Source organism: Bidens hawaiensis, unplaced genomic scaffold (genome assembly GCF_021521415.1).
Source record: "Bidens hawaiensis isolate Kalapana, Puna unplaced genomic scaffold, B.hawaiensis_p1.1 tig00029000_1, whole genome shotgun sequence".
NCBI classification, from domain to species: domain Eukaryota; kingdom Viridiplantae; phylum Streptophyta; class Magnoliopsida; order Asterales; family Asteraceae; genus Bidens; species Bidens hawaiensis.
The window spans coordinates 98,728-170,816 of NW_027505140.1; the positions used below are offsets into that span (position 1 = coordinate 98,728).

At 36.2% G+C, this 72,089-nt stretch overlaps 1 protein-coding gene and 2 pseudogenes across 1 annotated transcript; 2 read left to right on the top strand and 1 right to left on the bottom strand.

Annotated features, from left to right (window-relative positions):
- The first annotated feature begins 9,808 nt into the window (after positions 1-9,808).
- Positions 9,809-11,093, top strand: LOC143611012 (non-specific lipid transfer protein GPI-anchored 15-like; annotated as a pseudogene).
- Positions 11,094-16,146: 5,053 nt separating this feature from the next.
- On the top strand, positions 16,147-18,041 carry LOC143611006 (non-specific lipid transfer protein GPI-anchored 15-like). Its single transcript, XM_077085336.1, has 3 exons — positions 16,147-16,465; positions 16,665-16,778; positions 17,738-18,041. The coding sequence occupies exons 1-3, from the start codon at positions 16,147-16,149 to the stop codon at positions 17,863-17,865; spliced, it is 561 nt and encodes a 186-aa protein (XP_076941451.1). The 3' UTR covers positions 17,866-18,041.
- Positions 18,042-42,215: 24,174 nt separating this feature from the next.
- LOC143611013 (cyclin-dependent kinase F-4 pseudogene) lies at positions 42,216-43,083 on the bottom strand (annotated as a pseudogene).
- Positions 43,084-72,089: the final 29,006 nt, after the last annotated feature.

Consider the following 72,089-nt stretch of genomic DNA (forward strand, 5'->3'; position numbering starts at 1 on the left):
AATCATATAGCAATCACAATCACGCAATTAATGGAGTTGTGTTTGAGTGAAATAATAATATAATAATAGTTTCTAGTACGCATAATGCCCCCCCCCCTCCCCAAAAAAAAAAACAAAACAAAATAGAGAAAAAAAGGGATGTGATTACTCACCCTAGAGATATGATAGGTGACGACGAGATGGCAGCGACGTTAAGATGGATTAGTTAGTTAGTCCTTTGAGGAGTCTTGACGAATTCTCCTAATTTTAGAGTATTATCAAATGAATTGATCTAACGACATAAACAAAACAAGATATGAAAGCAAGGGTTTATAATGGATTTGGGGATCGATAAAGCGTTAACTATATTTTATAATAATTTTGTTAAAATTGAATTAAAAGCGTAAGCGATTAAAATATCATTACTTTTCGATTTTTAAAACAATAAAATGCTAATTTAATAGAGTATATATATATATATATATAGGGGTGGGATCTAGAGATAACTTCTCTTAAAGAGAGAACTAGAGAACTAATAAAAATTATTTTTAACTTTTATTTAAAAAATATTTTGCAATTTTTTTTTCTTTCCTCCTTCTAATAAGATGCTATTGTTCCTTAAAAAAAACGGTCATAGTGTTTTATTGCATATAATACAACACAATTGCATTATATAATACACACTATTGAATATATGCAAATACAACACTAATAATTGTACTCAAAACACACTATTGTATATGCGTAATACAACACTAATGCACATATGCACTATATTGATTTTTTTGTATTTATGGATATAATATAACACTATTGCACTAATAAAATACAAAAAATTACATATATGCTATTCAACAATATTGCATATATCAAAATACACACTAGTGCACATATGCAATAAAAAAAGTCGATGTATTGCATATGTGCACTACAACGAGTTTTTTTATATTATGTTTTTATTTTTTTATTTATTTTTTATTTTTTTCGAGTGAATGGTAACAAAATATAAAAATAATGGCAAAAAAAAAAATTAAAAAATATTTTTTTAATTAAATTAAAAATATTTCTTTATTAGTTCTCTAGTATTCTCTTTAAGAAGGAGTTCTCTCTTGATCCTCTTCCTATATATATATATATGATGGGGTTATAATAAGAAGTAGAGTGTGTCTAAAAAGTGTAAAATGTAATTTGGTACGTTAGATATGGTGATCTAACGGTCGAGATGGAAAGTGTGTTTCTTAAGGTGTGTGTTTTATTTTTATAGCTGTTTTATAACACTCTAGGAGCATAATCGTCTAGTGTATTATATTATATATGGAAACATTATAATTCTATAATTTTCATATTTTAATCCAAAATTAAAATACAACACCAAGAAAATCGTAATCTATATCCAGTATGTTTTAAAACACAACACCAAATTTTAATCCATATTTAGAACACAACACCAAGAATAAAAACACACTTATTTTTTAATGGCGACTTTCATTAACAAAAACACATACGAGTTATAACTTATAACACATGGAACATGGAAACATGCGGATGAATAGCACAGTTTGATGATCATAACACACTGGGATTAGGGGTGCAAATAACCTGAGCTACTCGCGAGCTACTCTAGATCGGCTCGTTAAAAAGCTCGATCGAGCCGAGCTTAATCGAGCCCGAGCCCGAGCTTGAGCCTCAAAATAAGCTCGTTTAATAAACGAGCCCAAGCCCAAGCTTCACTTATCGAGCTCGAGCCGGCTCGCGAGCCTAAACGAGCCTGCCATTTATATATATATATTTTTAAATATATATTTAATAACTATTAATTAATATATATAATGTTATGAAAAAATAAATAAAAATAAATAAATAATATATATTATTTTATACATAAATTATAATAGAAAAAAATATTAAATTAATAGTAATTATATAAAATAATATATGATCAGTAGTAAACGAACGGAGCCCGAGCCGAGCTCGAGCTTCAAAATCCACTAACGAGCCGAGCTCGAGCTTTGAAAATAGAGCTCAAAACGAGCCAAGCTCTGTGCATGTTAAACGAGCCGAGCTCGAGCCTGTTCGAGCTCGAGCTTGGCTCGGCTCGTTTGCACCCTTAACTGGGATAAGCTAGACGAATTAAAACACAAAATACAAATTTTACTTTACACATAATAATTAAATACTTACAAGACAATTATACAATGTTTAATTATTGAATTCAAGCTTCAAATCTTCCACCAGGGTTCTTTGTCACTTAATTTGGGGAAACACCCAGAAGAATAATACTACTTTCAAATGTAACAACACCCTGGCTTAAACGGAAACGCCTGAGTGTGACGTACAGATTGCTAAAAACACATGTGACACTATTATGTGACAATATTATCATTTATTTATTCAAACTTCAAGTACACAAGTTCGAAACAAGGAAATAACATTTAATAAAAGAAAAACTCAACAACTTGTCCATTTGTTAAATAACCTAAGTCTAGTGTTTTTATCGAACTTCATCCTCTAATAATCGTACCTGTAGTATGTATCTATCTATTATAATAAAAGCCTACTCAATTTTGCCACTTGTCAATCTCATAGTCATCCTCATCTTTTTTTCAACCTATTTTAATATATGATCCTTTATCTTTAAGTCATTTCAATATATGAATTTAAGTTTATTTTTATTAAAGGCAAATCCTAACCGATTTATTCATTAACATCAATGGTGAAATAAGAAAATAAAGAAATTTAACATTAAAGTTGCAGGCATGTTAGAATAAAATTTTCAAGTCCCAGATAATTGTAAATTAAAGAAAATAAATGCGCGTCATTGTCGAAGAATTTGGATTTGTATGGTAATAAATTACAAAGTATTTTTAAACTGAGATTCGAGCAACAATGAATAATATTGTTTATAAGGTTGGTTTCAGATTTTTGGATTTAAAATTTTTTCATATGCATTTTAATTGGGAAAAATGTGTATTTTCTTAATTTTCTCTAAACATTTTGTATAAATATTGCAAACATGGAGAATGCCTATTACATAAATCTTGGTGTTTAGCTTTAATTAATTTATTAAAGTTGAATATTATAATTACAATCCATATGTATAACAATTTACCATATGAACTCTATGTCATTTATTTATTTGACTTTTTATATAATATAAAGAGTTTTAGTAATAAGAAGATCAATATTTAGTTTTCATATTTTATTCCATAGCTCATACCAAAATGCTTCGAAACATATATTTTGTGACTTGATTTATACCTTTTTTACATATTTAAATATATTTAAATTAATATGCCTTATAAGACCAATTACTTAATTAAAAGCATTCAAATTCAAAATTTTAAATCAACAAATTTATTTCAATCTCATTCCACTATTTTCCTTTTTCAAAAATCATTTAAGATATTGAAACCTAGATTCATAAAATATCGTTTTCGTTAGGTTTTTACATAATTTCAATATTATATGAACTTATTAAATATATTTTTATAGAAATACAACGAATTGGGTTATGTTAATGTAAACTATTGGTTAGTACATAATTAAAGTGTTTATTATAGTTTATATTCAAAATAATAAAGTTATACACAAAATTTTAAAAAAAATTACAGTTCTAAGGTTTATTATTAAAATATGTTATAAAAATTCATTAAGATTCACGTCTTAATTATAGTGTAACTTAATAGAGATATTTATTATTTTTATTTTTATTTTTCTTATTATTTGTAACTTAATCATGTTTCTCATTACATTCCAAAGATATTCCATTTTCATATTAATTGTAAAAAAAAATAGTTAATTAGGTTAAAAGTCATTTACCATGCTTTCTTAAAATCCGAAATCGTTGCTTCTTAGTTTCCTTTTTCTTTCTCCCTTGTAGCCGTTACCCGAATTCACGCAAGTGTGTCCACACCCCCCAATTCTTCTTTCTCTATAAGTTATATATATGTATATATATATATAGGGTTAGGTTAACATCAAAACTCACTTGAGTTGTGAAAACTCTAGAAACTCATTCTCAACAACATGTTTTTAATTAAAGATTAAATCTTGTGGTCCACAATTAAACTTAATAAAAAAATGTTAACATAAATATAATTTTTTCTTTCTTCTAAAAACATATAAAAAATTAGTAAAAAAATATTAAAAAATAGCAAAACAATTTTTTTTAATGTTTTGATGTTTTGTATTAAATGTTACAGCATATATTACATGTAACAAAAAAAAAACGATGTTACATATGGTTTTTGCGGGTTTTCGCAACTCAAGTGGGTTTTCATTCTATACTTTGCCTATATATATATAGGCAAAGTATAGAATGAAAACCCACTATATATATAAGCAAAGTATAGAATGAAAACCCACTTGAGTTGCAAAAACCCGCGAAAACCCTATGTAATATCGTTTTTTTTTTGTTACATATAATATATGTTGTAACATTTAATACAAAACATCGAAACATTAAAAAAATTGTTTTGCTATTTTTTAACATTTTTTTACTAATTTTTTATATGTTTTTAGGAGAGAGAAAAAATTATATTTATGTTAACATTTTAGAACTCAAAAAAAGTTAAGAAGTTTTAGGAACTCTTAAAAACCAAATATGTTTTTAACTTTTTTTTATATATTATCATTATTTGAGACTTGTTTTATCATATTTATAAAAAAATTTTGATTACATATACAAATCACAAGTTACACATGTGTAAAATTTTTGTTATAAAAAAATTTACATATGTGTAAAAAGTAACATAGATATGCGTAAAAAAACTAATTTTCATAATTGTAATCGTAAATATAGATGCTAAAAGTGATAAAACTACACTTAAATACAATTAACATACAAAAATTTTTATAAAAAACATTAGTTATTAAGAGTTCCTTCAAGTTCTTAAATAATTTAAGAGTTCTTAAATGATACTAATCCTATATATATATGTATATATGTATATATATATATATTGATTAATTAAGTATTTCAATTACGTTCCATAATATTAACTAATCACACGGGGTTAGTATTTAAAATTTAAACATATTCCTTATCCAAAATTTTGAACTATTATAAATATGAATCACTATATTCCCTTTATGCAACTTTAAATCTTCTAATATTCTAACTCAGAATAAGCACTGTTATTTGAACAATGACTTTAAGGTTATTATGTCTTTGCCATTTTCCTATGATTTACATTCATATGAACTGAAACAAATCATTTTGTTATATTTTAATTTTTGATTTTATGTGTTAATTGATTATACAACTTTTAATTATAAAATATAAAATCAATTAAAAATTTGTCATACATAAAATATTAATGACAACAAATTTATCATGATAAATCAATTTCAGATTCTAAAGATTCTAAGGATGATTATATCATCAAAGTTCAGGTAATCTGGTTTTTGGGATAATCATGTTTTTTGGATAAACATGAGAAGATGATCTCAAATGACATCATATTAATTGTTTAAAAGGTATGATATTTTATGTATATGAATATTTTTTTCATTATTTAGGGTTGGTATGTACTTGAACGAACCTTATTTGCCACATGGACAACTATACGTGGCTACATCAAGAGTTACAAGCAAACCTACATGTTACCTTATCAAGAGTTACAAGAATACATTGACTAAAGATTTTGATTTTTGATAAATAATGTATACCTACCAATACACAACAAATTAGTATACAAGAAAGGTTTTTTTACTTATTTGTAACATATTTTGTAACCTTAGTTATGTAATTTTTACAATTTTAATGCAATTTGTAATACAATATATAATAATTTTGTTGAATGAATTTCACTTAATGGCTAAAGTTTAAAATTTTCCATCAATTACCCGTGTAATACACGGGTATCAAACTAGTATAAAATAAAGTCAACTAACAAGTAGTTGGTGAGAATCACACAAGTTTGATATATACGTAAAGAAAATCACACAAGTTTGATATATACGTAAAGAAAATTCTATGAACAAGTGTAACACGCAAGTAAGGTCCTTTCCAGTCGGTAACAACCAACGTACTCAGATAAACACAAGAAACGGTCCTTTCCATTTGGTAACAATCAACATACTCGGTCGGGGGTCCATTTTCCACTCATAAAACGACGGCCTTGAGCGCAAAGGGGGCGTATGATCATACTTATCGAAGTCACCACTTGCAATTGAAATCAACGCAAGTAAGAAAGTAAACAACAAGTCCATAATACGAATTGTAGTTTGAATAAAGAATAACTACGTAAATGTTTGAATAGGATACACATGCTACCCCCAAAATGTAAAAATGTTTATAAAAAAGGGTGTGAGAAACTCATCTCGAAAATAAGGATGAAAGTTTGAAAGAGTCGAACAAACAAGGCGGAGAATCACAGTGGATTATCCTAAACAAGTAATATATATGCTAGATTTTAACACATGTCTAAATGGAAAGGAAACTACGACAAATTAGGACTTAGAGATTTTTGATTAAAAATGAGTTTAATTAAAATGAATTTAAGTTTATGTAAATCATTTGATATTTATTAGTTGAATAACGATTTGTAAATGCATAGTTATATCTTATTAATATAAGCTTAAATAACAAGATTAAAAATAATTTATGATTAAATGTTTTGCTTTATTTTAGTAACATAATAAAATTAATTTACTAATTAATTAGTTTACAAGGCTTTTACATGAATTATTTTAAAGAAATTATATAAGCTAGTTTATGTTGAACAAAAATAAACAATAGTTAATTATTTAAAGATATCAAGTATATTAGTCATATTTTAAAGAAAATTAAATAAAATAATTTTGTATAAATCATCTTATTTAAAAGAATATGTGCAAAAGTTTATGATTATCAATGGATAATACGATTTAGATAAATATATATTAATGCTTGTTCTTGCAAAATAACTAGGTTTGATCCAAGATATAGATGAGTATGCAATACTATAAGGGTGGTGAAAAATATAATTATCTTGATTGTGAATGTTTTAAATGGGCATGCAATACTATAAGGGTGGTGAAGAATATAATTGCTTAGAAATGATCACATAAAATACATGGAACGAAAATTGAGATTAATTAATAAAATTAAAAAATATATAAATAAATAAAAACAAACCGAAAATTTAAAACGGGTCGGATTTTCGGGTTTGAAAATTAACGAATGTTGCATCAAATAACCAACGTCAAAATCTTCACTAAATCAAAGCTTAGACAAGACCCAATCCCTAAACGCCGTCATTTTGATGACACACAGCCACAGCCCGCATTCATGAACAAAAACACACTTTGTCCATGAACAAAACACAAAGTTCTTGATCTATAACCAATCATCTACACCACTATTCTCTCATTTAGTCAGCATATCTTCACTTCACACTCTCTCGATTCAAAAAAAAAAAATCTACAAAATTCACAATTAAGACACTTTAAACCAAATAATTTAACAATATTTAAACGTTAATAACTTTAAAGCTGCAACAAAATAAAACTACATAGCATTTTTCTAATAGTCATGAAAGTATAATATAACTATATTCATAAAATAATTAAATATATTTGATGAGGCAAGAAGAACAAAATTTACTTTTAACAAGATATAACTAAAATTGGAGTTTCATTATCATCGTTGTCTTTCAATCAAATTTTGTCTTTATGTTTGTAAATTAGAATTAAATGGTAACTTTTTTAATTCTTCTCAGCACTTCTGTCTTTTCTTCTTCTCTATCTTCTTCAACATGTCACATCACTTCTAAAAATCCTGCAACTAGATCACCGATCATGGCAAACTTGGTTCAGAATTCGTTTTGCTCTTTTATTGTGAGATGTTATTTTTTTTTTCATTTAACATATTATTGTGTTTTAGTTTAAATTTACAAACCAATATTAGAAAATTACCTATTTTTCATTTGTTTGTCAAATCGCATCACTTTGCTATGTAAAAATTATGTTCTTTTCACGTAAATACATAATATTAGCCTTATAAATTTTTTGGACGTTGGGATTTCTATGGCTTTTTACAACAGCGTCAAACTGGTTGTCAGCCGTTCATACTGATTTTGACGTTACGGGTCTGACTTTTCCACAAACACCATAAAATCAAAATACATCATTGTGGAAAACCCCCTTTGATCACGTTTTAAACCTAAAACCATAAGTTCTAAACCTTAATGTACCATCACCTCCGTGCCACTGAAGACCAACTGCAGTTTTCTATGGCTTTAATTTTTGTTGTTTTTAGATTTAATTGTAACATTGACAACCAAGCATGCAATGATTTGACGAACCATCAGGCTGAATGTAGCGGGCGGCAAATTGGGAGAGTTTTGGGTGATAAGGGGCTACAACTCCGCCCCCGGGTGATATTCGGGCGATTGGGGGGGGGTATAGATTTGTGCCGGTTGAAATAATAATAAATAAAAAATAAAAAAGAGGGTGACAACACCACTAAACTCATAAAATTAAAATCGCTCATCTGCTGACATGGCGTTACATGTCGAAAATCTCCTTCATTTTGTTGCCCTTCAAGACACAATTACACATAGTCTTAGGAGCAAATCAATAAACTTAAATGACAATAATTATAAATTATCCGTGACTTGTGCATAATATTGAAACCACTTTTGTAATTAACTCCATTATTATATAATAATTTTCTCTAACAGTTACGGTAAGATTTTAAATAATAACTTACTGCATTATTAATACCATAACGGATTTTACGTTCATCTCAATTTTAGTAAGTTTTAATGATTTCACCTATTTATACACAACATTTTAACTCAAAAGCATAAAATTGTTTTTATCCTTGAATGCCATACCCATCAAAATTCCACTAAATATTTAGGATGGCACGGTTCACCAGCAGTATTCATGTGGCGTTTCTCATGTTCCTTATAGTCGCAGGTGTATATACTTTACCAAGTTAATCTGTAATGTATTTTATTTACTAATATGTATACTTGATCGATGATACAGTTGAAATGATGGCATCGGCATTGGCATATCCACCGATGCCGGTTTGTGAAGAGTATTTAGCATTCGCTCCAAAGTATTGCGATCACGATAAATACGTCTCGGATGATTGTTGGATAGCATGTCGGGATAAACATATTGCTTCTTTAATAAAAGCCGAGTGCGCTTACTTTAACCAATTTCCTGGTCAAAATAAATCTGCTTGTAAATGTATCTATTATTGTAGGTAACGCTTTTTATTAAGTGATATTAATAATATTTGAAGTGTTATGATTGATTATTTGGTCTTTCCTCTACATTGACATTATATCATATTAGACTTTATCTATTTCTCCCTTGTATACGTAAACCACGAAAAGCATCTTTCACATCCCTAAATCAATTTCTATTAATTAATTAAAAAATAAAAAGATTAACTTCTTGAACTCAGGGTTTGATTTCTATTTATTACTGTGGAGTTAAATATATGGAGTTAGTGATTTGAACAAAATTGACAAGTATTGTGAAACTTCAAGGTTTCGGATACAAAAAAAACATTATTATTTTTCTTTATAAAAATGACAAACGACCAAATTTCAAGCACGAAAGAGACATTTTAATAATAACCATAAATTACAAGGTTAGGTGAGGGATTAGGGAGTATAAGTTTCATATTAGTTTTAAATTTTTTTTATAACTAAAAAAGTATTTAAAAATGTAATAATTTGTTGAGTTGGCCAACCATACAAACCAATAAAACATATCCTTTTCAATGTACGACAGTATTTATAATCTTTCACATTTCTAACATTTTTGTACTAATTCCTTTACACACTTTTAACTAGAACCAAAACAAAAGTCAATATATTATAAAATGGCTTCCAAAATGGTTGGTATGGTTCTAGCCATGGTCCTTATTGTCTCATCTGTGGTGGAGCTATGGCTCAGTCAGTGTGCTCCAATGCCCTTATGGGTATGTCTTCTTGCCTTAGTTTTATTACAGGAAATACATCCACCCCTTCGTCTTCCTGTTGCTCGCAGCTTGGAAACGTGGTTCAGTCTCAGCCACAATGCCTTTGCCAAGTTCTTAGCGGTGCGGGTATTGCTCTTGGTATGAGTATTAATCGAACACTCGCTAACACTTCTGAAAGGTGCATGCAATGTCCAGACTCCATCGGTTAACCAATGCAACGGTAAATTTTTTTTTGTTCTTCGCTTGAATCCTTTTAGTAGACATGTGGCTACATATGTGTATACAACTCAATGAATAAAAACCAAAATGGGTCAGATTGACTTGACATTCTTTTGTTTGGCTCTCTAGATTTTATCTAGACCAATAAACATTTATTGTGTTAAACTTAGACAATAAAAACTACATTATATATTATTACAATAGTTATATAGATTCGTGATGACCTTCAACTCGTTTGACTCTTTTAGCCAAGGTTTTAATTTGATGTCTTAAAAAAGACTCATATAAGCTCATCCATAGGTAAATTAGCCAAAGTTCTAACCTTTGTGTTTTAAATCTCTTAACGAATTTGAGTTTGTGTGTATGCAGTTGCGAATGGGCCACCTACTACTCCTACGCCTACACCGTCTGCTTCTCCCGAAGGATCTTCTGAACCGGATATATCGCCCGAAAGCCCGACTGAGTTGGATACTCCAACAGGTATACCAAAATCAGTAAATCACCCTATCAAGGCACACTCCCATTGTGTTGTTCATTTCATTCTATATATATATATATGCAATTTAAGCATAATGGCTGGGCCTATATATTCAAGGACGGGTTGGGCCAGGTTGGGTTGGGGTTGTCAATACTTTCTGTTTTATTTAATTACTTTTATAAAAAAACTAATAACAAATGTGATTATTAGTCAATTATTAGAATAATGATCTCATTTGCTTGAATTAACCAATCTAAGAAGTTGTGTGCGCTTGAGTATACATTCGGCAACTTTTAAATTGTGACCTATTCGGGTAAAAATAACTACCATTCGTGCTAATTGGGTAATGTTACGATGATTGTAGGATCGGGGTCGAAGACAGATGGCTTGATACCTAGTGGAAGCCAATCACAATTGCCTCTTCATCTCTTGGCCCTTGTTATGTTCACGGTGTCGTGGGCTTTAACGGTTACTAGTTTCGGGTTGTAAATCCATATATTTGACATCTTCTATATGTTGGAAGGTGAGGTGTAAGAATACATGATATCGTATATTGAACCGAGGGATATTTTATTTTTAGGAGCGTGAGTGTCGATATGTTTTTGTACAAATATATATTATGTGAAATTTTTTTAGTTATCAAATCAAAGATCAATCTCTAGTAAACACTTGACAAAACCAATTTTATACAAACTAGCGTAATGCATGCATACATACTTACTAGGGCTGACATATCGTGTATACTCGTACACGATAAGACACGAACACGAAATGTGTATACCTGTACACGACACGAAAACTTATCGTGTACCTGTATCCCAAATACGAACACGAACCTGTTAGTACCTGGCATACACGATAAGACACGATAATACACGATAAGAGCTTAAATCGATCCTATGACAGTCAAATTATTCGTATTAACCTAATTGGGAATGTCGTGAGAATGTGACGGCTGAGAGAAAGTGAGAATGTTTTAGGAATTTAGGGTTTAGGATAACTTATAATTATATATATTTAATTATAAAAAATCTAATCAGGTACTTAATATGTACTTAACAGGTAAACATGTATTTTATCTGTTTAGACACGAAAATTAACAGGTAGATTCGTGTCTACCTGTTTAGTACACAAAACCTGTTAAGGCCTTACCTGGTAAATGTTAAAGTCGTGTAGCTACGTGTCGTCTATTCGTGTATCGGGTATAAATTACCAGCCCTAAGTTACCTACCGACCTACATACATATACATACACACACAAACGTACAAACATATACGTATTTAGTATTTGCGGTTTGCCCACACATATATATGGCGATTCTCACAACTGGTTATCATAAGTTGAATTTTTCGATTGCACAAATCGATTATCAACATTGAAAACGTCGATTAGCTCGATTATCAAACCTTTTGTGTTCCATTGATTTTAGCAACTTTTTAATTGATAGTTTTCAAACCAGATCCGACCTTGGAGATTCTTTTGTTGTTGTTCTTGTTCTTGTTCTAACGACGATTTTAATTGTTCCTATTTCATCCGACATTGACGTTCCCGATATATAATTGTTTGGACATATGTTTATGATGTACATCCTTAATTTTCCTCTTTACAACTTAAAAGAAATTGGAAGTGACATTTTCTAAATAAAAAAACGTGTTATTTTTATAATTCGGTTACTTTTAATTTTAAAACCATGTTACTGCTTATATAATCCATACTGTACTAAAAATAATACGTTTCACTTATTGAACAGGGTTTTATGGTTGGTTCGTGACCACTGGATGCCGATCCTGGGCCTACACACTCCGCTCTTCACACTATGGGAGCTGGCCATGCCCAAAGCCGTTGACATGTCATCAATATACACGAGATCTAGAGGGTGCTTGATACGCCCTCAACTTTCACTGGGGAGTGTAAAATCACTGCAAAATATTTTTTGTTATTATCCGTTTTTGGTATTCAGATACCTTGAGTAATTATAATACATTATTACCCATAGGTACAAAATAAATTTTTGGATATGAATTTTTCTTTTAGAAATGATATAACCTTGAAACCTAAAATTGTGCAAGACTGAGACAAGACAATTACTTTGGAAGGTACATAATTATTTGATTTAACTTGTAATTATATCATAACTAAATAATTATTTTGGAAAGTATATACTTTTTCTTTTTTGAACAGCCAGAAAAAAAAAATTTTAGATTAACGAATTTTGATTTTCTGATTTTATTCCTTCTCTTAGTTTGAAGTTTTATTTCATTCCAAGATATTATTGTTTTTGAATTTGGAAACAGCCTTTTTTTAGCTGGCTTTTATTCTTTAAACTTTTTTTTTTTTGAGGATTTGAGTCGTGTGTTATATATTTATAAACTACATTATATGAATTGAACTTCAATTAGAATATACGGATAACTTATTTTTGATAATTATGGATTTTATGATTTTTGGAGTTGATAATGTAAAAAATATGTTAACCCATATTATGTTTTTTCAAAAACATTATTATATAAAACTAGCAAGATGCTATACAAACTTAAAAAGCAAACAAGATACAATAATAAGTCGGAAATCAACCAACTCTATCCACAAGAGAATACAAAGCTAGTTAGTTATTATTATTATTATTAACATTATTATTATTATTATTATTATAACCTCAAAAGTTAATTTAGTCTAATTTACACCAATAATTCCAATTATATATTTGTTCAAATTTGAACCTAGGAGAGAGAGAGAGAGAGAGCTTGACTATTAACGTACGTATTTTATATTTTATTATTAGTATCATTAACGATTTTTACATCCACATCAGTTTTAGCAAGTATTTAATGATTTCTCCATTTATACACAAACACTTTTTGTTAAAAACCATAAGATTGTTCTTGTTTCCCTCAACACTAACAATTTTCACAAATTAGTATGGCTCGATTCACCGGTGTTCATGTGTACAATAATGTGGTGCTTCTCGTACTCCTTATAATCACAGGTATATGCATTATATTTTCATGGTTATAAGTTTTGTCTTGCAAAACATAAATCAAAGTTCAATTAAAAAGTTAATTACATAAAAAAAGGTTTATTCACCATTTCTTATATTGTATAAACACTTTATCGATAATACAGTTGGAATGATGGGATCGGCAAAGGCTAAGACCTGCACCGAGTTGTTAGCATTTGATCCAAAGTTTTGTGATGGTGATACATACGTCTCAGATGATTGTTGGGGAGCATGTCGGGTTAGACATAACGTGTCTTTAATAAAAGCAAACTGTGATTATATGCTGACATTTCCTGGTGCGAATAAAAGTGTTTGTAAATGTTGGTATACATGCTAAGTAATGATTTTTATTAGGTGATATCAGTATAAACGTTGGTAGCAGTATTCTAGACTAGAATTGCTATTAATGACAAAATTGAAGTTGGGATTGCCATAGTCAAATTCTTAGTAGTTTGGATTATTAAAAAAATAAAATTTCGATTACTTATGAATTTGTTTGTTTGTGTGTGTGTATTTCAACGAAGTTTATGGCCAACATACATTAGAGAAACATGATATTTTTGGCCAGCTATATTATAATGAGATGGATAAAACTTGAAAATTCTAAAATCTAGGGATAAAATAGGTTTCTAAAGTAATTTTCCACAAGTCGGAGTGAACCCACAACACCACGAAAGCTATGTGCATCAACTCTACTCGAACCAAACTGAACCGGCCTAGACCTAGCCATCGCCGCCCCTTCTCTGTGTCGCCCTTCCTCTCTCGATCGCCTTCCACAGCCGTCACACACCTTGGACTAGTTATGATCCAAGGGTTTTCTTTAACTTTGTTTTATCCAAACGTAGTTACATATGGGTCCCCGCAGTTTGCTTTCTCACATTTTGCTCTCGAAGTATCGCGCTTGAGTTTAAACAATGACAATTAGGTCCTCATATTTCTTTGCTAAATCGATCTTGCTCTCGTTAACTGATTACATAAAACGACATAATTCAGGATGCTACAACCATTAACATTTAAAAAAAACTGTGACGTCAAAACGGTAACCTATTGAACAAGTCAAAAACCTATGGTCAAAACTAAGCGGCGAAGATTAATTGCGTTAAAAACTTACCGGCAAAGATGGATTTGAAACAAGTGGATGATTTTGATTGACTCAAACAAATATCGTCGGCTTCAAAACTTATCTTCGTCATTGGGTTTTGTATGGACTTTATGGAATCTTATAAAAAAATATGGCTATTTTTTGTTTTCTCTTCCCTAAAATTGGTTATTGTAAGGCCAAAAATGTGACTTGCGATATCAAAGTACGAAACCCGTTATATATTTACGGTCAAGTTAATAATTAAAGTGGGCGAGAAATCCGGACACGAGACGAGAACTTCGACACGCGTTTAACTTCAACGGGAGAAAGCTTCTAGAATGTATTGTTTAGCTATAAATAGGACTTGTATGCCACATTTTAGTGTGTGTGTTTGTATGGTGTAAATCATCCACCCAAGGGGAGCTCACCTTGGGTGGGTCGGTTCGTGTTTAATATATTAAATCTTTCAATCGATAACGAGATCCATCCTATACTTTATATTATTTTTATATTATGTTCGGTCGTTTGATTTACCGCACCCGTTTCGAGCGTTTATCAAGAACAAATCCGTTCGTTGTCGGATCCGGTTTCGGGACCTACAGTTATTTTAAGAGTTTTCTCACAAAAATAACCATTTCATGATTTCCTTTATTGTTATTACTAGCTTTAGAATCCGTATGATACACATAAATGCTTAAAAAATACAATTAAGTTATCAAATTAATTGGTTTATAATTTCAAATGATATTTTCTAATGAAATATTCATACGAATACGTGGTGTATTTCACGCAATTTCTTCATAATCATGAAAAAGTTGCGCCTAGTGATTTTTATAAGTTGTAATTATATTTTTTCTATGGAATAGCGAATTCTTAAAAAAGATGATAAGATGTTATAAATGGCATAAATAAATTAAACACATTTTTGTATTAAAGTTTCGAAAAAGATGAATGGAAACAAATCTATAAATGACATGGGTTATCGGTTAGTTTCTTTTATGATTATTAGTTTTTCTTTACAGACTTTAGAGTTAAGTTACCAAAAATGTTACAATAGGTTAACTCCGGTTAACCTACCTTGATCTGCTAGGTGAATTTTGATTTTTGGTTGGTCCATTGTGATTTTAATACTTTGGTCCAATTATGTTGATCATTCTGCTTCCACACGTACCATTATTAGGTGAGGTCGTATAACTTTTATATTATTTTAGTTTTTATAACTAAAAAAGCATTTAAAAATGTAATTTTGTTGAGTTGGTCAACCATATAAACCAATAAAACTTGTCCTTTTCCTTGTTAGACATTATTTATAATCTCCCACAATTCTGACATTTTAATTTGTGCTAAAACAAAATTCCTTTACGCACTTCCTTTCAAGTTTTAAGTTTTTAACCTTTTTTTTTTTTTTTGGAACTGCTTTTAAGCTTTACCTAGAACCATATTAAAGAGTCAATTGCATAAAATGGCTTCCGAAATGGTTGGTATGGTTCTAGCCATGGTTCTTATTACCTCCATTTATGGTGGAGTCACGGCTCAATCAGGGTGCACCAATGCCCTCATGGGTATGTCGTCTTGCCTTAACTTTGTCACGGGAAATACATCTACCCCATCGTCTTCGTGTTGCTCCCAGCTCGGAAACGTGGTTCAGTCTCAGCCACAATGCCTTTGTCAAGTTTTGAATGGTGCGGGTATTACTCTTGGTATAAGTATTAACCGAACACTCGCTCTAACACTTCCCGGTGCTTGTAATGTTCAGACTCCACCCGTTAGCCAATGCAACGGTAACATTTTATTAATTTTCTGTTCTGTTATGATCTTATCTCTAGACCAAAATATATGTGTTTATTTTTTTGATGTGATAATAAAACTATAAAAGTAACTCACTAGCTCATTCATAGTAAATGAGTCAAAATTCTAACATCTAATATTTGTGTCTCAAATCTCTTTAACAAATTTGGGTTTGTTGTTTCGTGTATGCAGCCGCAAATGGGCCACCTACTGCATCTACGCCATCACCGGCTGCTTCTCCAGAAGGATCAACTTCCGAACCGGATATATTGCCTGAAAGCCCGACCGACTCGGATACTCCATCAGGTATACCAATGTCATCCTATGTATGTGCACTTGGATCATTCTATATAGAGGTGCACAAATCGGGTTTTTCAAATACCCGGGTTCGTGTATGGAACCGTGTTCAGGTATGACCGGGTATTGGAAAATCGGGTATTGCCAATACCTGGGTCGGGTTCGGGTCCGGGTATTGTCTCTAAAAACCATACCCTATGCATCGGTTTCGGGTCGGGTATAGAACCGGGTATTCTAAAACCCGGGTATTTGAATACCCTATTTCCGGGTATTGAATAAACCCTATTTTCATGTTTTTTTCGGGTTTTCTCGGGCTTTTCCTGGGCATTTTTCGGGTATAGATTGGATTTTTTAAGAGGTTGCACTTTTTAGGGGTATTTTCGGGTATTTTTCAGGTATTTTTCGGATATAAATCGGGTAATTGAAAAACCCGGTTATTCCGGATATGGAACCGGTTCCGGTTTTCGGGTATACCCGGTATAAATCGGGTCCGGTTCCTAGTACGAATTTTGGAACCGAAAGGCATACCCTATCAGTACCCTACGGGTAGGGTCGGGTATCAAAAACTCGGGTATTTTTTTCGGGTCCGGTTCCGGGTATTTTTTTCGGGTTCGGATTTTTTGTGCACCTCTAATTCTATATATATGCAATCTAAGCATAATGCCGGGCTGTTATCACCTTCTATTTTGTTTTATTACTTTTACAAATAGCTAATGATAAATATGACTAAACTATCACTAAAACATTTTTTTGACAACTAAAATGTAGTGGTTGAACCCTTGATCTCCTGTCTATTTTTAGACCCTAACCACCTTTTAAAATGGGAATGACTATTATTAAAACAATGATCAAACAATCTAAGAAGTTGCGAGCGTGTATACCGGACAACTTTGAAATTGTGTTCTTTTTGTGATTGAAATAGTGGTGACTCACGCTAATTAGAAAAAAAAAAAAAACGTTGATGGCAGGATCAGGGTCTAAAACAGATGGCAGCTTTACACCTAATGGAAGCCAATCACAAGTGCCTTTTCATCTCTTGGCGCTCGTTATGTTCGTGGTGTCGTGGATTTCAACAAGTACCAATTTCGGGTTCTAACTCCATTTATTTGTCCTTCCAAGTGCTAAGAAGTTTGATTTTTTCCCCTTATGTTGGAGGGTGATGTGACTGTGTGAGAATATATGTTTTCTTATCTATTTAGGATCGAGGGATATATTATTTTATATGTGAACGATTTGTTTGTGTACAAATATATTATGGGAACGTGTTTTTCTTGTTATCAACTGAAAGGTCTATCGCTAGCATGATAAAGTTACTTGCATTTATAAAAATAAAAAAAATAAAAAAACCACCCCCACTAACCAACCGTCGGATATCTTGAAAACGTTAAAAGGTTGTATCATGATAGTGTCAACACAAATTAGGCTGAATCTCACAATAACATAACTTGTACATACTTACGAACCTAATGAGTTCATGTATTGTCCATACGAACATGTGTACACATACATACAAACATATGTCTACATACATGCTTATTATGATCATCAAATGGTTTACTTAATTGGATCTAGCTAATTATATGAACAAATAGAAAATGAAAATAAAGATTGTTATGAGTGGTACGAACCTATGCTTTATCTTCTTCGGTGCTATTTGTTTTTGAAGACAACAACTGTCTGCAATCTTATTTCATCTGATTTCATGTCTGCAACTAAAGATGTGGTCTGAAGGTCTGCAACCTGAAAATATAATACTGTTTGTTTTATAAACTGGATATCGTCTGCATAAGCTGAAAATTAGTTATCTATAAACTGGATATCGTCTGTATAAGCTGAACGGTGGTGGTGTACGATGGGGTGGTGGCGGGTGGTGGTAGTGGACAGTGGTTGTGGCCAACGGTGGGGCGGTGGTGGTGATGGACGGTGGTGGCGGTGGTGGCAGACAGTAGTGATGGTGGGTGGTGGTCGGTGGTGGTGGGTGGTGGCGACAACGGACTGTGGGTGGGTGGTGGTAGGTGGTGGCGGCAGTGGTGGTGGTGGTGGTGGGTGGACGGTGGTAATAGCGGACGGTGGTGGTGGCGGCGGACGGTGGGTGGTGGTGGTGGTAGTGTTGGACATTGGGTGTTGATAGGACGTGAAGATGTGTGAAGAATAGGGCTGTCACTTTTATCCGAAACCCGAAACCTGACCCGAAAAAACCCGTACCCGAACCCGAACTAACCCGACCCGAAGAACCCGAACCCGAGAAAAGACTAACCCGAACCCGAACCGAAGTAATTTGGGTTGGTTCTCGAATTTGATTTATAAGTTTCGGGTCAACCCGAATAAACATCTAGTTTTAAAATTAAATATATTTTTATGTATAATAAGCTAAGTCTTAGCCACTAAAGTTATCATAATCTAGCTCTAATTGACTGTTGTCATTCTAACTATTATGGATCGATTGTTTATTATTAATTTATGTTTTCCGTTTATTACTAATAGCAACTTAAATTGAACAGCCAAATCACGCCCGATTGAATACGATTAAGGCTCGAGTTAGTTTTACCCTTCTTTTGAATTATTTTATCAAGTTGTGTTGGTTTGTTATTTGATTATTTTGCTATAAGCAAAGAAGAATATATTGTTTTAATTTTAGCATTGTTGTTCTTAATTTTTTTTTTCTTTTTGTTTGTTTGTTTTCTAGGATACTTGGAACCCGATTAACCCAACCCGAAAAAACCCGAACCCGAAAAACCCGTAAGAGATTTGGGTTGGGTTTCGGGTCAAGATTTAAAACTTTGAAACCCGAAGAACCCGACCCGAAAAACCCGAAACCCAAAAAATGAACCCGAAGAACACCCCTAGTGAAGAAGTTGAACAATAGCTTATTTTTTAAGACCATAAAAGCAGTTTTCAGATCTTTTTTTCTAAAAAAAACAAACAGTCTTCAGAAGCATATGTCTGCGCGCCTGCAGATGTAAGCCTCTTGCAGACCTTTTAAGCAAAAACAAACAGAACCTTCCTCTACTTCACCTTAGATAATGACCACCGCCTCCTCCGTCAGCTATGGTCAGAAAAACCAATAATAATCTTACTCCATTTGTCTCTCCTTGCTTCAACCATGCTACCGTTAAGAACCTAAAATTAGAAGTTCTAAGCCTAAAACCCGAGGGGGGGGGTGTGACATCTGCCCCGATCCGACCCGACCCAGGTACCCGTTTCTCTAATCCGATCTCTTTCTTTTATGATTTAATATTTATTTATACTTATACTTTATTTTTAATAATAATATTTTCCTTCCCGCCTCTTCCTCTCTTTTCCTTCCCGCCGTCCCGTCCCTCTTCTTCTCTCTTTCCGCATTCTTTTCCCTCTTGTCGCCGTCCCGCCCTTAAGCCTTGAACCTGTCCTTTGTTCCTTCCCGCCTAAGGTTGTCTGCGCAGCTCCACGCGCCAGACTCTTTACAAGGAAGCCTGCGTGAAGACCACCTGTTACTGCGATACGCGAGACGAACTGTCCCCGCAGCGCGCTAAGGATTTTAGTTCTTCCCGCGGCGCGCTATGGATACTGTTCTTCCCGCGACGCGCTAAGGAATATAGTTCTCGCGACGCGCTTAGAATTGAAGTTCTTCCCGCGGCGCGCTTAGAAATATAATTCTTCCCGCGACGCGTTAAGGTTGGTTCTGTCTGCCTTCGCGCTCGCGCACTTTTGCCTTCGCGCTCGATGCCTTCTCGCATTTAACCCTTGAGTCTTTTCTCCTGTTTAATCTAGTCGTTTGCTTTTGTGATGTCTTATCTTCTGTGCTGTTGACCTAACCTGTCTTATGTCTGAAAAGTTACTTTCGGCGCAGCATGCGCACCAACCCCATTGGTTGGCAGAAAAAGTGACTGACATTATCTTTTGGAGATCTGCTTTTTCTATGCTTGACCAGTACCTTTATCTGACCCGCCCATGCTTTTACTGTTCCCTGTCAGCTTTATCTTGCCCCCTGCAGCTGCCATATCTTTTGCTTTTGGAATCTTTTACTTTTTGAGATCTTTTCCCCTTTTCTAGGGATTGTGTTCCCTAGGGTTTCTCTATAAATAATAATATTATTTGCCTAACACATCACACACAAACACTTAATCTCTCATTTTCTCTCCTCCTCCTTGCTCTCTCTGCCGTCTCCTCTCTTTGCCTCCGTCTTCCTCCCTGTTCTACCCTGCTTTTCCGGTAATATATAATATATATAATAATTTGTTTAATTTACTTATTAATTATGCTAGCTTATAATCAAGACATTAAAACAAATCGTTAAAACAATAATCTTTAATTATAGGTTAACTTTGCTTGTTTGGTTCTTGCTTTACCTATCTTCACACCGATTATCAAGTGAGTAATCTCGTACCTAATCCCTTTTATTTTTAATGTTTTGGGATGTTCATGTGTTCATACAAACTTAGAGTCTTAAACTGTTTATGAACTTTAGTCGCGCAGTATCCCATGTGTTGAGGACGTAGACTTGGCTGTTTATTTGTATGTGTGGATCATTAACCGTCTTGTCGGTCTATTCCGCAGTTCTCATGGTACCATTAGATGAACACGGGAGAACTATCGTTTATGATTTTCTCTTTTGTTTACACATGCACAGTTTGTCTTGTTTGTGAGCTCAATTGTGAGCACTGGCAGTCTATGAATCTTAGACTTGATCCCGATCTGATTACACCCTTGTTGAAAACCAGACATACACATGTTGCGCGCAGATTTATTGTTATCTATGTATTAACTATTAAACTTGATTTCTCACCAACACGCAAGTGTTTGACGTTTATTTTAACACATGTTCAGGTTTGCAGTAGCTGTTTTGGAGCTCGAGATAACCTAGGAAGTTTTCTTTATTTTGGACCTAGATTAAAATGTATCAAGACAAGTTATTGATGTTCGAATATTATGATTTATAATATATTGATTTATGATGATTATGTTATCTTATGTTTACCTTGCGCGTGCGCGAATGAATGTATTTATTAAATATTGACACCCAATAGTGTCACGAGTAATGAAACAATATGTGGCGCCCCGATGTATAATCCGCCTTTGGTCGGGGTGTTACAGATTGGTATCAGAGCTCGTTGACTTTAGGATAGGTGGTTAGACGTAACGGCCTAGAATACCTAAGAGTCCCCTCTCGCGCATGAGAGAAATCTCATGTTTGCGCGCTTATTGTTAATTACTCGTTATTTATGAATATGCTCGCGCCTGCGCAGTATATGATTTTATGTTTTATTCCGCGATATTTCGATTTTTATTGATTTTTCTTACATATTCGTTTGTTGGGAGTTGAAAATCCGAAAAGTTATGGTGATACATGAATAGTTGATTTTCAATTTTCATTTACGATTATGTTCTGAGGTTGGAGACTTGAAAAGTCATGGTGATACATGAATTGTCAACCTCCAATACTCATTTTCTTGTATATTCTATATTGAGGATTGAAAAGTCATGGTGATACATGAATCATCAATCTCCAATACTCGTTTACTCGTCATTTTAAATTGAGAATTTGGAAGGTCATGGTGATACATGAATTGTCGATTCTCGATTCGAATTTGTTACCTTTATTAAGTCTGCATTTAAAGTCATTTATTTTACTTTAACTTTTGATAGTATCTAACCCTGCGAAACCAGGCTTTATAAAGTTATACTTTGCGATAAAACCAAGATATTAACTAAAAATTAAAACTTTTATAGAATGCCTCCACTATCAGCTCGCCATCTTAGGAAGAAGGAAGCCGCGCGCAGGCGATCGCTGCAACGTTCCCAGGAAATGGCCACCGCAATAGCCCAAGCTTTGAGCCAAAACAATACCAACACCTCTGGTTACAACATTAAGTCCTTTAACGCGGGTAACCCTCCAAAGTTCACAGGTCTTGAAGGAGCCACCGTGATGCTCCAATGGCTCGAAAAGATTGAAAACACTTTCCTCCATACCCAATGCCCCTCAGACAGACGAACCCTATATGCTTCCAGTGTCCTGGAATCCAGAGCGCTTACATGGTGGAATGGAGTAGCTCATGCGCGTGGCGCAGAGGCTGCTACCAGCATGCTCTGGGAGGAATTTAAGGATCTCTTGACGCGAGAATTCTGCCCTCCCAACGAAGTAAAGCGCCTGGAGGAAGAATTTTGGAACCTGAAGCAATACAGTGGAGAAGCGCGCGAGTACGCGACGCGCTTCCACGAGCTAAGCTTACTGGTCCCTCACCTTGTTACCCCTTCACGCCGAGCAATCGAGAAATTCCTTGGGGGTCTCCCCATGGAAATTCAAGATTCTGTATGGGCCAGAAACCCAGTAACCCTCCCTGACGCTATTGAGTTGGCCGCTGTGCTCAGCGACAACCATGTCAGAGCAGGAACCTTGTTCCTGCGGGAAGCTGAGAAGACCAAACCCACCAAGACTGCCCCTGAACCAACAGAAACCAAACCAGAACCCTCAAACCGTAACAACCTCAAGCGCAGGCGCAAAGCCTATGCGCTTACCAACCCGCCCATTGTCCAGCAACCCGCCTACCAACCTCTAGCATACGCCCCTCAACCACTGTCCGCCTACCCAACACCTCCTGTAGTCCACAACTATGCCTTAACCAATCCAGCACTTCCTGCCCCGCCAACTAAGAAACCTTACACAGGAAACCACCCCTTTTGCCCAACCTGTAGACTCCACCACCCACCTCAAATCCTATGTCGACAATGTACCCGATGTGGCCGCGCTGGTCACCTTGCAGAAAACTGTAGAGTCCTTCTCGCCAATCCAATTGTGCCAACACCACCAGTCTACCCGCAGAACCCATAACCAACCTACCAAAACCCACGACCCAGATCGTGCTTTAACTGCGGTGATCCCAGTCATTTCCGGAACGCGTGCCCGAGGCTACAAGTGCAAATCACACAAGCGAATCCGGTGAACCAGATTTCAAACCAAGTGACGCGTGGACGAGCTTTTAATATAACCGCGCACCAAGCGCAAGCGATTAATGACGTAGTTAATGGTACATTTTTACTTAACGGAAATTATGCTTCTATACTTTTTGATACTGGCGCCGATCGAAGTTTTATCTCTCGCGCCTTTGAGCAGAAGCTTGCGCGACCGCGCGATAACTTAAAAGAAGATTTTTCAGTTGAATTGGCTAATGGTGAAACTATTTTAATAAACTCTGTGATCAAGGATTGTACGCTTAACCTTAATGAAAACGATTTTCTAATCGAACTCATCCCCATGCCTCTTGGAAGTTTTGATGTTATCATTGGTATGGACTGGCTTTCGAAGAATCGCGCCGAAGTTATTTGCGCCAAGAAGTTGATTCGCATACCTCGAGAAAATGGTGATCTTCATATCTACGGCGAGAAACCCTCCCGCGGTCTTAAGCTTATGTCTTGCGCCGAAGCCCAAAGGCTTATGCGGAAGAAGTGTATTACATTCTTAGCCCATGTGGTCAAACCTGCTGAAGAGAAGAAGCTTCGCGATATCCCTGTTGTGCGTGATTTCCCTGATGTTTTTCCTGATGATCTTCCTGGTATCCCTCCCGCTCGTGAAGTCGAGTTTCGTGTTGATCTTGTCCCTGGTGCTTCCCCCGTAGCCAAATCTCCTTATCGTCTTGCACCCGCTGAGATGCAAGAATTGGCCAGCCAACTTCAAGAGTTGACTGCTAAAGGATTCATCCGCCCTAGCTCTTCGCCCTGGGGTGCTCCGGTGTTGTTCGTTAAAAAGAAAGATGGATCGTTTCGCATGTGTATCGATTACCGCGAGTTGAACAAACTCACCATTAAGAACCGGTATCCCTTACCGCGTATTGACGACCTCTTTGATCAGCTCCAAGGTGCCTCTTGTTTCTCCAAGATTGATCTCCGCTCTGGCTATCACCAGTTGCGCATCCGCGATGAAGATGTTCCGAAGACTGCTTTTCGAACCCGCTATGGCCATTTTGAATTCTTGGTCATGTCCTTCGGTTTAACCAACGCACCCGCCATTTTCATGGATCTAATGAATCGGGTGTGTAGACCTTTCTTGGACCGTTTTGTGATCGTGTTTATCGATGATGTTCTGGTGTATTCTAAGACCAAGGCCGAGCATGAGCAACATCTTCGGTTGGTGTTGCAGAAGCTTAGAGCTGAGCAACTCTATGCTAAGCTTTCCAAGTGTGAATTTTGGTCTAATGAAGTACAGTTTCTTGGTCATGTTGTAAACAAGATGGGTATTCATGTCGACCTATCCAAAATTGAAGCAATCAAGAACTGGTTGACGCCATCTTCTCCTACCGAAATCCGTTCCTTTCTGGGCTTAGCTGGTTACTACCGGCGATTTATTTCGAACTTCTCAAAGATCGCTTTGCCTTTAACAGCTCTAACGCACAAAGGTAAACCGTATATTTGGGACTCGAAGCAAGAAGAAGCCTTTCTAACGCTCAAGCGTCTGTTGTGTGAAGCTCCTGTTCTTGCGCTACCTGAGGGTAATGATGATTTTGTCGTGTATTGCGATGCATCCAACCAAGGTCTCGGTTGTGTTCTTATGCAACGAGGCAAGGTTATCGCTTACGCATCAAGGCAACTCAAGATTCATGAAAAGAATTATACAACTCACGATCTCGAACTTGGTGCAGTGGTATTTGCCTTGAAGATCTGGAGACACTACCTCTATGGTACTAAGTGTATCCTCTACACTGACCATAAAATCCTTCAGCATATCTTTGATCAAAAGGAACTTAACATGAGGCAACGCCGATGGAACGAACTAATCAGTGATTACGATTGTGAGATCCGGTATCATCCTGGTAAGGCTAATGTGGTAGCCGATGCGCTCAGTCGTAAACCCTGCCAGCTTAACTGTATCTTGCCACGCACGCAGCTTCACTTTGCGCCGATTCAGAGCAATCTTGAATCACGCATTCGCGACGCGCAGCGCGCATCCATCAGTAATGGCAATCTTCGCGCCGAGTTAGCGTGTGGCGCGGAAGCGCACTTTGTCCCTAATCTGAGTGGAATTCTTTGTTATCTCAATCGCATCTGGATTCCCTTTGATGAGAATCTTCGCGCTGATATCCTGAGTGAAGCGCATAAATCTCGGTATTCTATTCATCCCGGCGCTGATAAGATGTACAAGGATTTGCGCATTACTTATTGGTGGCCCGGTATGAAGAAGGATATTGCTGTGTTCGTAGCTAGATGCCTGACTTGTTCTAAAGTAAAAGCTGAACACCAACGCCCATCTGGTTTGCTCGAACAACCAGAAATTCCTACGTGGAAATGGGAATGTGTAGCGATGGACTTTATTACAAAGTTACCTTTGACAGCAAGCAAACATGATAGCATTTGGGTAATAGTGGATCGTTTGACTAAGTCTGCTCACTTCCTGCCCATTCGTGAAAACTACCGTGTTGAGCAACTCGCGCAGCTTTATGTCAAGGAAATTGTCTGCCGCCATGGCACTCCTTTGAGCATCATATCCGATCGCGATGGCCGTTTTATATCCCGCTTTTGGAAATCTCTCCAATCTGCGTTAGGAACTCGCTTGGACATGAGTACGGCATATCATCCTCAGACTGACGGACAGTCTGAGCGAACTATTCAAACTCTTGAGGATATGCTCCGATCTTGTGTTCTTGATTTTGGAGGTAATTGGGATTCGCACCTGCCTTTGATCGAGTTCTCTTATAATAACAGCTATCATTCCAGTATTGGTATGGCCCCATTTGAAGCACTTTACGGTCGTAAGTGCCGCTCCCCGATTTGTTGGAGCGAAGTGGGAGAAACTCAAATCACAGGACCCGAACTTGTTCAGGAGACAACCGATAAAATCGCCAAGATCCGTGATCATCTGCTGACTGCCAGAAGCCGACAGAAGAGTTACGCAGATCGCAGGCGAAAGCCTCTCGAATTTCAAGTTAGTGATCTTGTTCTCCTCAAAGTGTCGCCCTGGAAGGGTGTTGTCCGCTTTGGGAAGAAAGGTAAGCTTGCTCCTCGATATGTTGGTCCATTCAAGATTCTCGCGCGTGTAGGAAAAGTTGCCTACAGACTTGACCTGCCGCCCGCGCTCAGTAATGTGCATCCAACGTTCCATGTATCCAATCTCAAGAAATGTTTAGCTGACGAGAACCTTCACATACCACTTGATGAAGTTCAAGTTGATGAATCCATGCATTTCGTTGAGAAGCCTGTTGAGATTTTGGATCGCGAGGTAAAGCAAACCAAGCGCAGTCGTATCCCTATTGTTAAAGTTCGATGGGAGTCCAAGCGCGGAGCCGAGTTTACATGGGAAAGGGAAGATCAAATGAAGATCAAGTACCCGCACCTGTTCTCTGCGCAACCTACTTCGAGATAAATTTCGGGACGAAATTTCTTAAAGTAGGGGAGACTGTGACATCTGCCCCGATCCGACCCGACCCAGGTACCCGTTTCTCTAATCCGATCTCTTTCTTTTATGATTTAATATTTATTTATACTTATACTTTATTTTTAATAATAATATTTTCCTTCCCGCCTCTTCCTCTCTTTTCCTTCCCGCCGTCCCGTCCCTCTTCTTCTCTCTTTCCGCCTTCTTTTCCCTCTTGTCGCCGTCCCGCCCTTAAGCCTTGAACCTGTCCTTTGTTCCTTCCCGCCTAAGGTTGTCTGCGCAGCTTCACGCGCCAGACTCTTTACAAGGAAGCCTGCGTGAAGACCACCTGTTACTGCGATACGCGAGACGAACTGTCCCCGCAGCGCGCTAAGGATTTTAGTTCTTCCCGCGGCGCGCTATGGATACTGTTCTTCCCGCGACGCGCTAAGGAATATAGTTCTCGCGACGCGCTTAGAATTGAAGTTCTTCCCGCGGCGCGCTTAGAAATATAATTCTTCCCGCGACGCGTTAAGGTTGGTTCTGTCTGCCTTCGCGCTCGCGCACTTTTGCCTTCGCGCTCGATGCCTTCTCGCATTTAACCCTTGAGTCTTTTCTCCTGTTTAATCTAGCCGTTTGCTTTTGTGATGTCTTATCTTCTGTGCTGTTGACCTAACCTGTCTTATGTCTGAAAAGTTACTTTCGGCGCAGCATGCGCACCAACCCCATTGGTTGGCAGAAAAAGTGACTGACATTATCTTTTGGAGATCTGCTTTTTCCATGCTTGACCAGTACCTTTATCTGACCCGCCCATGCTTTTACTGTTCCCTGTCAGCTTTATCTTGCCCCCTGCAGCTGCCATATCTTTTGCTTTTGGAATCTTTTACTTTTTGAGATCTTTTCCCCTTTTCTAGGGATTGTGTTCCATAGGGTTTCTCTATAAATAATAATATTATTTGCCTAACACATCACACACAAACACTTAATCTCTCCTTTTCTCTCCTCCTCCTTGCTCTCTCTGCCGTCTCCTCTCTTTGCCTCCGTCTTCCTCCCTGTTCTACCCTGCTTTTCCGGTAATATATAATATATATAATAATTTGTTTAATTTACTTATTAATTATGCTAGCTTATAATCAAGACATTAAAACAAATCGTTAAAACAATAATCTTTAATTATAGGTTAACTTTGCTTGTTTGGTTCTTGCTTTACCTATCTTCACACCGATTATCAAGTGAGTAATCGCGTACCTAATCCCTTTTATTTTTAATGTTTTGGGATGTTCATGTGTTCATACAAACTTAGAGTCTTAAACTGTTTATGAACTTTAGTCGCGCAGTATCCCATGTGTTGAGGACGTAGACTTGGCTGTTTATTTGTATGTGTGGATCATTAACCGTCTTGTCGGTCTATTCCGCAGTTCTTATGGTACCATTAGATGAACACGGGAGAACTATCGTTTATGATTTTCTCTTTTGTTTACACATGCACAGTTTGTCTTGTTTGTGAGCTCAATTGTGAGCACTGGCAGTCTATGAATCTTAGACTTGATCCCGATCTGATTACACCCTTGTTGTAAACCAGACATACACATGTTGCGCGCAGATTTATTGTTATCTATGTATTAACTATTAAACTTGATTTCTCACCAACACGCAAGTGTTTGACGTTTATTTTAACACATGTTCAGGTTTGCAGTAGCTGTTTTGGAGCTCGAGATAACCTAGGAAGTTTTCTTTATTTTGGACCTAGATTAAAATGTATCAAGACAAGTTATTGATGTTCGAATATTATGATTTATAATATATTGATTTATGATGATTATGTTATCTTATGTTTACCTTGAGCGTGCGCGAATGAATGTATTTATTAAATATTGACACCCAATAGTGTCACGAGTAATGAAACAATATGTGGCGCCCCGATGTATAATCCGCCTTTGGTCGGGGTGTTACAGGGGGGTTGTTATGTGCGTAATATTCTAACGATCACATTTGTTGCAATAACATATGCATATATTTTATCAACATGCATTTTGATTGGTTCCGTGTAGTACTATTTTGTATACAATATGTAGAGATCTTGTTTTCATTTAATACAGAAGTTCCTTTCGGAACTTTATATCCTTCTTTTAAGTAACCATCGTTTCTTCTAGAAACATATTATTTTTTATGAGATAATTACCTCTTTAGGGATTACTATTTTGTTTTAGATTAGTTTGTTATAAGACATTGACCTCTTCTGGGATCTTATCAATAACATCATCTTCATGTTTTGCATGTAATCTCTTCTAAGGTTTATCAATCATAACAACTTCTAGATGTTTTGCATTTAAGCTCGTTTATCAATTATAACTCTAGGAAGCTCTAGGGTTACACCAACTGTATTATTCCGCTCATTTGGTTTTCGTGAGTATCTTCTTGGAACTGATCATTTCAATTCGAGTAGCTGAATTTGATAATGGTATGCGTGAGCGTGACTTTGCCACTCTGTGTTTGCGATTGCATCTAGTAGTTCATTTGTTATTTGGTTGCAAATATTTATGCTCTTTTGGACTTCGATTTGCATTTACCACTTTGGGAATGAAAACTCGAAACATGCATTTTATGTCATTTGTTGTCTTACTATTCTTTCTTTATGGTTTCTCCCCCCTTCAGATTGGATATATTATTGTATCAAATTTAACGGTCGGTGTATTGTGCTGCAAATAAGTCTCCTTGTGATGATAAAGCACGGGCGGTGTGATGTGGAGTGAGTCCTTCGTCCTTCGTCCTTTACAAGAGAGCATTGGTAATCCACAAGAGTTTTATGAGATGGGCTTCGGATTTAGTCATGGATTGTAACAAAACCATCTCTGAACATTGCCCTTGAGGACCATGATGATTGGTTCCAAGTAGTAAATGCATAAAGATAATACCATTACATCCAAATATATCCCTAGTAAATTAATAATTGATTTATCAATAGAAATGCCTTCTGATCTCGCCGGGTTGCTTGACTTATCAATAGAAATTATTCAGTAGTAATTGATGTAGGGTCCAGTTTTGTTTGTAAGTCTTTCGTATTTGTTCGTTTTGTTAACGATGTATCTTAGTAGCTTGTCGGTTTTGTATATGTATGTTTGGACCTTTTGCAAATACTTCAACCTCATCCATATTTACCAACTCTCTCAACTCTCTTTCTCTCCTATCTCACGGCCAATAAACAAACACTCCAAGATCCGAGATCTCGGTTGCTTACTAGTGATTTCCGCTAGCTAGTAAGTGAGAGTGATTCAAGAACTTGTTAGATCCGCTTTCGGGACCTACAATTGATTAATTATCGGTTTAGTCGCAACTATCCTAGTACGTGCATTTAAAATTTATTTATACGCACATCAAAATTAGGTTTTCGGACATCCCTAAAACATTTATCTTACGCAACACGTACATATTTATATATGTATATTACTCGTGGCTTTTTATCGTCATATTAACTTATTTAGACGAAGTTTGATAGCTTAATCTTGAATTCCTTTTTCCTTTTATCCTTCATGCAACATACCTTTTCCTAGTTCCTCACTAAATAAGTAGCAAATACTATAGCTAGCTTTTCTTAACAGAAAAAACATCTAGTTTTTAAGGAAATATGAAAACATGGTTATAGAAGAAACATTAATGAAAAACAGACTTGTCATATTCAATAAAAGACATCTAGAAACAAACTCCTTCATCAGGAAAAAGTTAGGCCACACAAATCCCCAATTTTTCCTATAAATCACCCACATTTAACCATGCATCCATTATAAACAACTAATAGCTCAAACATTTCGTTTGAAGTTACAAAAGAAATGGGTTTAAATGGGAGTGAAGTGTTTGGGTTGGTCATGATCATGGTGGCGCTCACGGTCATGTTAAGTGGTGAAGCCACTCACTCCGAGTGCAGAAGCGCTATCGTGAGCTTGAGCCCATGCATTAGCTATGTGTGCGGGAATTCATCTACTCCACCACCTTCATGCTGCACGCAACTAGCCAATGTGGTCAAGTCACAACCACGGTGTCTTTGTACATTGGTTAGTGGTGGCCATGGTCACTCATCCACGGGTTTCAAAATTAATCAAACTTTGGCTTTGGGATTACCCGCGGCTTGCAGCGTTCAGACACCTCTGGTCAGCAGTTGTGATGGTAATCTTTCGATAACTAATTAGAAGTTTATTCATGTTGTACCGCTAAAAAAGAAATTTCCTCAAACATATTTAAACATCATAATAATTAATTTAACGATAATTGACAGCTATAAAGGGGTCCCAATGTGTCAGGTTGACATGTTGGCGCGTTACAAATTGGATAGTAATTAGCAGGTTAATTGTTCCACCCTAGCATGACATGTATTTTTATTCTTGTCAAAAATTAATATCATAAGATAGGGGTGTTCAAGAAATTCGCAATCTGAAAAAAACCAAAATTCGAATCGAAACCGAAACCTGAATAATCCGATCCGAATTCTTATTCGGATATTCGGATTCGGATTCGGATTGGATTCAGATATGGATTTTAAAAAATTCCGGATAGTTCGAATTATTCGGATATCCGAATAATCCGAATATATAACATGTTATTAGTGTATAATATATAGCTAAGTCCATTAACATTTACAATAACTTTATAACCATAACTTCGTTATTCGTTCAATCAACCTAACACACCATAGACAAAAATGTGGTCGTTATACTTTCTAACACTATTTAAACTTCCTTGTTCTTGTAGTGTTTTATTTTTATTTTCTAGTTTCGTATGTTTATTTAATAAAACTTAAGTTTGTATATATGTTATACGGATTATTCGGATAATTTCGGATTATCCGAATCCGATCTGAATCCATCCGAATTCAATTTGGATTGGATTCGGATCGGATAGGAATGTCCCTAATTCGGATCGGATCGGATTTTGGATAGGGTTCCAAAACTTTCAAATCCGAACAATCCGAACCTAATAACCGTTATCCAATCCGATGAACACCCCTATCATAAGACACAATTGTGTATTCGAACATCTTCCGTTTAACCTGTTTATCTAACGTTTCAAACATGAATAGATTAGCGGGCCAACCATTTTAGCCGAAAAGGTTAAGCAGGTCAACTCAAACACAACGCGTTTAATTAAATAGGTCGATCCGAACACAACCTATTTATTAAGCTATTTAGATATGACAATTCTAAAGGTGATTATTTCAGTATCGTGTTGGACATTACCCCCTATTACCGGTCTTCTAAAATTAAAGAAAAAGGTGTATGAAAATTATTATTATTATTATTATTATTATTATTATTATTATTGTTACACTGTGAAGTTATTTACAAGAACATCAAGTATTTTACAGGAACAGCTGGAAATGGAAAAGGGAATGAAACCGAAACCGTCCCAAATGTTCCAGCAAAATCTGATGGAGCAACAATACATTTACCATTTTATTTTAGTTTTGGTTCTCTGTTAGTTGCTTTAATTAATATGTATGTTTAACTTCATATTTTCAATATTTATGGGTGTCTTTTAAATAACATGTCCTTAAGTTTAACACATATCATTAATATTGTTATCCAAGTAAAAGTTCTTAATCTCCCAAATGTTTTTTTTTCTTTTCTGAATGTTGTTTTAATGAAAATGGGTGGTACATCATGATGTCAATTGCCAAAGGGACATGTAACACGTAACATCTATCCAGATTATTAAGTGAGAAAATATTATTTTATTATTATTATTATTATTATATTATTATTATACGGTTTGTTTCTTATATCTATAATTAGGTATAAATAACCAGTTAAACTTAGAGTTTAGTGGACAACGAAGCAAACCAGTACGACTCGAACTAAACACAAAAGATAGAAGGAGAATTCTAAAAGAATATGCAATATAAAAGTGTAAATTAACCGAATATATATATATATATATATATATATATATATATATATATATAGGATTAGGTTCATTTCAAAACTGATTCTTATAGCGAGAAGTGCAATAAGTGATCTCAACCATTAGATTATTAATCAATGGTTGAAACATTATTGCATTTATTGTAATTAAGAAAATTTAAAGACATTAAAATAAATAAGAAAAGGGTAGTATAGGAAGAATAAAATAATTCAACCTTTAATTTATTTTATATATCCCTAAATAAAAGTCCAAAGCATAAATATCCAAAATTTATGATTTGTAAGTTACAATTTATTTATTTCATTATATGTTAGTGTAAGATTTAATTTTGTTTTTTCTCGTCAATAAACAGCTTCTAATTTATAAGATTTAAGCAAAATAGCATCTTGATCTTTGCTTACTCTTTTGAAATAAAAATAGTTTGAAGATGTGTAAGACGGAAAAAAATATGTAAGAAGAAATTGAAAATGTGCAGGAAAAAAAATAAGATGTGTATGAGAAAATTAAAAATGTGTAGGGAAAAAATTAAGATGTGTATGAGAAAATTAAATATGTGTTGCAAAAATTTGAAGATGTGTAGGAAGAAATTAAATATGCGTAGGAAAAAATTGAAGATGTGTAGGACGAAAAAAAAAGTGTACGACGAATGTAGATATGTAGGAAAAAATATGTTGTGTATGAGAAAATTAAAGATGTGTATGATAAAATTAAATATGTGTAGAAAATATTTGAAGATGTGTAGGAAGAAATTAAATATGCGTAGAAAAAAATTGAAGATGTGTAGGACGAAAAAAAAAGTGTACGACGAATGTAGATGTATAGGAAAAAAATATGTTGTGTATGAGAAAATTAAAGATGTGTAGGGAAAAAAATTAATACGTGTATGAAAAAAATTAAAAATGTGTAGCAAAAAATTAAAGATGTGAATGAATAAATTGAATATGCGTAGGAAACATAAGAAGATGTGTAGGACGAAAAACATACGTACAAAGATAATTGAAAATGAGTAGGAAAAAAATTAAGATGTGTATGAAAAAAATTAAACATATGTAGGAAAAATTTGAAGGGGTATAAGAAAATATTATAGTTGTGTAGGGTGAACTCAAGATCTAGCATAAAAAATTGTAAAGATAAATTTATTGTCTTATGGATTTTTTGATTATTTTAGTTATTTTGATTATATTAATTACATTAGTTAGAAATGTAACTCATATGGTTTAATTACTTATACATTAATTGGAGAGAGAATAAATTTATATTAATTTAATATCCTTTTCATATATTTTTAATGATTTAAGATTGAAAATTAAACGAGTGATCCACATTAACTTATCGCACTTCTCGTTGTAACTTGACTTCTCGCATGAACCATCCCTCATATATATACATACATATATATATAGGTGCCTTATTACATATTTATCTGACCCTTTATACTAAATTATGTATTTCCTCAAGTACATAAGAAATTACCTAATTACCTTTTTCAACTCCTATCAAATAAAACAACCCTCGATTTCTTTCATTCTAAAAAGTTTTCCTCCCACCCATCGTTCTACCTACGTGCCTAACCGGCGACATTGTTCCACGTGGAAATAAAAATTATGGACGGTGGATCAGAAGATGGTGGTTGAGGATGGCCAGGAGAAGATTAGGCTATGGTTTCGGGCATGGTGGTAGCTAGTAGAGATGGTTTGCGAAAGGTTTCTGCGGCGGTGAACGGTTGAGACGATGAAGTTGCGAACGTAAGGTGGGGGTTTCTGCGGCGGTGAACGGTGGAGATGATGAAGATGGTGAACGGTGGGTGGTGGGCGGCTGATGTGTGTACGGTAGAGAATGATAGACGGTATTTGTGGTGTTAGGGTTGGGGTTACTGGCGGTGGAAAGTGGACAGTGATAGCCGACAGCGATAATCGATGGATGGACCGGTGAATGGTGGTGACTCAATTGTTGGTGTGATTTGGTCTGCGTGAGTGTTGGAACCGGAAGACATTGAAGTGTACGGGTGTGGTTTTGTCAAAGAGTCATGAATGCTATTTTAATCTATTTATACTATTAAAGAAATTGGATTTTTGAACAAATGGTCTATTCTTATTGGTTCCTCTCTTTTATTTCCATATATATCAAGCCTTGTTAGATTTTCTTTATAATAAAATAATTCAAAAATAAAATCAAAAAATAAATTCCAATAAACCGTTTCATAACATTCAAACCCTAATCCCTCACCCCTCTATTATTGTCGACTTCTTTCCTGACTGTTTAACCAAGTCATGTTGAAACAACATCATATTTTCAAACCCTTTCTCCCTTTCAATTAAAAGGTTCTCTCAATCGATTTCAGAGCTTCTTCAACAAATCATCGTCGTTCGGACAATTCCACCAGACATGTTAAAAGATTTCTAGATTCTATCATTCTATTCTAGCGTTAGTCACTCAATTTTAACAAACCCTAATGTTGAATCACAGATTCCATTTTTGATTTAGACTAAATCAGACCTACGCCCAAATTCATCATCGAAAATCCGAGGCATGTAACTGGTTTCGCGAACCTTTGCTTCAATATATGTTTCCATCAATTACAAATCGCGGAGCTTCTAAAATCTCCATTAGCGGGTTGTTGATTTGAATTATAGTTGTACTTTTATTATTCTTTTTTAATTCCTAATTGTAAATTGAATTTTATATGATGCAGATTTATGAATATGAAGAATTGAAAATTGTTGCTATTCAAATCACGTGTTCCAAATCTTATTGATCATCAAACAACTGATATGTTGCTAAAGGTACCAAGTTCTCTTTTTTTTTCATTATTTTTTTAGATTGTAAACTTACATGAACATTTCGTTATATTATCTACAGATAATTGTATATATGCAAAGCTGAAATATAATTAAACTGAGAACTTTATGTCAATTGTTATATTCATGTTGAATTTCTCTTAGAATGAATAAATTGGTATTGTATTGCTCAATTTGAATTTGACTAAAACTCATACAGTGTTTCAACTCGAGGTTCACATAAAAAAAATCAGGACTTTATGTGAATTGTTATATTCATTTTAAAATTATTGATTTAACTCATAGAATGAGCCAAGTTTATTACTGAATTACTCGATTTGAATTTGACTGAAACTGTAATTGTTAGTTTCAACACGAGATTAACAATGTTAAACTGAGTAAAAGTTTGTTGTTTATGTTGATATTATTATTTAAATTCTATTATTATTGTTTGATTTTTCCCCTTTAATAATATATTTAATATAAGGGTGACACTAAGGGATTTGCAAATGGGCATGAAAGATTGCCTAGGAAAGATAGAACGCAACCTAACCATGTGATTTTTTTAGTGCACTTTCATATTAATAATCATAGGTTTTTGTAATTTAAATTTTTAATATTAGTTATCATATTATTATACTGGTAATAAGGTAACTGATTATGATCATAAATTATTACTTACTTAATTTAACACTGTCACATTTTATTAATGTTTTAATTTTATTTATTATTTCCTAATTTTGATTTGACTTTCATAATATTTCTTAATCACAATTTATTATGCTGATTTAATAATTCAAATCTTGAAAGTTTATAATTAGTTACTTCCTTATTTTGAGTTATATATTTAATAACATGTAATTCCAAGCATTAATGTTCTTAATGTAAATTCTTTTTATAAACATTTTTTTTCTTTGTTTTAAAAGTCAAATATGTAGGTCATACTTTATTTTTGACTCAACATATATATGATTTTTTTAATATGTTGATTGTTTGCTAAAAGCCAACAAAGTATCACATTATACAAAGTTTCTATTATTCATATGAGATTTGGATCGTAGTACAAAGTTTTGGGTAAAATGTTGAGTTTTGTGTACATTTGAAATTAAGTTGCATGCATAATCAAATGATTAAAATGACCAGTTTGGCATTATTTTAGGTAAAAAGGGGCTACTAACCTTAGTTAATTCAAAACTCTTAAAGTCTTTTTGAATCAAGAATTTACATGGTAATGGTGAGATGAGTTCAAGCAAACAGAAATGATTAAAGGAGGCCAAGGATGAAAAGGGTAATGTGGTCATATTGAAATTATGGAAATACGAATAAATTGTCTTGATTTTGAGTTTTTAGTCAAATTATAGCTTTCAATTGTTATTCATCCTTTTCATATGATAACCATATTATATTCTATTACAAATGTCTTCACAATTAGGGAACATTCACAACTAGGGATGAGCAAATTTGGTACCGGTACCGATTTAGTATCGTCGGTACCGAATCGGTACCAAAGTTTTGAGTTTCGGGATCGGTATGGTAATGGTATTTCCAGAATTTTTACCTTCAATATCAGTACCGTACCGGTACCAAGAATTTGTGATTTTCGGGAACAGTATTTTCGGTACCAGTACCAGTCGGTACCGAGCTCATCCCTATTCACAACAGTCTCAAACCTTATCAATATAATAAAAGAGGGATTATGATTTGGGCAAGTCCAGATTTCTTGGGATTGATTCAAACTATTAAGTATTTTAAAAACTTGTTTCTTCATTTTAATAACCATAAATTTACTTTGTTAGGTGAACTTAGAAGATACTATACGTGATAATGATGATGTTGATGTTCATGATCCTTTCTTGGATTTATTTTGTTTTGACAATGATGATAGGGATAAAGTTGATCATAGTTCTGTTGAAGATCCGAGTGGAAGTGAACAAGATTATGAAAAGGATGTTGAGGATGAAGATTATGAGGATGTAGATGTTGTGTATCCTTGTTATGTTCCTAATCTGGATTGGAAATTGGCGAAGCCCATAGTGTCAATGAAATTTTAGAGTTCCGCGTAACTGAAGACATGCTAACTGATTATGGTGTTGCAAATGGTCACCAATTAGTGTTCACGGTAAACGACCACAATAGGTTGTTAGTAAGATGAGGGACCAAAGAAATTGAAGACGATAGGAATTGGGTGGGTGGGGGGGGAGAATGTATGGAAGTGTCCATTTAGGCTTTGGGCTTCTAGGATTAAAAAGGATGATTCTTTTCAAATAAAATCACTAAATGATAACCATACATGCTCAAGGAAGTTTTATTTGGGTTCGCTTGTTACATATACTTGGATTGCAAAACGATTTTTCAAGAAAATAATTCAAAATCCCGAAATTAGTTATAGGAAAATACAAGAAGATATCCTAAAAAAAGTATCAATGCAAAGTGAGTCCTGATCAATGTGGTAGAGCAAAAGAGAAGACATTGAATGATTATAAGTTGGGTTGAAAGAGCATTATGCAAGACTTTCAAATTTACAAACTGAGATATTGGAAACAAACTCGGGGAGTAATGTGAAGATAGCCATGGAAAAGATGCCAAATGGAGAAGTTTAATTTAGTGGTTACTATATTTTTGAACATTTTTGCAATTTTTTTTTAAATTTTCTCAATTTATTGCAATTTTTTGATTTTTTTTTTTGCAAATTTTTGGGATTTTTAAATTATTTTTCGCAACCTTTAAAAGTTATTATGCAACTTCAAAATATTTAAAAATGAAAAAAAATCTAGATTACCTGCTATGCAGATAAAATATCTAGGATTGGAACAAAAAATAAAATTTTAATGACCTGATTATAACAAAAGATTTTATGAGTGACTTGATTGGAACAATTTAGAAACCTGGTTACTATTCTATGGATATTCTATGGAGTAATCCCTAAATTATACTAGTTATTTATATTAAAATTGTTAAGTTCAATTCTTGCACATATTTTCAACTAGTATTTTGAGATCTAGCTCTTGAGTCTTGATTATAGTTTGCCTAGTGTATGCGTCTCATCCTTTTCAGATCTTACCAATAGCTTTTCTATGAATGATCTTTATTAGTCATGATTTATCATTCATAATTCAAGCACGGTTGTACATCAAGCTTTATATAAATAATTTCTTACTCGTATATTTAGGGCTCTTTAGCAATGATAAAACCCACATTAATATTAATAATTAGCAATATAAGCAAATATAATTTAAAATCAATACAAGCATTATACTAATACATAAAAGTATGCAAATTTGTTACACTAATGAAAAATACATGAACATCCAAATGGGCATGGAAGGAAGTTAATTGATACCAGGGGAAATATTGGGCCCAAACTAGTTTACTTGGATCATTCTCAACCTATTTTTTAAAAATAAGTATATTGGTTTTTATTAAACCTAACTATCGTTTTTTGGTAACTACAAGTTCCTATTAACGACTTGACTGCTGACGGTCCCAACTTTTAACCTATTTATTCCTAACGGTGCGTGAGTAACGGAATCCTAACGTCGTTAGTTTCAGTTCGCCGGAAAAACGTTTTTGGCTTGAAAACTCAATTTTTTCCCCGAAAACTCAGCATTTTCGTCCCAAACATCTTGGTAACTTTGTATCGACCTTTAGTAACCTTTTTCTAGTAAAAGCCCCAATTATTGAGGTCACTGGAAACCCTAGAATCATCGTCTGAATCGATTGATGGTGCTCAGTTGGTGGTGGTTGCGGTGTTCATGTGGTGTTTTGCAGCAACAAATTTACTTTTCCGGCAAAAACGTTTTTCCGACGACTTGAAACTAATAGCGTTAGGATTTCGTTAGTCGCATACCATTAGGAACAAATACGTTAAAAGTTGGGACTGGCAGTAGCCAATTCATTAGTTGGGACCGACAGTGACCAAAAGGCAATAGTTGTGATTAATAAAAACAAATCCTTAAAAATATATGAGAGAAATTAATTTATAAATTATATGGTATAAATATAAATAGTTGGTAGTAAATGAGAGAGAAAATATTATACGAGAAAATTAAATTTGGGGTTAATTGTTCACATCGTATAATAGGAGAGAGAAATGATAATGATGAAAGTATAAAAATGTATTATTTAATAGAAAATTAGAGTTCTATTATAAAAATTTTCAATATAATTATATGATATATATGGATATATGGTAAGAAACTAAATGCGAATGCTCTTATAAACCAAGAGTCATGTTAATCGAGAGTCGTACGCTTTGAACACTGTTCTAAATGCGAATGCTCTTAAGAGTCATGCTCTAAATGCGAATGCTCTTATAAACCAAGAGTCATATATGATATATATGGATATATGGAGGACTTTGCATACGCTTGAGAGATTGATCGTTGTGGGAGGCCGGTGAAAGTCCTTCACATCATCGGCATGGCTTGGATATAGCTGAGGCCGGTGAAAGAAAAGAAAGTAGATGTAAGGTCGGGAAACGGATATGAGAATCCAAGAAGGAATGGGAGTGCAGGAAAGCAGACCCAATCAGAAGAGATGCAGTCGCTCTTTAATCGAGAGTCGTACGCTTTGAACACTGTTCCTTCGGTGAAACATTTGGAGATTCCCTGGATTTCTTCATTGGTGAATTTGCAAATCTCAGAAACCGCATCTTTAAGAAGCTGTTGGCTTTGAAGTACGGAATCTATGTCCTTAGGATTCGAACTAAAGGAAGCTTTCTGATTCCTTTTGGGCATTGTGATAAAAGGATGAGGAAATCAAGAGAAAGAATAGAGAAAGAAAGAGGAATACCTGAGGATAATTATCGCCGGAATAGGAGGTTGGATATGATAAAGGCGAAGTTATAAGGGTTGGAAACTTATTTATTAGGGATAATGATGCGTTTACAGGCGACGGTCGCGTCATATTATCGCTAACGGTCCGATTCAAATGTGCATTAAGATAAACATGACAGCTGTACCCCATTCACACCTATCATGTTTGGGGGCAATTGTTGGGACAAGGATCTTTGATCCTCGAAAATCAAGTATCATTGGCAACTGTTAGCAGGACTAAGGATCCTCTGTGGTTCAAGGATCCTCAACAGTCTATTTGAGTTATATTCTAATCTATTTTTGCAGATAAAACACGTGCTTACTGGAATTTCTACTTTTACGGAGAGCATATTTTACCAGGTCCATCCAGCTCGTCCATGTTCGTGAACGGTCATGAAGAAAAAGTAAATAAACGTGGCCGGATTTGTAGGAATTAGTTAGTTTACGTCATTATTTTTGTATTTATATATTGAACCTTGGCTGATCGCATAGAACACACGAACACACTTAGAGCTCTTAGCAAAAACTCACTATAATCACGATCAGCCTCGATTCCATAACTTGTAATTCTTTTGAGTTTAATATACTTGGTAGTGATAGTTTTCACTACCCGAGGTTTTTGTGCCAGCGGGATACTAGTTACCAAGGGTTTTTCCTCGTATAAATCTCTGTGTTCATCGTTTACAATGGTTACTTTGATTATTTTGTTCATACAAGCACCAATCTTCACATACGAATTTGGTTCATTGATCCTTAATCTGATTTTTAACCAAAACAGTATGTATGGATGTATGGTTGAATGATAGATGAACAGGTAAGTATTAATACGTATATTCGGACGCGTATTGGTAAGTAAGTGAACGTAATGTATATTAATTAACTAGAATTACTCAGCGTAGCTGACTTTTAGTATGCACGCAGGCAAGTAGAATGAGACAAGTTGCTTGATGAGGACACATGGAAATAAGAGGGAGACTGGCATTATTATAAAGGAGACACCCGTGTCGTTTTATGTTTTATATTTTATGTTTAAGGATTTATGTTATGATATTTTAAGACAAGATGGTTATGTTATGAATGAATGAATGACTTTTATTTCCGCGAAATGTTTTAATTAACTTTGATTTTACGAATTATGTGAATGATTAAATCCAACCAGCAAGAAAGTAGGACACCTGAGATGGGGGCCTTACAGCATGCGAAGAGATGAGAAAAATCATTATTATCTAGATACCTATTTAGTAATGTTTCCAAGTTTTGTATTGAATAAAAGCTTGCTTAATTCATCAAACCGTGAATATCATGATAAACCTTACATCAACGTTTTTTTCCCAAGGGTTAATGAAAAGTACTGACAACCAAAACAAATGAAGTACAAGCAACTCTACAAAATATTACCACAGTTTGATCCGAGTTAAACCCTAAACTAAAAACAGAGAAAACTGACAATCAAATTGCAACTAATTCAGACTGCTTCTCCATCATAAACTCAAAGGGATATTCTGGAAGCCTACAAATCAGATCATCATCAGCATGTTCATCCGCAACGCTTTCACATCTTGATATCATCTTCTCCGTCAACTTTTCGAACGCTGGTGGTGAGGAAGGCTCGGGTCCTCAAGGTAACATCCTCAGAAGAAAGGATGCTGAAGCGCTTCCATAGCCGTGGGCCTCGCGTGTGGAGACCATGAAAGAAGTGAACCGATCAGATTAACCGCTTCGGGGCTTGCCATCGGTAACAATTTAGATAACCGCACACCAGGATAATTTAGAAACTCATACTTGATGTTTCTTGCGAGTTCAAGGCCATCAAACCAGGAACTTTTTGTCGGGGCGCCTAACACATAGCAGATTCTTTGGAATACGCGTGGATCGGAAGAACCTTGAAACAACGGTCGAAAGGTGAATAGCTCAAACATTATCGCGCCCATCGCCCACATATCAACAGCCGAATCGTAAGTCTCAGAATGTAGAAACACCTCGGGGGCGCGATACCAACTTGTCGTAACGATATCTGTGTACGGCCCATCATCTATCTCGCAAGCAGCACCAAAATCACCAATCTTAACTAGACCATTGGAAACTAGAACATTCGCCGGCTTCAGGTCACGGTGAAGGTAGCCGTTGCGGTGCAAGCACGCAAGACCGCTAAAGATTTGAAAGCACACGTGTCTGACCTCGGCTTCTGAGAATGGCGCGTTAAGCCTCGATCGATAAACCATAAGATCGTGGAGACTGCCTTGCATGCATTCGAATACCAGGAAGATGGTGTTGTGATCATTGATTAAATCCTTGAGTTTGAGGATGTTTTCATGGTTGTTGAATACCAGTGCTTTGACTTCTCTTTGCATCATGACCTTGTGCGATGATTCGTACTTTGTTACCAGTTTCTTGATCGCCACGGTTTCATACGTCTGCTTGTTGAAGGCCTTCCAAACAACACCGAATGAGCCACTTCCAAGTTTTTCGATTATTTGGTATTTCTCCATACTGCCTATACAAAAGTAATTTTAAGTAAAGAAACGCAGGAACGTTGAATAACCTAGAAATTAATAGCAGAAGCTATCGAAAGAAAATATGTTGAACATGAGATTACTTACCGATCACGCAACAAAGGGATTGCAAACGAAGAACTGAAATTGATTATTGTTATTTTGTGAAGTAGTGCTTGCATATATATATATATATATGGTAATATGGTTGCTTATTTATACAACTCCTTGAGGATTTTTCTCATTTGGCCAGATTTTATAGATAAAACTGATTAATCACTTTCTAAAAAGTATCTTATTCAAATATCCTAATATTTCTAAATGTACTTTAGTGATTATTTTTATTTTTATCAATGATATTATATTTAGGGTTTAACAAATATTTTATCATATATGATTATTTTCAAATATCATAAATACTACAATAAAAATTTATGTAAAACTTTTAAATAAATCGTATAATTTACTAAATACTAAACACAATTAAATTTGCCAAACGACCATAGTGAAGACTAGAATTTCATATAAAGTGAACCAATAATTTTGGTAGGAGGATTGGGTTATCCAACGGAGACTCAAGTTCGAATCTCACTTGTGTCATTTTTTTGTGGATATTGACAATGAAAGATTTGATCTAGACTTTATACAAAGGTTATCAGTTTGAACCCTGAGCTCGTCGGGTTTTCGTCCTACCGTGTGTTACGCCATAGAGTTTTGCTCTTGTGGTGGCTCAATGACCGTCAAGTGGCAATTGACGGTACGGTTTTCCGGGGGAACGCCAAGCCAAACTCCGAAGCTAGCGTGGGCCCGGTTAAGACAACATAGCCTGGCCAGAGTGGGGCATTGGGGCTCTCCAAATTTGAAGAGTGTGGTAGCCTAAAATACAAGAAAGTCGTCGTTCTAAAAAAACATATAAAACCTAAATAATAGTTAAATAAAATGTGAAATCCAAAATATAATTACAAAAAAAAAAATAATAAAAAAATCAAATGTCTGACCCTTTGTGCCTTCGGCCTTTTGAGTTCTACCAGTCGCTCCTTTCATGACTGTCGAGTGTCAACTTCAGCACCACTTGATCAGGCGACCAGCCCTCGATGACAAAAAGCCTCTAATCTATTCGATTTTTAGCCTCCATGATGACCCTCCTATATAATCAATAATCATTCATTTTGATTTCGATTTTCAAATTCAATATAAGTAAAACAACAAGGGTAATCTTTTCAAGAAAGACAACCTATAAAAATGTTTCATGGCTTCGCCATTATATTCACAAACCGGTGTTTTTCTTGTTGAGGAGGTGCCATGCATTATGATTTCACTAGTCAACTTCTAGTTCTTGGTTCCTTCACTTACTTTCAATATGCATGGTAATCCTTACCCTCGTCAAAATGTAAAGACAAATGTAATGGTCACGCGTTTCTTATTAGAAGTTCGCATGATATAACGCAACAACTCTAATGGAAAATCTAATGGCACATATAACGTATTAGCATGTAACGTTTGTAAAAGCTTCAACAACTAACGTTCCATGAACTGGAACCGAGGCAACGAACTTGCATTAATCCACGAGGTGAAAGTATGATCACTTAAGTAAAACTCATAACCTATTGGTGGGACTATGCAATGGTTCGTCACCGCAAGAACTGAACCGGAACCGAAAATAACTGAAAAATAGAACCAGAACAGAATTCTTATATAATAAACCGGTTAGGTTCCAGAACCAGTAAAGTCGGTTCTCACTAATCAGTTATGTGCCAGAACCGGTTCAGTCATTTATTTATCAAATGGGTTGTGCAAACTTTACAAATTGCAAAACAAGTTTATATAGTTGTGTGTCTGCTTTCACACTAAAATTAATTTAGATTACAAGATAAACATCGATTATTTATTGGATTAAAACCTAATTGTTAAAGTTAAATAAATCATTAGTGACAATAGATTAAAGGAAAATCATACCATATTTTATTATATTACCTTAAAGGGGTGCATCTAAATTGATCTAGGCTGGCAGTTATTGAATGTAAAAAAAGAATATTTTAATTAAAGAATAATTGAATGGATGTTAGGTAATAGGTTGCATTATAAAAAATGGGGGTTGGTAAATTTATTTAAAAGTTTATAATATTCCGGTTATTCGGTTTCACGTATAGAACCGAAAGTTTTACCCGGAACCGAACCATGAGGTGATAATGGAGACTAGGCGAGTAGATGATGTTTACTAGTTAGATCATTGAACTGAACATGTTTTATCTTATTGCACCGTCGTGCATTCGAATGAGTGTTCACAGACATTACCTTTAGGTGAGGGTTTTTCCAAATCAAAATACGAGTGTGTATCCGTATATGATGAATTTAGCTTTGTTTTTCGTCCAACAAAATATTCATGTTATTATTATATTATTTGATTAACGCGTATTTTAACTTTACTTGCCTTCTCCAACCTTACCTGTAATTTTCATGGAACTTCACTTCCATCTTTTCCCCCACTCTCCTTTTCACAAATCCCAAACTTTTAAACACAAATATATACACCCCGTAACATAAACCTCAAAAAACACACTCACTTAACATCTGTAACCTAGGATTTACACTTTCCCCAATTCCAACACCCATGAAGATTCACCCAACATCCAACCACCAAAACACCATCCTGTACGATCCTATTCCTGTTCCAATCCGCCGTCAAAAGAAGCTCCAACGACTCCCTCACATCTTCAGTAAAGTTCTCGAGCTTCCGTTCTACTCCGACGCCGTGGTTTCGATTCAAGAAACGTCGGATTCGTTGAAGTTTGTTGTCGAAACTGATGATGATGTCGGCGGTGAGATTGCTGCACATACTATTGAGATCTGTCCTGGTGTGATTAAAGTTGTGGTGAGAGCGGATGCGGGTGTCACAGGTTCGGGTTTGGTGGATTTGTGGCGGGTTAGGTTGCCGGAGTGTACGGTGCCGGAGATGGCTACGGCGGTGGTTAGTGGTGGAGAGGTGGTGGTGACGGTGCCTAAGGATGCTGGGTTTGTTTTGGTATAGTTTAGTTTAATTTAATGTTGTTTCGGTTTAATAGGCGTCTCAATTAAGTTTTTTATTTTGATGATGTTATGTGGTTTCGAGCCTTCGATTTGGTTGATTTAAAGGATCTTATAGTTTGAAATGAATGATAGCAATGTTCATCTTTATTTTGTTGATTAAATCTAGTTTAATTGAATGTTGTTTCGGTACGACAGTCGTGGTACTCGATGCATATGTTTGATTTAATGATAACAGTGTTCATCTTTATTGATTGGATCATAATTTTGTTACTTATAGAACTGCAATTATTATAGTTTGATTTGTAGCTTGTGGATAAAGTATTTATAAATCAATCATTATGTGTTTTAGGTTATTTTATAAATCAAGCATGTTGGATGTTACTGCAGCTGATTTTATTTCACTTCGGGGATTTTGAAAGTATATGATTTCTTCTATATGAGTGAGAAATGTATTTGCAGTGCAAAAAGGTGCATGTTTCTTGTTGGAACTTTTCTAATCACTGAATGTAGGATGGCCTCTCGACCAAAGATTGACAGCTTCTGGTGCGGTTGGCAACAGATATCTCAGTTTTATGCTGCTGTCGAGTGTGTGGATGGAGGTATGTGTGCATTCCTTTACATCTAGGTTCTTGATACTCTTAAAGCATGAACCTTTTCTACTTTGAGAACAAAAAAGAAACAAGATTCTCGATTGTACAGAACTGTTTGCTACCACCGTAGAAAGTTGACTTCAACGGGTCAAACTTTAAACTTAGTTACAACCTTGGTTCAAAACGCCCATGAGGAAAACATTCAGGGGGGGAGGCGTGCCTGATGTAGTTTTGGGTCAAAATTGGGTAAGGTTACGGGTCAGTAGGAGGTTTATATGTAAAAACAACTAAGGGGTGAAGAAACTATGAAAGGTTTACTTGATAACTGGCTTATTTGGTTGTACATTGAGTGCGTCGCGCCTCGTCTTTTGGGACTAAAATGCGTTGGCACGTGATGTCGAATTTATAGAATATTGAATATTTGGAATGTATAGAATATTGAAATACTCCTAGTCATTGTTTATTAGTAACTAGCTTTTTGCCCGTGTGTTACGCGGGTTTATTTAAGTTTGTTTTTAGTATTATTTTGAACATATAATTTTATGATTTATGTGTTCAGTTAAATATATAATATTTTGTATTAATTTAAACAACCTAAGTGGACTATGGTTGTTGTTTCTAATGTTCAATTGACTGTTAGAGATCAAACGACAAACATAAATCAAATCAACTCTATATATTTCTTTTTGAGTAGTTATACATATTCCTTACCATAAAAGGTTGCAGCTTGACTTGAACAAGGAAAACATAATGTTTTACCTTTCATAACAAATAGGCATCTAACCAATAGTTCACCATAGTTCAAAAAAGGCAACTCAACCCTAGTGTTCAGGTAATTGGGTCAACTTTTTTCGCTTCACAATTGCCTATGCAATTCGTGAGACTCCACCCGTGGTTTCCAACAACAACAAAGTTACGTGTCCATCCGATTCAAGAAATCTGAGTGTGATAAAAGTCTCCTCATCGTACCTGTAAAATTATAACAATATGATTGATAGTTACAAAAACAATATTTTAAGTCTCCACTAAATCTTTATTTTGTTACATGTAAGCTTACCGTATATCATCTGATGATTCTGCCTCAAACTCCAACTTTTAATGTTGATTTGCATATATAATTTTTTTCTCCTGCATATTCATCAAAATATGCAAAATGCCCCATAATGTTGATTTGCTTATTTTTAATACTAAGGAAGACAAAGAGATAATTTTGAGGCACTTTTAGACATATCAGAAGTCTTGTTTTTAACAGCTATGGATGATCTGCAAAGATTTCACGAATTTATAATTTACTTGAATCCATTTCTTAATTACTTAATGACTTATGTACTTGAAAGTTTCCCTAATTCTTTTAGCACTCTCTTCATTTTCTCTATATGTGATATTTAGATTTCAGTGATTAGCTTTGACATAAAACAAATTATTTAATTATTTCATTTTTAAGTAGCAAACCTGATAATTTAGGGGTACACTAATTAGTAGTCTTCAAAGATGGAAACAACTACCATCATACTTTTTTTTTGTTTTGTTAATGAACATCACAATCACAAAACATAATAATAAGCCTATTGTTTTATTGTACTCATGAGTCATGACTACCGCAATACAACACAAGTAGATTATAACAATAAAAAATTAAACCTTAACCCTAAATCAGCAAACAATTTGTCAATTCAATCCTGAATCACAACCTCCTGAACATGATGTTAAAAGCATATAGACTGTATTACTTCTGAATTAATTCAGAAATCATATGTAAGAACTATAGCATTTCGTAATTTATTGGAAAATCCACTTTGATTCTCTATCAACCAATAATGTGGGACCATTAACATGGTTAAAGCTAAACTGTTTGAAGTCCAGACACAGCATGGTATTCTTTCTACCACTATGTTAATATAGAGATGGTTTCAAAATAAATATTTTATCAATATAAAACACTTATATTGATAAAATGATTTGAACTACTTATTGGGCGGGCTTTTTAGCCAATGCTGAATATATAACCTATTTATTATGTATAAATTAAGAAAAACTTCTTGGATTAAAAAAAGTAAACAACTTTGCTGGTAATTACATATTTTTTGTTTGGTCAGAAGAGTCCACTGAATATTTTGATCTTGGATTAGTGATTCCTTTTGATATTTTGATTTCATTTTAGAATAGGACAAAAGAATAGAGGATAGGCTCATTACATTAACAATCAAAATATGGGAATTTATATTGAGCGTGAAAGCCAATTGAATCGAAAGAATTTATTAGTATAACTAAATTCACAACAAACTATATTATACCAGTAAAACTATATTTAATCAAACACAAATGTTTATTAGTTTAACCAGATTCACAACAAACTATATATACCTGTACAGCTATATTTAATTAGAAACAAATATTTTAGACATGTTTCATTTCATAAGAAAAGAAAAATAGATCCATAATTACCTGTTACAAATGTTGACCATGTGAGCATTAAGACCAAAAGTTTTACTTTATGGGATCTCACTGTAATGTTTTGACTCTAAATCTAGAGTTGTTGTTTGAATTAGAAGTATCATCCAACTGATTTGTTAACAATTAGGGTCTGTTATTCACTTATTAGTTTTTTCGTTATATAATCCAACATGTCACACAACAAACAAAATATATGTTCCTTCATAGATAGTAGTTCACCTTAAAAATAATCAACTAATGAGAATAAAAATACGCATATTATATTTTATTATTTGACGAAATACACCAAATTAGGATAAGCAAAAAGTAGACAGAGCATTGCAGAACTTACTTACAATAAGAATGAGATTAGGTTTGTTAAAGAGAAAACCAACATTTATGTTCAACTATACAAATGTTAATCAATTTCGTATGTGTCTGCATGTTCAACCCTAATTACAAATGTTATTCTGGCAAAACCGAGTTTAAACCCAAACTGGTGTCACCAAAAGACCGGGTTTGACTTTAATTGACCTGACCAAACCCAAAACTGTTAGAAACCTGCTTTCTAGCCGGTCTGCAGACAATCACAAATACAGATGTGCTGGGAAATGAATCTGGTGAATCCAAACCGAAGCCAACTTAGCTGAAGTTTGAACCAAAGCGCATGGTTGAAATTAGTTTGTAGCCCTGTAACTGGTCAAACCCAATCCTTTCCCCATTAAAAAACCAGCTTTAAATCTAAACCAGGGTCACCAAAAGACTGGTAACCAGACCCGAAATGGTTAGGGAAAAAAACCAGCTTTAAATTCAAACCAGTGTCACCAAAAGACCGGTATCCAGACCGGAAAAGGTTAGGAAGCTGGTCTTAGCCAGGTCAAACCAGATCCTTTTCCCCTACAAAACCGAGTTGCAAACCGAATCTGGCCAAAAGGTGATCTGGGACGAACTGATCTGGCCTGACCTGACCTAACCTGTTTCCGCCATCACAAAAATACCCATTTTGACCTGAACCAATTACAACCTGGTTTCAAATAGGTAAAATTCGATCCTTCCCCATCTTAAAAACCGGGTAGCAAAAATGGTTAATTCAATATGCTCCATATTGAAACAAACTATTTTAGGATTCACCGGATTCGTTTTCACCAAAGCGAAGAAAACCGGTTTTATGATATGGAACTAAATCTGCAATCAAAAGTAAATTACTTTACAACTAATTATGCAACTGACATTCCTTCGTTTCTCAAAATATCATATTCATCTATCCGAAACTGAAGAAACACTAACCGGACCCCGGACAGATTACTGGTAACCTGGGGGTTAGATAGATGTTTCCCACGAGGGGTTAGACCCTTGGAAGATGGTTCTTCTGATTACTGGTAACCTGGGGGTTAGATAGATGTTTCCCACGAGGGGTTAGACCCTTGGAAGATGGTTCTTCTGATAACCTGCAAAACAGACACCGTGAGCTCGTCACTGAGAAGGGGGGGGGGGGTTCCTCCTTGTGACCACCCTCCGGCGTGAGAATCAGACTAGATTGCTCTTTAAATATAAAAGTATATTAAGAGATTGCTAGAGCAGATATCAGGTATATTCTGATGATATAAGATAATGTAATGTGTTCAGATGATCATACCATTTGGGGTATTTATAGCCGAAGGTAGGTTTCCAAGGAGGTATGGCCAGCTGCAACAGTGTTCCTGTTCATCAACAGTAGCCTACGCACGTGCCTTGCTGGTAGTTGGTGGGTAGGCAGCGGCTGATAGTGACCAGGCCTGCTGTATACTATTCCCTTTCCACCAACTGCCGGCTACGCACGTGGTATGACAGTAGTTGGTGAGTAGGCAGCGGCTAATAGTGATACAGTACAGGAGCATGCTGCTCGCCATACTGTATCAGTGAGCTATCGTATCTCTGATCAGATCTTTCGCCCATACCTCGTCAGGTACAGTAAAAGATCCTTCAGTATAGACTGGCTTATTTGGGCGGGAGTATTCCCCCTCCCGCCTCTGTGCGGGATTGCTCCCGGCTTTGCTCATTCCTTCAGGTGACACTGTGATCGAGAGCTAAGTGCCTTGTGCGTGTAGCCATGCTGCGCGGGTGGCCTTCCCTAATGGCTTGTATCCTAGGCTGCGGGGACAGGCGGAGTCCTTCACCATTGGGAGGCTTTTCCTGCGGGACCAGCTTGCGTACTGCGCGTAAGGACGTCACGTCTCTGAGCATGGTTGGTCCTGCGGATCCAGTTGGTCTCTGCGCAGACGTCCCTGTTTAAGGTGAGTCTTGCGGGTCCAACTGGGCTCTGCTGGGACCTACCTCTTCAAGTCCCCCCAGTCCAATGTTCTTCTCATGCGTGTTTAATAAAGTGAGGTGAACTTTTGGACTTGAGCAAAGGGTTTTGAAAAGGGTTTTGTAAGGTTTTCCATGGGGATTCTTTCCGCGGAAGTCCTTGTCACTTGCAGAAATGCCCGAGTTTCCTGCTTGGTCTTTGGGTATGATGCGGGTAGGTCTGTAACCTCCTCGCAAGTCAGGAGCATTGAGTCCTAGTTGTATGTATTTTTCATGAGGTTTTGGTAGTTTTGAACATAGTGATCAATTATGTTAAAACCACCAATTCCATTCTGGAGCTTCAAACAACGTAGTTCTCGACGTTCCTGCTATGCGGGGATGTTATTTCCGTTTCCGCAAGCATTGCCCAGAAGATCCTTCCTGGTTTCAATTCCCAGCGGAGCGCTAGGTATGTGAAGGGTTTTGCCTTAACACTGTACCAGCGCTCGTCTTACGGTTACTTTACTTTCAAGGTATTCCTGGCGTCAATTCCCTGCGGGTGCTAGGTATGTGAAGGGTTTTGCCTTAACACTGTACCCATAGCCGTCTTATAGTTACTTGGTTGCCGAGGTACTTGGCTTCAATTCCCTGCGGGTGCTAGGTATGTGAATGGTTTTGCCTTAACACTGTACCCGCATCCGTCTTTCGGTTACTTGTTCACCAAGGTTTACTTGGCGTCAATTCCCTGCGGGTGCTAGCTATGTGAAGGGTTTTGCCTTTACACTGTACCCGCATCCGTCTTACGGTTACTTATTTGCCAAGGTTCTTGACTTCAATTCCCTGCGGGTGCTAGGTATGTGAAGGGTTTTGCCTTTACACTGTACCCGCATCCGTCTTACGGTTACTTGTTTGCCAAGGGGTAAGGGGTATTTTCCCGCTTACTTTTTAATATTTTCGAATTTTGAATTTTGAAATTCGAAGAGTTGGTGAAAGGATAAGAACAGTCCAAACCTCTGAAACGTCGTGCGACGGTTTCTTCTGACTGTGTCAGGACGTGCAGGAAGTTATGGTGACGTGACAGAACATGGTCATTCCAGACGCTTTTTCAGGCGCGTGGGCGTGATTTTTCGGGCGCGTGGCCGCGAAATTACTGGCACACGTCCTTTCTACAGCTGTTGCCAGCTTGCTTTTTGCCACGTGTCATAGTTTCATTGCACCTTCGATTTCTCTCTCCTCCGCATTAAATTCACCGCATTAATTGCGATTACTATATAAAGGGGGAGAGGGTTATTTGCAATTCACATTTTTCACTCTTCTCTTCATCTTTAAGGCGATTTCCGGCGAATACTCTTTTATTCAATCGAGCATTCTCTCGAAATCGTTCTCTTCTTCCTCTGCAAGATGTCTTCTCGTGATGCTGAAGCTATAGCTGACGACAGGGGTACTGCTGGCGAGTGCCAGTGTGCTCTGCCCGGCGATCAGTACCGGTATGTTGTCAGGAAGTTCATGCTCGATCATCTCGAGCCTGAGTTTCCTGAATCCCACCAGACCGTGTACGATGCCCCCAGAGGCAAGATCGGGGTTTATGCTGCATTCTTTGTCTATGGGAATCTTAGGTTCCCATTGACAAAGTTTGTTTACCGTGTCCTTGAGAGGCACGGTGTTCATTTGACCGAGCTGCACCCCATGGCGATCGCCAAGATTCGCCATTTTGAGTGGGTGTGCCGGATTTTGGGCATCGAGCCCCATGTGGACCGCCTGATGACCTTCTATACCTGGAGGTGCATCCAGGGGTGGTACACCCTGACGACCCGTATTAAGGGTCTGAAGATTTGCGACACCGAGCGCAGTCTTCGCGCGTGGAAGCAGGAATTCTTCTACATTTCTGCCCGCGCCATCCCCCTTGCCATGAAGTTTAAAAATGGCCAAGCGATACCGAGCCTTCACGCCCCCAATTACCAGGAGGCGGAATGGTTTTCGAAGATATCCCGGGTCCAATCTCCGGTTTACCGGTTTGCGGAGTCCGGGATGGTCATGTTAGGGATGAGCCGGGTGTGGAAGGATGCGTCTCAGGTTCCCATCCTTCTCGAATACGGTTTGAACTCTATTCCCTATGGTATGTCTTGTCTTTTCTTTTTGATACGAGTTTGTCTTCTAACTGTTTCTTTTCTTTCAGAGGGAAATGATTTAGAGTCGCTTCTGTACCCGCGGGAAACCGACGGTCCCGCGCGGATGGGTACTCGTGCTCTGGACGAGGGCGAGTTGCCCATCTTGGAGCAAACGGCGGATCGGTTTGTGGAGGTCTATCCGCTGGGCCACGAGATCCTGAGCCACCGGCGGCCAGGTAAGGCGATATTCTTTCCTCAATCCCTCAATGCTGTACCCGCTGCTGGAATTCCTGACCTGTCTTCTTCTGAGGAATCCTCAGATGCTCCTCCGTTGGTGCGGAAGAAGAGGGTTGCCGGCGGGAAAGGGAAGGAGAAGGCCTCCACAGCTGATCCGGTGGTTCTATCTGACTCCGAGTCAGATAATGAAGATGTGGCGGGGAACCCCGGTGGTGAGAAGACCACTGCTCCGGAGGCTACGACTGTTACCTCCGGAGAACCAGCGACGACGACGGTGACCGGTACCAAGAGGCCGGCTCCATCGGGTTCCTCCCCGCCCGTCCGTACGTTCAGGGTCAAGAAAACCCGTAAGTACAATCATAATGTCTTTGTAAATTTATCACTTCATAAATTTAACACTCTTTGTGCAGGCGTGGATGTTGACGCATTCCGGGGTGAAGCGCAGAGGGGTACCCTTCCGCCCATGACGATAGGCTTGGTCAGCCTACCTGAGGCGTCGACCCAGGTGCCTGCGCCTGCTTCCGCTGGTTCAGTTGCTCCCTCTGAGCAGACTGTTCCAGCCGAGATGACGTCATCGCCGGCCGTGAGTGCGATATTTACGGCATCCTTCACGGAGCCGGCAGTTACTGCTGCTGCTGACGAGGCGGCGACCGCGGCGGCGACCACAACGGCGACCACGGCGGCTGCCACCATGCCCGCGCCACCGGCACCGACGGCCGGACCATCAGGTACGTGCAGGGCTTCCCGCCGATCTTTGCCACCTTCCCGTCTGCCTGACCTGTTGGATGGATTTCCTTTAGGTTCAGGTGATGGGTTTGGCGGCTATCGGCCTGTCATTGACCCTACAGGTGCGTAGGGTTCCTTTCTTTTTCCCTTATGTTTTTTTATTATCTTTTCCTTACTGCTCTTGTTTCTTTTGCAGTGTCGGATTCCAATGAAGTGTATGTTCCACGATGGAACATCCGCCGAGGAACAACCCTTCGCACACCTGTGGAGTGCGTGGATTGGGCTCGCCACACTGCTCCCCCGGGTGCGTTGGGGGAAGCCATGGTTAGCTTCCAGGAGGGTAGGCTAACCAATGAGCTTCGGGTTCTCCAGGCCCGGATGCAGCCGCGCGTCGAGCTGCTTTGTCGTGAAAACGACAAGTTGAAAGCAGCTCGCGCCAAGGACGTATCTGAGGCGCGTGCTCTTCGGGAGGAGAACCAACAGCTGGCGGCAGCTGCCGCCGACAAGGAGAAGGCCTTCAAGGCCCTCGAGGTTGAAGTTCAGGCGCGACTCGAGGCCCGCTCCAAGGCTGCCCAAGCTGTGAATGAACAGCTTCGGCTGGCCAGGGAGACTGCGCGAAACGCAACCGAGAGGGCTGCCAAGGCTGAAGCCGTTGCTGAGCCTTTGCGTGTGGAGAATGAGGAGCTCAAGGCCAAATTAGAGGCTCTCCAACGCGCTCATGATGCCTTGGCAATGGAAGATGCCAAGAAACTCCAGGAAATCCTGGACCAGAGGGGGGTGCTTGACCACACCGAGCGGAAGCTTAAGGGCGTCGAAGAGGCTGCCGCAAAGGAAGTTTTACTTGCCAACCTTAACAAGAGCGAAGCCGAACGCGCCCCTAACGAAGCTCAAGCTGCCCTCCAATGGCTTCTTCGAGAACCGTTGCCTCAGGTATGTTTAGCTTTATCTTCACGCTTTTCTTTTGTAAGAAAAGGTTCTAATACTTGTATTTTTTCTTTGTAGGTTGTGCGTCGGGTCTTTTCAGAGACCTCTTACGATGATGCTATGAGCGCAGCCCTCAACGCTTCTCATGAGGATGGGGAAAAGGCCGGCTTCCTGCTTGGTCTAGGGTTTGTTGAGAAAGGCGTCCCGCCTTCCAACTTCCCTTTGTTCGATGTGGATACCGAAGCCATTTATGACCAAGCATTGAACCAATACGCCGCCTTCCCGCATCCAGTGGTGGAAAAGGTGGACGAAGTAGCTGCTGCTGATGATGGGTTAGCTGTCCTCAAAGCGTTCCTCGAACCACCCCGTTCTTCTGACGGAGCGGGTCCAAGTGGAAGCGGCCCTGAAGCTTGATCCTGAAGATCCCTTCCCATTGCTAAGATGACTTGTATAGTTTTATTCTTTTAGGCGGGTAGTTACCCGGCCATTCTTGTAATAGTTAATTTGTGAAATATAAATCTTTTTGCGTATAAGATTGTTATTTCCTTCTTTGGGTTCCTTGCTTTATAAACTTATGACTTGCATACTTAGTTTAAATTAGCAATTTTCCAAGTGTTTAGAATAAGAACCTTTGAACGTGGTTGATAATGGGTTAAAGTTTCGCTTCCTCCTTCGTGATTGTGCGGGTAGAACCGTCACTTGCACTTGGTAGGATGGCTAAACTTTAACCTTCATCTGACCTGCGTGTAGGTTTTCCTTTTCGAAATTTCTAAGGCATTAAGATAAGTTAACCTTTGAACGTGGTTGATAATGGATTAAAGTTTTCGCTTCCTCTTTCGTGATTGTGCGGGTAAAACCGTCACTTGCACTTAGTAGGATGGCAAAACTTTACCCTTATCTGACCTGCGTGTAGGTTTTCCTCACCTTTTGAGGATAAGTTAACCTTTGAACGTGGTTGATAACAGGAAGTCTTGCTTCCTCTTTCGTGATTGTGCGGGTAAAACCGTCACTTGCACTTAGTAGGATGGCAAAACTTTACCCTTATCTGACCTGCGTGTAGGTTTTCCTCACCTTTTGAGGATAAGTTAACCTTTGAACGTGGTTGATAACAGGAAGTCTTGCTTCCTCTTTCGTGATTGTGCGGGTAGAACCGTCACTTGCACTTAGTAGGATGGCAAAACTTTACCCTTATCTGACCTGCGTGTAGGTTTTCCTTATCCTTTTTAAGAATTTTGTTTTGAACCGTTAGACGCGCGGTTGTCGATAGGTTAGTGTTCGGTTTCCTTTCATGATTCATGCGGATAGACCGGCACTTTCATTTAATGGGATAATTGAACTCTTCCCCTTCAACTGACCTGCGTGAAGGTTTGTCACGTTATTGGGTTCGTGCGGGTAGGACCGCCTTCCCATGCAATGACTTCACGTAATTATGCGGTGAAAACCGGCATATTAGTGTTCAGAAAAGTATAAATATAAAATCATCAGCTTCGATGTTCTTAAAGAGAATCATTTCTATTAGAAGTGGCTCTTGGCCTTTTCTTTACAAATTGGAATTGATTTACATGCAAACTGTGTAAATGAGCTCCCTTCCATGTTGGGATGGGAGTGCCATCGAGCCGATACGCACCTGGTTCGGGATCTCGTTCTTTGCGCAGCATGTAGTCTCGATATTGAAGCTGGAATTGATTCGTTTTTTCTCCAGCTGGGGTTCTACACGCACCCGCCTGTTCAGCCTTTATTGCGCCACGAGGTGCGCGAGCGTTCCATCTCTGACAAATGCTTCGACCATGTCTTTTACATCTATGCATTCTTCAGTGTTGTGGCCCTTTGTCTTGTGAAAGTCACAGTATTTGCTCCGATCAGCATCGTGACGATGTCGGATTATCGGAGGTTTTGGCCACGGGAGCTCTTCAGTGGCGAATATCTCAGTGACGCTTTTGGTGAGTGGCGTCCATCTGGAGTTTCGGTGCGGCTGTACATTATCCCTTCCGCCCAACCGATGTTGCAAGCCGGATGAGGTGTCAAAGTTTACCCTTGACTGCCAAATGCCTAGCTTTCGTTTTTTATTTAGTCGGGCTGTGAGGACGTTGTCCTCTCTCGTCCTCTGGGTGTAGAGGTTTGTGCTCTGTGGGAGATCTTTACCCAGTTGCTTCTCCGTTTCCGCATAGCGTTTTGCTGCTGTCATGATGCCATCCCATGTGGATGGCATGCCATCTTTACCCGTTAGGGTGCGGATGAGCTCTGGGTCATGTGCGCCCTGGATGAAGGCAGCGCGAACAAGATCTTCGCTGATATTGCCCAAACTTAGCTTCTTTGAGTTGAAGCGGGTGATGAAGTTTGGCAGAGATTCATCTTCCTCTCGTATGCATTTGAGGATTGTCCATTGCTCCTCGGTATACTTCCGTTGCTGGCTGAAGTGTTGGCTAAACTTCTGTTGGAAGTCTGCCCAGTCGTAGATGTGGTTGACCGGTAGACGATCAAACCAAGCTCTAGCAGCCCCAACAAGCGTCATTTGGAACATGTAACACCACGTGGGTTCCGTCCAATTGCTGACGGTTGCCCCCGCTATGAACCTGTTCAAATGATCGTCTGGATCAGATAAACCGTCATATGTGCCTATTTTAGGCATTTGTTTGGCACTCTTTGGGGCGATTGCTTCCGCAATGTCCCTTGCAAACTTGGACGTTCCTGCATTTGCAACGTTTGGTCTGAACGTTTTGGAGAAGTCTCGTGGACTTCCACCTGTGCTTTTTGGTTTGAAGGCTTGTCCAAAATGCCTTTTCGGTTGGGATTCCGTTTCCTTACGCTTCCCTTTTGCCCTATGGCGAGGGTTCGCGTCGGAGTCGGATTCCTCCGAGCCATCCTCACAGTATTCGAATTCGTCGGCCTGTTGCACGGAACGCAAGCGTTCGTCCAACTCAGCCTGGAATTCCTTTTGTCGTGCCTCCGCCCATGCCTTAATTTCATCGAGAGTCTGGCGGGGGAGTCTTTGTTTCTCAAACTGGGTATCGGTGGATCCCAGTAGGCGATCATTTACTGCACTTGCCCCAGCTTTGGTAAGTGGGGTAGTGTTCGTAAAATTTACTTCACTTGCCCCGGGTTCGGTAGCCGGGGTAGTGTTCGTAAAAACTGTGTTGCCGGTATTCCCCCCAGTAGCTGGGGTTGTGGTTACCGGAATTTCTCTAACCATCTTTGTAGAAGTTTGAAAAAACTGGAGAAAATTGTAGTTCTAGCTTTATGCACGGATGGCGCCAATGAAGAAACACTAACCGGACCCCGGACAGATTACTGGTAACCTGGGGGTTAGATAGATGTTTCCCACGAGGGGTTAGACCCTTGGAAGATGGTTCTTCTGATTACTGGTAACCTGGGGGTTAGATAGATGTTTCCCACGAGGGGTTAGACCCTTGGAAGATGGTTCTTCTGATAACCTGCAAAACAGACACCGTGAGCTCGTCACTGAGAAGGGGGGGTTCCTCCTTGTGACCACCCTCCGGCGTGAGAATCAGACTAGATTGCTCTTTAAATATAAAAGTATATTAAGAGATTGCTAGAGCAGATATCAGGTATATTCTGATGATATAAGATAATGTAATGTGTTCAGATGATCATACCATTTGGGGTATTTATAGCCGAAGGTAGGTTTCCAAGGAGGTATGGCCAGCTGCAACAGTGTTCCTGTTCATCAACAGTAGCCTACGCACGTGCCTTGCTGGTAGTTGGTGGGTAGGCAGCGGCTGATAGTGACCAGGCCTGCTGTATACTATTCCCTTTCCACCAACTGCCGGCTACGCACGTGGTATGACAGTAGTTGGTGAGTAGGCAGCGGCTAATAGTGATACAGTACAGGAGCATGCTGCTCGCCATACTGTATCAGTGAGCTGTCGTATCTCTGATCAGATCTTTCGCCCATACCTCGTCAGGTACAGTAAAAGATCCTTCAGTATAGACTGGCTTATTTGGGCGGGAGTATTCCCCCTCCCGCCTCTGTGCGGGATTGCTCCCGGCTTTGCTCATTCCTTCAGGTGACACTGTGATCGAGAGCTAAGTGCCTTGTGCGTGTAGCCATGCTGCGCGGGTGGCCTTCCCTAATGGCTTGTATCATAGGCTGCGGGGACAGGCGGAGTCCTTCACCATTGGGAGGCTTTTCCTGCGGGACCAGCTTGCGTACTGCGCGTAAGGACGTCACGTCTCTGAGCATGGTTGGTCCTGCGGATCCAGTTGGTCTCTGCGCAGACGTCCCTGTTTAAGGTGAGTCTTGCGGGTCCAACTGGGCTCTGCTGGGACCTACCTCTTCAGAAACCCAAAACCCCACAAAAAGCACACAAACAATCACAATATACGTTATGCAAAAGAGCAAAAATCGAACACTTTTAAACCCTAAAAACTCACTGGAGATAATTGTTGAATAAAAGCAGCCCAAATATCCAAAGAAAAGCAAAATGATCTCCTGCAAAATGATAGGAAGCATACTTCTATCAGATAATAAAACATAGCTAATAACTTGCATCAACCAACCCTAAAGGTTTTTTAGGATGCAACACAGATAGGTCATTAATATTATGTACATGAGATTTCGGACCTTATAGTCCCCATGTTGTTGAAGCATCAGCCGTTAATAGACAGTATACTGTATTTTTCAGTATAATTACATCGATTTACAGATCATGATATCATATAATAGTTGTGGAAAGTGGAAACCAATTCTACTTAGTAATTTGGTTAAAATACTTAATTGCTTAGAACTTCAAGCAATCAATTGACCGTTTATAAATTTAAAATCATATGCATTAAATAATTAAGCTTGTCTAAAACCGTCTAATTTTCTACGCATAGATCTTTCATAAAGTAGTATATCACAAATTATCACCTCATTTACACAAATCCCTTGATTGCTTAAAAACCTTTTTCAAGCCTGTTCTATACTCGAACTGAGCTTAAACACAAAAATTACCTAAATTCTTATTTCCATAGCCCTAATTCTTCTCAAACTGAAATAACTTTATAGAAACAAATGATGATATCCTATCTAACCTTCTTTCATCATTAACGTGCTTGTCAAGTCCCCTAAAGTTATAAAAAAAAGTTGCAGAAAACAGGTACATTTAAAAAATATTTAAAGTACCATATTATAGATATTTCAAACAATCAATTAACTGTTAATGACCCGTGTGACCTAAATTCATTTTACTCAGAAGTCATATTCACCTGAACTCGTTCTGACTTGAACTAATTATGACCCGTGATCCGTACAACATTTGTAAATATAAAAAGCAAAAACAACATAATTTACATTCACGTTTAATCTTTCTACAACAATTTCTTAATATAAACCTGAAATCCAAGTGGAAAACCCCAAAAACCTAAAGCCATAACAACAGGATAACACAGTAGAAAAATAATTACCAGAAAGGCAAAGAAATAACATATTCGTGCTTCAATTCGTAGCCCTAATGTAGAATTCGAACGTTCAAAATAATAAATAAAAGAAATATGATATCGACTCTGACAAATCAAAATTAGGGCGGACACAAAGATTCATCGAAAATAATCAAAAATTGTATTTAATTCGATTCATAAAAGCTGCAAGAGCTTGAGAAGCATACCTTTAGAGATCAAACTGAGATTTGATGAGTCAAGAGAGATCAAGAGAGGAGATGTGAGAACGATGATTATAGGGTAACTGCAATTTGGGGAAAACCCGTAAGGTTGACGGTGATAGTTTTGAGGAGTTATGACCCGTATAACATAAACGGTATCCAAGTCCGCAAATTTTAAAGAAACAGGCTAAATCAATAAGAAGTCACCATTTACCGATAGATAAATCTGGTGGCTTCCATAAAAAGAGGGAGCGACCACATCACGACACGTAGGATTTTAGTGTCTTCGTTTATATAGATTATAGATCTATAAGCTTTATGAAACATAAAAAGTCTGTGGTTGTTAAAATCTTTCATACTAGTTAGGTCAAGTGGTCAACTGCATGTTACAAAAAGAATGTTATTATCATTTATCAATGTGATAGCTAAGGACACTAAGATACGACTCTCATTTAGTAATTAATCCAATGGTGCAAGAAGAAAAGCTAGTACCTAGCCAGCTAAAAGCCCAAATGGCCCAGCCCGTGGTTAAGTGGATATGTTTCTGTTAGGCCTCAAGGTGTTTTGATAGCATTTTCTATTTTACTTACTGAGGATTTGAATTTGGGAATTTTTACATCTCCCCTTGAATTTGAGAGGGGAATGTCAAATAGAAAAAATTATATTTTTAGTAGAAAACTATAAGAACCACGTAATGCACTTTCACGTGAGGGTTATGCGGTCTTTTCAAATTTCATACCCTATTAACTTACTGTTTTCTACATATAGATTGTCATTCGTTCAACATCCTTCAGCTAGAGTTCATGACACATGTTCAGCTAGAGTTCAAGTGTGGGTGGAAAGATCCTGTTATCCCTACAACCTCGCGCAAAACCACCCTATCCCTTGTGCCGTATTCAAAATACCGATTTAATTATATATGATATTCACCCGTAGACACCACCACCATCGCTACCACCGCCGCCACCATGACGTGAATAATGTCACCTCTACCACCACCTGACCACTACTGTCCCCGCCTAATCACCACCGTCGCCGCCATCACCACCACAATCATTTCGTCACCACCACTACCACGCCTGATTACCACTCTGCCGCTGCACCACCTGACCACCACCGCCTTCACCGACACCACCACCACCATTGCCACTTTTTTGGTATTTATATTTCATTTATGTGGGTTTCGGTCCTATTAAACAACAAAAAATAATGATTTTTCATTTTCATAGGTTAATCAAATAGGATAATGGGATGGTAATGCTTAGGGTTGTTTAATATTCAAGAATCCCTCGACCATTACATTCCCTCGTAATTCCTTACCCATACCAAGCATAATACCCTATTCGGGTTGAATACAATAAACCGAATTCAATTTAACCAAGTTGCCTAATTAGTTTATTGTTTGAGACATGGCATATAGCCAGATACAACCCGTTTGCCTAACAAGTTATCTTATTAGACTATTTGTATTTTCTTACCAACGTATCAAGTAATCATCAATACCTACTTATTAAGTGTTTCATATTATTTGTTGTTTTTAAGTAGACGACTTTTAGCCTAATCAATTGTCTCCTCATATACAAAATTTATGGATCCATCATTAGTTTCAGAAATTTCAAAACGAACCAATGATGGGCACCCAAAATAAATGCATGCACACGTTAAAAACCAACCTTAGTACACAAATTTGCCCAAATTCATTCATTTATGTCCCTACATAGCTTCAAACTTCATATCTAGACAAACGATACAGATAATGCCATGTGTCTTTCATCCTTTCTCTAAAACTTAAAACAAACGCACATTGTGTACCCTTTGTGTTGAATAATTGTATTTGGACAATTTTGTTTAAATGGATTTTGGCTTATTTCTCCATCTTTTCGACAATGAAGCATGCCTGGTGACAGCAAAACCGGCCATGGTGAAAGGAAGGGAATGAGAGAAAATTTTGATTCTAGCGCGATAGAGGAAAAACATATTCGAAGATGGAAGAGGAAATTGGCATACAACATTGCCACTTTTATACTCATTCACTCTTATCAATTATCATAGCCTTCAAATCAAGTGCACCTTAAACTTGAATATCAAGGTGGACGTATTTGTAGATGAGATGAGAAAATTAATTTATATTTATGATAAGTGCACGCACAATCATAATAATGACTTCTTCAAGTATTGATTAGGATACTTTTTGTTTGCTAAAAGTGGATTTGTGTCGATCAACTTATATAATAATTATATAAGTAACAATGAGTAAATATTATGAAAATTGTTCATTTAGAACGGATCCAAATGAACCACACCACTCTTTGGAGCCATTACCTACTCATCGTCATTGCCACCAACGCCACTAGCCACCATAAAAACACATATAGCGGATGAAAGTGAAGAAAAACGAGAAGAATAAAGGGAAGTCGGGAGTGGTCCATGGTTTTTTTTTCATCCAGGGAAAGGTGCGCCCCCTCCCCAGGTGTCCTCTAAACGTCTGTAAACAATTCAAGAACCAAGAAAGATAAAACCATAATTTCACAATATTCAAGAGTTAAGTTCTCTAAAGATCATGGTTAAGTCTAGAATTTTGGAGTTTAATTATCCCGATAAAACAAATATAGCCTATCATTTTTGTTGTCTTTCTTCATTTCTAATCTGACAAACCAAATAACCATGCACACCCCATAATATCTTTGTGACAACCTAACTTTGCGAGCATCGACAGATCTATGCATAATTTGATCAGTATTAATGAAAAATGTGTTTTAAATATGATTTAAATGAATCTCGACTTAATTTATGCAAGTGTTGTTGATATTTTCATGTATATTAATATTTTAGTCACCTTATTGAATTATTGTTTATAATCAATTATTTTGTGGGATCCTCGATCGTACTTCACAACTGATCTTCCATATGGGATTCATTTTAATAATAAATGTCGAAACATACTTTTATTGAAGTCACAATAAATTTTATTCTCCTCTCAATACAGAATGTTAAATGTTGAATATATATATTTTTAGAATGGTCACAATAACATTTCATTGTCTATTTCAAACCTTTGATGACTTACTTTGACATCGATTGACTTACTTTATAAGAAAACTAGAAAGATAATAAGAAAACCATAAAGTTAAGAAAAAAACCAAAAATACCTAGAAAGGACTAAATATATAATTTACATTAACATTTAACTTAGCCTTCTTTTAGGGTTGAAACGTTTCCTTTATCTTCGATGATATTTTTACATTTCTTTTATTTATCTTCGTGTCTTTATGATATTTATCTTTTATTCATAGTATATTTTGTAGTCAGCTTCTGCTATTGGCATTGGCATACTATGTTATAATACATTCTTTTTATGTCCTAATATGGTTTTGGGCTTTGAAGTAGGGGTGTTTATCGAATCGAATAACAAATTTTCAAGTTAAATCGAATCAAATATATAATCCGAATAATTGTTTTTTTTGTCAATATTCGTATTCGATTAAAAATTGAACTATTGGCTTCGTATTCGTATTTGAAACTCGAATTCGAATGAGTTTGATTTTAATTCGAATACATTCGATCTAATTCAAGTTTACCTATGCCAAAATTTTGAAAACCATAATCATAATTGCAAAACAAATATATAAACTTAAAGTAACTACAATACCAAATGATAATAAATTCAAAACTAAAGTACAAATAGTCTAAAATTCAAAATATTCAAAACGAGAAGAAAATAACACTCATATTAGTATGGGCTAAGAAACAATAATATGGTCTGTTTGGTTTAATTAATTTGTAATGGACACTTATTATTTATGGATTTAACACAAATAAAAAATAATTATATATATACATATATGTATATATAATTTGAATTCGAATTTCGAATCGAATCGAATAATAAATTATAAATTCGTATTCGATTGCTATATATATATTCGAATACGAATCAAATTGAATTCGAATTTTTTAAAACCAAATTCGAATCTTAATAATCGAATTTGAATCGAATCGAATTTCGAATGTTTCCAATACGAATCGAAATCTGAACATGCACCCCTACCTTGGAGTTGGGAATCTAACTAGAAGTACTTGTTTATCCTCTAGGATAAGCCTGCCTATAACTTTATAATATAACTTGATTATGCATGAGATTTTAATGGATATAGTTGTCTTTATGTATGAGATTTTAATGGATATAGTTGTCTTTGGATTCAACTTTAATTAACGACTCATTCTTTTCCCACCAATGTTATTGGTTTATTATTTTTGAATTTGTCAAAACTCCAGGTATCATCATTTATCAACTAATCACCATTAAAAATTACGGACGATAAAGAACATTCATGTCATATATACAAGAGAACACCTAATTTCATATTTAGAAAACGAATCAAAATTTGTATCATCAACCATGTAATCATTAAGAAATAGGTTTAAAGTAACGAGTTGAGACCTATTGGTGGAGATCATGCAATAGGCGACACTAAAGATGTTGAAGATATATAAGTATCCATTTGAGTGAAACTTTGTGTATGCATTGCCGGTTGTTCGCACTCAAAGATAAACTACCATAACTTTGTAAATTCATCGCAATACTAGTCCCAACGCACATATCACCGAAATACTTGCTAGAATAGGTTTGTCATTTGGATCTTCGTAGATTACAATTTCATAAGATTATCAATCAACTTCAAAACCCGAACTCCATATATTGATTTCATTTTCTTCGAGATGTGGGTTATGTTTGTCTTTAAGAAAGTAGTAAGGTCACATGTAATAGTTAGTGATGGTGAAAATGTGCCACATAGACAAGAGGGGTGTAATACCAAATTCCTAACCAGAAACAAAGAGTTTGTTTGGTATGGAATAGTGAAATGAATGAGTGAATGGAATAGACAAGAAAATAAAATATATCACTATCATTCCATTGTTTTGTTTGAATAGCTTATTGAATATAGTGAATCATTACTTTATGTTGCTTGTTAAACAAGAAAAGATGGAAGAGTGAAATACAACTGACAAAAATACCACCGCATCAAAATAACAAGAATTTACCAAACAAAAATGGTGATGTCGATGGTGGCGACGATAGTGGTGGTAATTGTGATGGTGGCGGTGGTGGTCGTTGTGGCGATGGTGGTGGTGGTTGTCAAGTGGTGGTGGTAAGATGGCGGCAATGGTGAGTGATGGGGGGGCGATGTCGGTGATGGTGGTGGTCTTGAGAAAGTAAGGTGAAAGACAAAATGGAATGAAAAAAGTATGAAGTGCAGATGAATGATTTTGATATGTTTAGAGAGAATAGACTCCTTGTATAATAGATGATTTTATTCCGTTAACCAATTAAACACGTTCTATTTTCATTCATCCACAATGGTTCATTCCATTTCTTTTGTCATTTCTGCATAACGCTTCCAAGAGAACTTTCCCACTGACAATACTGTATGGGTAGGGTACGTCAAACCCTATAGATAGACACTCTAATTAAACATGTAGGTGATAATGAGTGTATTTTCTTATTCTTTAATGTATTTTTGTTCATCATTATAAATAATTACTTATTATTCGAAATGCCGATTCAAGCGTGAGTTAAATTATTAGAGCATTCTTAATGGATTCTTCATCTCCATCTCTATAATTACACTAAAAACATCATCTTTTCTCTCCCATTTTCAATTAAATAATACTTTTTTTTATACTTTTATCTTTACATTTTCTCTCTCATTCACTTACAACCACTTTCAAAAACATTAAAAAATTATAGAGATGAACAGTGTGTTTATCCAAATTTAACCATGAACGGTAACATTTTCTCTCTCTTACTCTCACAATCACTTTTAACCATCTCTAAAAAATGAAGAACCCCCTCACATAATTTGAAGAATCCATTGGGAATGCTCTTATTCGAAATGTCTATTCAAGCGCGTGTTAAATCATGTATGTGATAAAAATACTTTAAAAAAAGTACTATGTTTTTGTTAAAACTTTGTCCGAAAGTTCATTAAAAAAAGATTTGTGTATTTGGTTTTATTTTTCTATTTACCCAGCACAAATTATCTGAGAAAAAAAAATAAGTCTTGAATTAAATATATAACAGAATTAATAATAATAATAATAATAATAATAATAAATAATTAAATGGTAGCATTATGTTGGACAAGAGAATAAAATGCATATTAAAAAGTTGGATAAAACCATTGGAAGTAGGCCTGTAAACTAACCGAATGTTCGGTGAATTATTCATGAACCGTTCGGCGGGAAGTTCGTTTATGTTCGTTTATTAATAAACGAACGAACATGAACAAAAAAATTGTGTTCGTTTAATTAAACGAACGAACATGAACACATGTTCCGTTCGTTCATTTATGTTCATGAACGTTCGTTTATTTAAGTTTGTTTATATCTGTTTATTTATGTTCGTTTATGTATTAATAGAAAAAAATTAAATATTATCTAGATAGGTCATCTATTTAAAGGTTTTATATTTGTTAATTTGTGTTTATTTAAGTGTTTACATTTAAGTTCGTTTATGTTTGTTTGTGTTCATTTACATCTGTTCATGTATGTTAAATATATTTGTTCAGTTATGTTCGTTTAGATTTTAAACAAACGAACACAAATATCCCTTTTTAAATAAGCGAACATGAACATAAATATTTGTTCGATTAAGTGTATGTGTTCTTTTAAAGTTAAATGAACTAACACAAGTATGCCCTTGTTCGTATTCATTCGATTCGTTTACATGCTTTCATTATTTACATTGATGAATACATCGGTCTCAATGTTTAGTCTCTTCAGATTTTATTTGTGTTCGTGAACACATTAATTTCTTTAATGAACAAACACGAACACAAAATCTCGTTCGGTAAGTGTTCGTGAACCGTTCGTGAACATGTTATTTTCTCAACGAACGAACATGAACAAGACATTGTTCGTGTTCGTTCGGTTCGTTTACAGCCCTAATTGGAAGCATTGAATTTCCATCTTTTTAGGTTGTGAAGGCCACGGACCCCTGACGTGGTGTGACATGGTAGCGAAGGCAGTCTTTTCTTTATTTTTACATTTTGTAACTCATTTTATTAATTACCTTTAAAGAATTAGTATAATTATTTCTAAAGTATTATTTATCATCCGAAATATTAATCTAAGCGCGTATTCAAACCGCTTATGAGATTTAAAATGTTTTTTCAAAAACTATTCTGTTTTCGTTAAAATTTATAAATTATTATTGGAATATTCAAGAAAACAAACAAATAAAGTTGTATTTAGTTATTTTTAACTAACAATTACAAATTTTTGTGCTTGACAAAAATCAAATTAAGATTTAAATAAAATAGTATAACAACAAAAAAAAAATGAAAATTCGGTGGATGCATTTGATGGGCAAGATAAATACATTTGGTGAAAACTTTGTGAGACCAATCACGTCATGAGTGAGCTTGCCCCCAAGCCACTCACGATCAGACTATAGACCATCAACGCAGTATGTTGTTCTCGTGGCGTCCATCTGGCCACACCTACCGTCATAGTCATAGTTGTTAATGCATTTGATTTTTTTAAATGTTGAATTAGTTCATGGTATAATACGTTGGACTTAATTGGATTGAACAATATGAACGACATTGATAATTTTGTGTTAGCTTACCACAACTCCTTCAATATTATTAAGAACGAAAATCGAACAAAATAATATGACCCTACACCTATATTTATATATACTTGAATAATCCTACTCTTACTTTTCTCAGTTCTAATCTAATATCAGCATTATCTCTACTATCAAACTAGATAACTCTAAACATTAAAATACTAATTAGTTAATTAATTAAATTTTCTTGTACTCAACTCCTTCAACTTTCTTTTTAACTCATTTCAAGATTAACTTTCAACAGTCTATCTTAAGTTTGAAATCAACTTGTAATCTTTAACCACGATGCCAAAGATAAATCCTCTATCAAAGTTAGTCAAGGTGATCCATTGTCCCTTTTATGTTTAGTTTGGCGATAGAGGCTCTAATGTGGCAACATGCTTGTGATATAGGGATCTTTCAAGGAATCAAAACACCAAAAGGTTGGCTAACCTTATCCCATGTATTCTAATTCTAGGCAGATGATACCATGTTTATGGGAGAGTGGATTGCTTATTTCTTCAATTTGTTTAGATTGCTTAGGTGCTTTTTCTTATCTTCTGATGAACTTCAGGAAAAGTAAAGTCTATGTTGTTCTTTTATTAAAAATGTGACAGCGTCTCAAATGTGAGTCATAATCCTATATGGGCAAAAACGATTACTTCTCTACACTTGAATAGACGATTGGAATCTATTTGAAGTGTAACTAATCTGGTTAAGTTGGCCATGTGGTATACATTCAAGCTTCTTAACTTCACACAGGCACCACATCACATACTTTACCCCCATTTCACTCTATATCACCTAATGAAATTGTTTAACCTCCATTTACTTCTTTTTATTTAATGTAAAATTGATTATTAAATTATTGTGGTTGTGTGTGTAGAGAATTTTAAAGCCCATTAACATTTTAACCCACCTTACATTTAACGACCCTTAATCCATGAAGGGAGTGGTATGTCACTCGTTAAACTTGCCAACTTAGCTTTAACGCCACTATGGGCGTTAAATTATACACTTAGGCCTTACAACAAAATGCAAGTTGTGGAGCACCATGTACAAGTTACTTAATTTATGGTAGTTAGACCGATTGCTTTACTGCCTCCCTCAAAGCCGTCCATACCCTTATGATCGATATTGGAGTTACAGATGTGCTAGAAAACTTCATTTTTAACCTTAAAGGATAAAAGTTAATTAGTAAGATCCAAGCTTTCTATTGGTTAATCCTTGACATGTTTGCAACCCAAGTCCATTCTTGGACTTCCAAAACCGTGAGCCTATATGTCAGAGGCCATGGGTTTGGTTTTGAGTGTACAAGTTTTAATCAATAAAGTCTTTGGTAAATATTAGAAAGGGCTGTCGTGCACATACTACCTAAATATATCATTATAACACAAGAAGTCTCTTAGTTCTTTTAATTTGACACTCTTGGTTTAAGCCTTAAGGCTAGCAACTTGTTGGAGTCACTTGCTTTAGTGTGGATACATCTTTGTGAAGGCGCATTTATCTTCTTCAAAGGTGGTAGCATCTTAAACCTCCTATAGTTGGTTTTAATAGTTTCAAATTTCTTCATATGAATCATTGGTAGGATTTTATGAGAAAAGGGCTCTATAAAGTTGTATATTTATTTGCTTCCGCTTTACAAATCTTTTGAACGATGTAAAAAATCTCAACAATATGATTCTTTTTCTTCACTGACATGATCATCCCTCTTACATCAATCATAATTTCAAAAAACCAAAACACACTGTCAATTGATTCGAGCGATAAACGAATTTGAAGACAAGTAAAATTGATGCTTCTTCACTTACGGTTATAGATGGATTTTGTATTTTATAAAAGAAAGGTTAGGAAGAGCTTTGGTGAAAAAAAAAAAAAACAAACAAACACCCTGTAAGTAACCACTACCTAGCATAAACAAACCAAAAAAAATTCTCTTAACGTTTCAAGCTACATGATGTATCCCTTTCTTAGCTTGGAGTAGAATGTTAGACTAATTTCTTAATTATCACATATATAACATATTCAAGTGTAATAAACTTAGAACACATTTGTAGGTTTGTAACAATATCAATATAGCATACGTAAAAACAATATAAAGTTACTTCTTATGGCTTAAGTTTTAACCAAGTGTTTTTTTTTTTTCATATAACACAAAAGAAGCTTTTTATTTGTTTTGGAAAAGACAAAAGTACATTTGAATTGCATGAAAAATCAAGAACAATAAGTGGGGCTGTAAAACAAGTGAAAGAATCATTCTGACATTTGAAAATAATTTTCACAAAAATACACTTTCGCGAAAATGGCTGTTTATTTTTGTAAATAAAACCATGAAATTGAGTAGGTCCCAAAGTGACCCAATTGTCCTTCTCCAGGGATGTCTTTGCAAAATAAAAGGTGTAGGACAATCATACCCTCCGATTTCATGCATCGTTCTCTCGTCCACCTTTTTAACGTCACGTCCTTTTTCGACAACTTATAGATTCCTTTGACAAATTAGTTTTCTTCGAATCTTACCCTCTTTGACTCGTGATTCTCCACCAGGTAAATTTACTAAATAAATTATTAAAAAGCAGTTGTTTAAAATTATTGTATTTTAAATTGGTCACACGAATTTAAAATTATATAAATAATGTAGGAATTTTGAAAAGAAAGTGTTCCCAAATGAACCCGAATCCGGCTTCATCTTTGACTTCACGAATCCAATTTCACCATCTGAAGTGCTTGCGGTCGTGCACCGATTACGCCCGGTTCACCCAAACAAGAGTATGTTAACTAAAAATGAATTTTCGGACTTTCACATGTAAAATCCGTGGTTAAAATAGGTTCTTTCTTATGGAATCCTGAATTTCAAAATTGAAACTTGCCAATGGGCGGATTCTAACCTGAATCATGTGCTACGCTTCTTCATCATTTTGATCAAATCTCTTTGCTTTTCTGGTTCTCGAAATACACACAAATCATATTAAGCTCTTGTCATACTCTAAATTATATCCGAATGAGAAGTTGGAGAGCTACTGGATTATCACGACTCTTAGATTATCCAGACGTTTGAATATCGCGAATCCCCAACAAACATGTATTATAACTATAAATGCAAGTATACAACCCAACAATTTCATGGTATAATTAATTATAGATATTTTTTGTCCTAATTTTACAAATGGTCAGGGCCGGGCCATGGGTGTGGCCGGGTGGTTGACGGTCACAGGTCCAACACCCCGCTATGCCTGAATTTTTTTTTTTAAGTTATATGTATTTTTATTAAAAACAATATATATATTTAATGTTTAAACACAATTACATAACTACTTGCTTGATCTAGTGACAAATGTGTATTATTCACAATCAAGAGGTTGTGGGTTCTACACTCATTTGAAACATGCTTAATTCTTTTTTATAAAAAAGTTTTTTACACAATCCAAATTATAACCAAGTAAGCTCATATAAAAATTAGACTGTTTAAACCCAACAAAATACT

Coding starts and splice junctions, on each gene's coding strand:
- LOC143611006 (XM_077085336.1), top strand. CDS start 16,147: ATGGCTTCCGAAATGGTTGGTATGGTTCTAGCCATGGTTCTTATTACC. Junction 16,466..16,664: donor ACCCGTTAGCCAATGCAACG/GTAACATTTTAT, acceptor TCGTGTATGCAG/CCGCAAATGGGCCACCTACT. Junction 16,779..17,737: donor CGACTCGGATACTCCATCAG/GTATACCAATGT, acceptor CGTTGATGGCAG/GATCAGGGTCTAAAACAGAT.